At 42.7% G+C, this 72,089-nt stretch overlaps 1 protein-coding gene across 1 annotated transcript; it reads right to left on the bottom strand.

The window, feature by feature from the left end:
• Positions 1–17,724: 17,724 nt before the first annotated feature.
• On the bottom strand, positions 17,725–66,872 carry LRPAP1 (LDL receptor related protein associated protein 1). Its single transcript, XM_036764352.1, has 8 exons — positions 66,482–66,872; positions 51,944–52,088; positions 39,240–39,364; positions 37,129–37,249; positions 32,380–32,538; positions 25,242–25,324; positions 23,955–24,131; positions 17,725–18,282 (listed from the first exon to the last, which is right to left on the bottom strand). The coding sequence occupies exons 1-8, from the start codon at positions 66,752–66,754 to the stop codon at positions 18,217–18,219; spliced, it is 1,149 nt and encodes a 382-aa protein (XP_036620247.1). The 5' UTR covers positions 66,755–66,872; the 3' UTR covers positions 17,725–18,216.
• Positions 66,873–72,089: the final 5,217 nt, after the last annotated feature.

Genomic DNA, 72,089 nt, shown 5'->3' with positions numbered 1-72,089 from the left:
ATCACTGCCCTGCCCTTCCTACTTCACAGGGCTGTTGTGAGGATCAAATTAGACAACGTATGTAAGGCACTTTATAATCCATGAAGTGTGATTTCAATGTGAGGTATTTATTATTATTATTACTGTTGGTGCTTTTCTTTATAGATTGATAGTTCATCTGTGTGGGCACCTCCCCATGCCGATCCTGACCCCTCTATGCCTTAAAAACTCCTTTGCTTAGTGGCATCCCATTTGGTGACGGGCCCCCTTCATAGTTGGCTCAGCTCATCCTCAGATGACAGTTCATCGATGGGCTCTAACATAAATCCTTTCCAGTTGGACCAGCCTTGCCAGAGCCTGTGCTCCCCTGTGTGGAGCCTTCCAGAGCCCAAGGGACGCCCCTGTGCTCTGATGGAGAATTCAAGAGGAAGGTTATTGTTGATGACATGGTGGTGGTGGCGGCAGCAGGAAATTCCCTGTGGACACATATGTACAACCATCATTGAGGACCCCATGTGTGTAGCACCACTTCCTTTTTTTGTGGCATCAGCTTCTAGGGTGGATAGACAAGACCCTTTTATGTCAGGGTTTAGACTGGTTTATTTTCCCAAATCCCAACAATGGCATTCAAAAGTCTGAACTTTAGGCTCAGTTACTATTTGTACAGATTAAGTCATTTCTTCCTGCTCTCTTATAAGGGCATAGGAACTAACCCCATGGACTTTCCCATGTGTATAGGCATTAACAGACTGTATTATATCTTAGGAAAGAACTAAACATTTTTTTAAAATTAAGAGAATTTTCAAAAAGTCTCCCTGCATGATAGTAGGCCCAAATGGTAAAAGCCTATCTTGTAAATGTGTATTGGAGAAAGCCTATAATTTATCTGACTGTAATTGCTTCTTGGGACCTATTCTAGTTGCTCATGTAAATAGTTTTAAATCCTTGATATTATATTTTAAGATGCATATTATTTTCTTGTTGGAAAGCGGGTGTTCTCTTTTGTAATGTTTTATTGTGTCTTTATATGTGACTTTGGCTTTATCTGTTCTCCACATGCCTCAGAGCACCTTGGGTGTTTACGCTACTTCACACCGTGGGGGAAGAGCAGATTCTAGGCTCCTGGAGGTCTTCTGTGCCCTCACAACAGGCAGGTGGAAGAATGACTTTTCTGATGTGATAGACCGTGGTTACTCACCCCGTATCAAACTTCAAGGAATTCAAATTTTTAAACATCTGAGTGTCAACCTGGCCCTCTAACAAGGCTGTGTGACTCTGTGGAGGCCACTTGATTTCTCTGTGCCTAGGTTTCAATGCTTATCTACCTGACAGGGGTGCTGGGTAGATTAGAGAATGTGCAAAGTGCTAGAACTAGTGGAGTGTTCTCAAGACTCCACATGTGACATCACACAGCTGTTTAATGGATGCATATGGACTGGCCCTATGTTACACAGGGTCTCCAACTTAATAACTTTCAGGGTTATCCCTGATTTAAATTTTCTAGAAGGGCTCAATAAAGCAAAATCCAAATGCTTATTTGAAGTGATAGCCAGCAAAGCATTTGTCCACATGCCCATGCTGGGGAGATGGGGAAATACAGACCAAAGCAGAGGTATAGGAATGGGACAAACCTGGTCACTTGTGGGTGATTGGTTTATATTGGTCTGAATTTTAAAATACTACCATAATGGATGACTAGGTTTGCAATATGGCCTCCCCAACTGCCTGATAGAATTGGCACTGGCTTAGCTGTGGGAATTGGGGGAGAAGAATCTATGTGAGGCTGCAGAAAGATTGTTGGCCTGGAAGACAAGAGCCCTGACCTCTATCTAGCCAGGGGCCCACTACTACGTGACCTTGTATCAGTCACTCCCCCTCTGCTGGCCTCAGTTTCCTCTTTTGGAAAATGGGGGCATGGGTGGCAGGGAGAATTGTGACATACTCCCTGATCCCTTCCAGCATGAAGAGTCTAGAATTATTTGTAAATGATCCTACCACTTCATTTGAGGCACAAGCAGAAAACCCACCTATCAGAATGGTCATTTTCACTTATCCTCCCCATGCAAAAAAGTTAAGAAACATCTGGGAGATGGAAAATTGAGAGCATCTAAGCAGTAGAAAGATGAAGAGGAAGCAGAAGCCAGATAATCTACAAGGTAGACACATTTCCCTACCTCCTGATTAAAAGGGAACTAGCTATTAATGGAACTGATATATGCAAAAGTGAATATATTTTTCAGTGCGATAAGATTTACAAAGTGCTTAGAACAGTGCCTGGCACATGGAATAAGCATCAATAAATGCTCTCTCCTCCCTTCCTGCCTTCCTTCTTTCCTTCCTTCCTTCCTTCCTTCCTTCCTTCCTTCCTTCCTTCCTTCCTTCCTTCTTCCCTTCCTTCCTTTGTACGTATACCTCTAACATTCCTTCTGACTAGGATTCTATGATTTTGGTAGAAGAAAAATAGGGGTTTCTTCAAGAATTAGACCTATTCTAAGGTTTTTGACTCTATGGAAACAGGATTTTAACAACAATTCTACTAGATTCCTGGAAGCCAAATGTAACATGTCTGGTGAGTGTTTTCGAGGGTGGGGCTAAGGGAGTCAAGGAGGGCAGGGGAGCACTCTTAGATTTTTTTCCTTGACTACAAGTGCATCTGAAGTTCAGCTCACTTCTCAGTTAACTGAAACAAGGGCAGGTAATAAAGGAGGAATACAAAAGCATGATCGGATTCTATTTAAAAAAACTGCATCAGGGATCCTAAATCTCAGAATGAGCTGGGGCTGGCTACAAATGTTAAGGATGATTCCCCCCCACAAAAAAGCTTTAAAAACCATACTGGGAAAGGGAAGATTTAGACCCCAGAGGGATCTGAAAAGTCTTCTAATCCAATTTCCTGATTTTACAGATGAAGGCCCTGAGGCCCTGAAGTGACTTGCCCTAGGTCATCTAAACAGACCCCAGGTCGTCTGAAACAAAATCCATTGTTCTTTCCATTACATAAACGTTACATTTGTCTAATTTCACAGGTTTATGGTTTTCTTGGTGACTAATGTTTTCCTCCTAATATTTTATTTTGAGGAATGGAGCAGTGGTTATTGAGGAGGAAGCTAGTTAATTCCTATGAATTAAACTTCTAAGAAACATTTACTTTAACTTAAAATCTCAGCAATAGATTTTCTGGAATTTATTCCCCATACAGATAGCTGTTAGCACAGCAGGAAAGGCAGTGTAGCTGAATCACAGGAGTGGAAAGGGAACAGGTGTGGCCACAATTCAGGAGAAAGCCAGCATTTCTACCCATATAACGGCTGTCATTAAACACTGTATTTATCTAGGGAAGAGAACAAAATGGTTGGTGGTATTTTTAGACAGCAAAGAGTCCTGGATTTGAAGCCAGAGGTGCTAGGTTTAAAGCCTGTCACTTCTTATCTGTGTATCCCTTAGACAAGCCACTTAACTTCTGGGCCTCTGTTTCCTCATCTGTAAAATGGGGGTGGTGGCGCATCAGATTAGGGTTTTTCAATGTGGGGTCAGTGAACTTGTATTTTTTTTAATTAATTAATTTATTTTTAGTTCTCAACATTCACTTCCATAAGATAAATTTTCTCCATGTTGCTCCCTCCTCCCTCCCCAGGATGGTGTGCAATTTGATATAGGCTCTATAGAAATTGTATTTCAATAAATGTATTTTAATATATCTGGTTTCCTTTGTAATACTATACATTTTATTGTATGCATTTAAAAACATAATTCTGGGAAAAGGGGTCCCCAGACTTTACCAGATTGTCCAACTGGTTTTCTTGGTTAAGAGCCCCTGGAGAAGATGCTCTCTAAACTCCCTACTCTAAATCCTGAGTTCCTTGATCCTAATAATTATATTGACATAGAACTAATGACTGGGAGTCCTTCCCCAGATAAGGAGCCTGAGCAGAACTTCCATGCAAAGAGTGCGGGTGGCGTAACAGTAGAATGGGGGCCTCACATGTCTGCTTTTTCCTGCGACTTGATCATACCCTCACCCATCCTGGGAAGGCATGCTCAGAGTGCACTTCTGTAGGAACACCTGAGAATCACAACTTTTCTGAACTAGAAGGAACCTGAGAAGTCCTCTAGTATAATTCACTTGCTTTACAAAGAAACCGGGGCTTAGAAAGAGGAAAGTTCCATAGACAATGTCAGATCGGAAATGTAAATTCTGGTCTTTTCACTTCAAATTTGGTGTTCTAGGAGCCATTATAAACAGACTGCTGCTTCCTATTTTTGTGGCATTGTGACAGACGGCCCCAGGTCACTGAATGTATGAACCACCAGGATAGGGGGTAGTCTCTGATGATTTTTGGTCCCAGACTTGGCAAATGCTGCCTATCTGAACCTTTGTGAGAAACTCCTTTTTTTCCTGGGAGGAATGCTCCATAAGTCTATCAAGCACTGTGTAGACAGAGATTCATCTTTCCTTGCTGAAGTCTTATATGCACAAACTATTCTCTTGCAATAGTTACATAATAAACTCCTTTTTAGGGGCAGCTAGGTGGTGCAGTGGATAGGGCACTGGGCCTAGAGTCAGGAAGATCTGAGTTCAAATGTGACTTCAGACACATACTACCTGTGTCACCCTGGGCAAGTCATTTAACCTCTATTTGCCTCAGTTCCCATCTGTAAAATGGTGAAACACTGGAGAAGGACAAAAGCAAACCACAACAGTATCTTTGCCAAGAAAACCCTATGGACAAATACCCATGGGGTCACATAGAGTTGGACATGACTGAATAACAAAAAAGCTAGGTGGCACAGTGGTTAGAATGCTGGGCCTGGACTCAGGAAGGCTACAGTTCAAATCTGGCCTCAGACATTTACTAGCTGTGCGACGCTGGGCAAGTCACTTAACCCTGTTTGCCTCAGTTTCCTCATCTGTAAAATGAGCTGGAGAAGGCCATGGCAAACCAGTCCAGTATCTCTGCCAAGAAAACCCTGATTGGAGTCACGGAGAGCAGAACACGGCTGAGCAACAGCAACAAAAAACTCCCCTTTATCTAGAATGAGGCAATCTGGCAGGTTGTATATTCTAGTAAATTTTGAGTTAACAAACACAATCCTGCATTTTCAAAGAACAAGAATACAAAGTGCACCAAAACTCCACTAAGCACAAATTCATCCACCTTTAATGATTTAGAAGACAATTGAGATTTAGGGTCAGGAGGCAGATGGTGCAGTAGATAGAGCCCTGGCCCGGAGCGAGGAAGACCTGAGTTCAAATTCAGCCTCAGATACTTACTAGCTGTGTGACCCTGGGCAAGTCACAACCTCTGTCTGCCTCAGTTTCTCCATCTGTAAAATGGGGATAAAAACAGCACGTACCTCGAAGGGTTGTTGTGAGGATCAAATGATACTTGTAGTGCTTAGCACAGTTCCTGGCACATAGTAAGCACTATATAAAAGTGCTTAGCTATTGGCTATTGTTATCATCAAAGATAATCTTATTAAAAAGGGCTTTGAAAAATTACACATCTTATTTGCACTGTTCTAGGGTCTGACTGATTGGGAGTTTTTGGTACAGTATATTAAAAAAATGGTATGACTTCTCCATCTTTATGGATTTTATGGGATCTTGTACGAGAGAGAGGCTGTTAGAAGAATAGGCCTGGTGGTTTTGAGACCACCACGACAGCTTCCCCCTAAGGGGGGCTGTAGTTTATAGAATCTATGCATGGAAACCATTGTTATCAGATTAGACCCGATGCTTTTGAGACTTCCATGACAGTTTGCCCTTCAGGGATGCTGTAATTTATAGAATATACTCATGGAAAAGTACTGACAATAATATTTTTCAAAAGTTGGTACAGCTGTGTTCCCCAAATAATATTTTGTCTACCACCAGATTGTTTTTCTCACTGATACACACACCCCCAAAATAGTATTTTGTCTACCACCGGCTCATTTTTCTCTTTGATGACAAAATAATATTCTTCCCTGACCCCCGATATGTAATTTGTCCACTTCAGGGAGGCTGCCCCAAGTCATCATATAAGAAGCTCGCTCTCAGAGGAGCACTGGAGCATCCCCTTCCCTCCAGCAGCAGCGCACCTCCTTGCTGGAGCACCCCCTTTCTGCTGAATGGATGCATGTCTCTGGGTTCCCCGATGCAGCACAGTCTTTATGTGGATTCCACTCTATGTTAGTGTTTATGCCCGAGTTGTATATTGGGGCTCCCTTTCCTCTTTCCCCTTTGCTTGCAATAAGCTTTGCATTGAGCTAACTCCCATTGCTTTACATGCTATTCTTAGCAACAAACTCATTAGGGGATTGTTTTCCCCTGAAGTCTGTGGCTGGCCCATGGGCCTTACACAAAGTGGGCACATGGACAAAGAATTAACCTATTGACAGTCTGACCTACACGGTGAACTCAGCTGTAGAAAGCAAGGGTCAGTACGGGAATCCTATGTCCTCCCAGGAGGGACTCCCTTATGCCAGAGGATTGTCTCAAAATAGAGGCAGGGTGTCTAGAAAGCCAGCCTCTGAGCCAGAAGTCTTGGGTTCGGATCTTTCCTCTGAAACATGCTAACTCTGTGACCCTGGGCAAGTCACCCTAACCTTAGGGCTCTGGAGCAAAGGGTAAAGAAAGTTGAGGTAGAGGGAGTTTTCTTATGCAGGGGTTCTTTGCATCAATGAAATCACAGATCTATTCCCTGGCCTTACCCCTATTTTAGAAATAATAACAGAGCATTCCTCTATCATCTTTGATATGAAAGGAGGGAAGGTACCACTGCCCATTATCTTTGCCCCAAACCCTCTGATCTTCCAAGCTTCCCTATTTTTGTCAAAGGCACTGCCTGCCATCTTTCTAGTCTTTCACTTTTGAAATTCTGCCCATATCGTCAGCTCCTCACTGCCCATCATGGCACCTATATAATCTATTGTCTAATCTGGCTGCTTCTACCTCCTTAGCATCTGTTACACTCCCAGATTTTTTTAAGCTTTTCCTTATAGACTCCAGTCCATCCTATCCCCCATGCTGCTCCTCCAGTGATTTTCCTTAAATGCAGATCCGATCGTGTCAATCCCTGGCTCAATCAACTCCAATGGCTCGCTACTGTCTCAATATAAACTGCTCTGCTTACTTTCAAAAGCTCTTAGCCCTCTGGCCCCCACCTGCCTTTTTTGACCTCGTTGAACATTCTTCCCTTTCCCACACTCTATGATCAAGCCCACCTGGCCTTTGTTGCTCACACATGACACCAGCTCCAGTCTCCATGCCTTTGGCCTGGCTGTCCCCTGGGCCTAGAAGGCATACCTTCTTGGGTACCGTCTCAGAGTCTGTCTCTTCCTTCAAGATAACATGTATCACATGAAGCTTTTCCCTCATTGCCCTCCCCAAACAACCTTGTATTTAGTGACTTTGTATTTGTTTGTCTTTATTTTCTTTATATTTATTCTGAACAAACTCATATATGGATGTGTCTCCCCAATTAGAAGGTCAGCTTCTTGGGGGGGGGCTGTCTCCGTACCCACAGTACCTAGCACGGTGTCTGGCACCGAGTAGATCCTTAATGCAGATTTGGATTTGCTGATTACCCAATGCTGGTGCTGTTTCACTTAGGTGCAAGAAATTTAGGCAAATTACTAGCTTTGGCTTGCAAATGGATTCCTAATGAGCTGCAGGTTCAGCGAGTTATCAATTAGTTCTGAGAATAAGAGAGAAAAACAAATGTGGTGCAGGGTCTGAGAGGGAGAAGAGCTGCATCCTCTGCCCTGTTCCTAACATGCTATGAAGCCTGGACACGTAAGTCCCATTCTTTTTGTCCTTGTCCTCTTTGCTTGACAAACAGGAGGGGTAGGGGTGGTGATAGACTGGCTGAGGTCAGCTCTAGGGTCCCTTTCAGCTTGGACCTTCTAGGTTTAAATCCTGGCTTTGGTGCTTCCTTACTAGCTGTATGACCTTGAGAAAGTCACCTAACCTAACTGGGCCTTGGTTTCCTCACCTCTAAAATGAGGGGATTGTGCCCTTGTGCCTCTAAGTGCTATAATCCTATGAGCTGACATTTTGTGGTCTATCTCTAAAAGCGAATTCTGTCTCCGTCGGTGTGTTACATGGTTCTTTGCCTGGCATGTTTTTTTCACTGAGGCTAACATATTTCTTATTAATTAAATAATTCAACTTACACATGGGAAGTAACTGAAATATCCAGCAACGATAAAGATGATTGAATCTATCTGGTGATAATGGAGATTTGGCCAAACTCATTTAAACACAAGAAAACCAGCCGCAGGTTTTTTTTTTTTTTTTTTTTTTGCAAACTGGCTAACATATCTGCAACCAGAGTGATTAATGCCATTCCTGAAGCCATGATTTACTAACTTCCCTCACTTAAGCACAATGGAGCTAAGTTTCTTTATTAGGATATTTGGCCAATGTTGCTGATCCAGACCGTATTTCAGATAGTCTGGTAATTTTCCAGGTCTCTGGTGGAATTACCTTCCAGTATGAACGTTTAATCTTTCAAGTTTGTATTTTCCTCCAATAGATAAAATTGTATTGAGCAGATCTATGAGTCTCAGAATAATGTTTTTATAAATGCATGAAATACAATATGAAGGAGTTTAAAGAAAGCCAAAGGTGAGAGGCAAAAAGATTCAATGTTTTTCCCTTTTCAAGTGCATAGAGCTCCTGCAATGTATACACAGATCCCCAAGAATCCTAGGTTAAGAAACCTCAGCCTAGTATAACTCTTCTATTTTACATGAATCTCACAGAAGAGAGGTGATTGATTCAAGTTCACACTGGTAGTAGTAACAGAGTGACTGAATCCTGGCATTCAAATCTGGGTCCCTGGACTTTGAAATCCAGTGATCTTTCTACTTTGCCCTACTTTCTTTCCTGCCAGATAGTGAAGTGGATGTAAGGGAGTGCTGTTGGTTCAAATTCAGCAGCTTTGGAGGGAGTGCATTGGAGTACAAAGAGGACTGGAACAGGAATCTGGAAGCTTGAGCTTGCAGGCCAGCTCTCTGGCTGTTAGCTAGATGCCATGGGCAGTTCTGAGTCCGAGTCTCCCCAACTATAAAATGGGAACGTTATTGCTAACCCACAGTGCTGGTGTGAGGACCATTGGGGAGGGCTTTGGCTAATCCCGGCATTTTGTTCGGTATAGGTGGCGTTATTATAGTAGCTGGGCAGAGGGCATCCCACAGAACCAGTCTGACTGACTGCAGGACATCGAAGGGAACAAAAAAAACTTTTTCAAGCCACTCTTCAGAAAATTTAATTTGAGTCACTAATAGGGTAAATTTTCCATGATGGACTTCTAGGAAACGAGGATTGTGTGGGATGAGAGTGAATGAATCTGTGAGCATTTACTGAGGGGCTGTAATGGCATACAAATATACAAGTGAGACAATTCCTGCCCTCCAGGAGCTTACCTTCTACCGAGGAGATACATGTTCATGGAGAAGTCATAATAACTAGTGTTAGTTATTAACTAGCTAACTAACTAGTTAATAACTAGCATTAAAGCAAGTGCTTTAAGGTTTGCAAAGCACTTTACAAATGTTGGTCCTCAAAACAAACCTGGGAGCCTGAGAGGTGTGGTAACTTGTCCAGGGTCACACAGCCAGCAAATATTTGAAGCCATATTTGAATGGGTCTCTTGGGCATTCCAACCACTCTGGCCCCTAGCTGCCTAAGTCAATACAGGATACATATAGACAATTACAGTGATGGGGAACTTAGTATGCACTAAGGACTCTGGAATTAAGGAAAGGTGTCATGAAGGAAGGGACCCTGGAGCTGAGCCTTGAAGGGGACCAAGGGTCTGACTCCCCAAGAGTCAGAGGAGGAATGAGGGACAACCTGTGCTGGGCAGAAAGGAGAAGGGATGTTCTAGATTTGTAGGCTCAGAGATAGATGAGAGCTTAAAGGTTATTTAATCTAATCCTTTTATTTTCAGTTGAGGAAAGTGTAACAGGTCAACTGATTCCCCAAAGTCATGCAGGCAATCAGTTTGTGAGTCCATAATCATTTATGAAGCACCCACTGTGTGCCAGGCCCTGAACTAGGTGCTGGGGATAGAGAGAAAGGTAAAAGCCCCTGTTCTTGAGCTCACAGGCTAATGGAGGAGACAAGCTAAATACAGGAAGAAATCTTCAACAAGACTGAAGGCTCTAGAATTAAGGGGATTGGGAAAAGCTTGCTAGAGAAGTGGGCTAGGATTTGAATCTAGATCATCTCGCTCCAAATCTTGCTCCTCCCACTGAGCCACACTGTTGGGGAAATGATGAGGGGGCCGGGATGGCTGGGGCAGAAAGTGAATAATCAGCGATGGAAGGACAGGCTGGCATCAGATGGTGATGGGTTCTAAACGCCAAAACACAAGAGTCTTTCTTTTATCCTAAGCAACAGGGAGCCTCTGAAGCTTCCTGGGCAGGGAACAACACGGTCAGACCTATGCTTTAGGAATATCAATCTGGCAGCTGGCGAGGGGGGACAGGGAGACCAATTGGGAGCCTATTGCAGAGGTATGGTTAGTGAGGGCCTGATCTAGGGTGGCTGCGGTCTGCATGGAGATAAGGGGATGGGGGTGAGGAGCGTTAAGAGGGGGAAAATGAGACTTGGTAAGTGATTGGATGGAGGGATTAAGGAGGATTCTGGGGTTGCAAACCTGGGCAACTGGAAGCGTGGTATCTCCTACGGAAAGCCGGATGTTAGGAGGAAGGGTGGGTCAGTGGGGATGACAGCTGACTGCTTCAGCAGAGGAGGGAGGCCCATAAAGAAGAAATCCCACATCCCTCAAAGTGCCAACACATTTACTGAGCACCTATTATGTGCAAAGCCTTGTACTTTACAACAGAAAAAAAATACGGATGATCAAGATTCACAAGGGAAACATTTGTCAAGTTGGACATATCCTATGGCTATTTATACATTTTTTCATATGCGTCAGGGACAGATTTGTTTTTAAACTGAATGCTTTGTTTCCTGCTTGTTAGTACTCAAAAAATTATCTATTTTTTTCCTTCTGAACAATTTCTGAATGCTGTACCTTGTAAACATCTCAAGCAGTATACGCTGGCTTGAGAGGGCTCATCTGGGTTCTCCTGCGGATGTTGCTGAGGGCTGAGATGCAGTGGTTGGGGACAGGATGCAGCTATACGTTATGTGCCCCGACGTCCAGAATATCCCTGACTTTAATGGTGACTGTGGGTTTGCATTTCTTTTCATCTCTTTTGTTTTTTTGTATTTATTCATGCCGAAGAAAAGATTGGCATGATGGAGAGGAAGGTCTATCACTGAGATTGAAACTGACATCAGGCCATATTTTTCATAAAATAAATGTAGGCTTCAGTTGTGCTCTGGGGGAGGGGAGGGTACTTGGATGGAAAAAGAACCTAGATTACGCAAGGATTTTAATTTTGCCAAAATTGTACTCATGAGAGCAGAGATAACTGAACTTGGAGGCTGGAGAAACAGGAATTGGGAAATCTAGTTTACTATGTAACCTTGGACACATGAGCTCTCTGAGCCTCAGTGAAGATTATTACCCTTTTCCTGCCTCCTTCAGAGTTTTTTTTCCTGTGAGGCATTCAGGGTTAAGTGACTTGCCCAGGGTCACGCAGCTAGTACATTTCAAGTGTTTGAGGCTGAATTTGAACTGGAGTCCTCCTGACTCCAGGGCCAGTGCTCCACCCACTGCACCACTTAGCATCTCCTCCTTTATAGAGTTGTTGAAGAGCAAATGAAATAATGGAAGCAAAGCACTATAAAACTATATAAAAAAGCATGATTTGCAAAGAGGTCTCTTCAGATTTGGATGTTCTAGGAAGAACACGTTCCAATAGGCAGTTAATTCAAAGGCCTGACGGCCACTATAAGATGCAAGACATTAGATAATATTGGTTAGCATTTTTATGGTGCTTTAAGGTTTGTGAGGGAAATATCATCTAATCTGATCCTCACAACAACCCTGGAAGGTAAGGTGCTCTTATAAGCTCCATTTTACACATGGGGACACTGAGGCAGACAGATTTAAGTGACTTGCCCAGGGTCACACAGCTGCTAAGTGTCTGAGGCTGAATTTGAACTCAGTACTTCCTGTCTCCAGGTCCAGAGCTCAACTAAGCTCTGCCAGATGCTCAGACCATAAGAGAGTGATCTCTTTGCATCTTTCTGAATACTCTTCTGCTGGAATTAATACTGTCTTTACTTGGGCCCTGGACTCACCCCAACCCGATTGGTCTCACGAATGCAAAATGCAGCCTGACATTATGGCATCATAAGGATTTGTGCTTTTGCTGTCTGGGTGTGAATGCCTGGTAGGTGCTGCTGTGGAAAGACCGCTGGGCCTGCAGTCTGGAAGACTGGAATTCAAATCCTGACATCAGCTGTGTGACCCTGGGCGAGTCACTTAACCTCAGTGTCCTTATGTGTAAAGTGGGGATTATAATAGCACCACCTATCTCTCAAAGTTGTTTTAAGGATCAAATGAGATAGTATTTGAAAAGCGCTTAGCACATAGGTACTTTAATAAGTATCTGTTCCCTTCCCTTTCCTATTACGAAGAGCATTAGATTTAAAGTCAAAGGACCTGGGTTCAAATCCCAGATCTCCTATTTTAAAGTGATGTGATTTTAGATGTCACTTTCTCTCTTTGGGACTTGGTTTCCTCATCTGTAAAATGGCATGGATGGGCAAGATTCTGCATTCTCTACCAGCTCTAAATCTCAGTGTATCCTAATCCATTACCAATTTCTGTCCATTTAGGACTCAGAAGGGAGACTCTTAGGCAGATAACAGAAATTAAGAGTTGTGCAGAGGAATTTGAGGACAGTGTGTCATAGTAGAGACAGCACTGAACCTGAGGGTCAGAAGGTCTGTGTTCAGGTCGGTCTGTGACAGGTCATTCTCCTCTGTGAGCCTCAGTTTCTGCAGCTGTAAAATCAGGGGATTAGCTTAGTCAGCCACTAAGGCTTTTCCCAAGCTTTTCCAATCTTTAATTCCATTTATTTAAGCCTTCTCTACTATGCACTGAAGATAAGGCACTTCAGCAGTCTCCCTGGCATTCTGGGGTGAATGGTGTCTATGCTGTGTTCCTTCTACTTGCTCAATAAATCCAATCTAAGCTGTCAGTTCTCTGCGATCTGCAATGACTTGAATCACTTGGGTTTTGCTTCAAAGTAGAAAAATTCCAATCTCCCGCAAAAGTTTCCCGAGTCTAGAGAGGTGTTAAAAAAAAATCCTGCTTTTCCAAATGATGAGTTTTAGGGAGCGTGAAGAAATACTAAGGTTAACCAGGTCATAGAAATCTGTTCTGTGGACAGAACCGTGGCAGAGAAATGCTCCCTTTTCTCCCAGCTCTTTCTCATAAGCCAGTGTGCAATCGTGGACTTGGAGAACCTCACACCTCAGAGAGCATCTAGTCCAACTAGCATTTGAGAAGGAATCCCTCTATGGCATCCAAAGTGACCATTTGTGCAGCTATCCACAGTAGACCTCCACACACAGGGAACTCACTACTCCTGGAGGTAGCCCAATTCACTTCTGAAGTGAAGGATTCCTTCCTTACAGTGAGCCTACCTCTCTGAAACTTTCCCTCACTCTTCCAGTCCTGTCTCCCGGGGCCAAGTGGACCAAGGATAAGCTGCTTTCCACGTGGCAGGCCTTCAGAGCCTTGAAGTTGGCTTGTATGTTTCCCTGTCAAGTCTTTTCTCCTCCAGGCTAAGCCTCCCCAAATCCCTCATTTGAAGCTGATATGGAAGTTCTTTCCATTGGCCTGATTTCTTCCCACTTGTAACAAACAAGTCTAATCCTAGAGTTGAAAGTGTACCAGAACTGAGAAAGGATTAGGAAATGAATGATCATTATCCACTAACATATAATTGCAGAGAAAGGGCTACACATTCTTTCCCTAACTTTCTCTACTGAGTTATCTCAGTTTAAAGATTTGAGACTTTAAGAGTGGTGCACTGGATAAGGGGCTGGGCCTGGACTCTTAGAAAGAGTGAATTCAATTCATGAATTCAAATCAGACCTCAGACGCTTACTAGCTGTGTGACCCTGGGCAAGTCATTTAACCGCGTTTGCCTCAGTTTCCTCATCTGTAAAATGAGATGGAGAAGGAAATGGCAAACCACTCCAGCATCTCTGCCAAGAAAACCCTAAATGGGGACACGTTGAGTCGGAAAAGACTAAAACAACACAACAAATGGGTGTATCTGTATGTCTGCATGTTTGTTCAGATCCATGATTTGACTGTTGTGGGAAACTTCCTGTACTGAATTGTACTAGTTGGCCACTGAGGTTCCTTCTTGCTTTGGATTTTCCAGGCCAATGATTTCAAGTTCAAACAGAAATGGGGGCCTCTAAGCCCTCCATAGTGATTCTTGCAGGTGGCCTATTGACTAGTTTAAAAATGTTATCTATATTTTATTGTATTTTTATTTATTTTGTTAACTATTTCCCAGTTACACTTCTCTTGTTATTTATCTGCCCAGTTGAATTCCAAGTTCATTGACTGCACGAGGCTGACAAGGTTGGCTTATCCCTGAAAGTTGGACCCTATTGAGGAGGTGCTGGGGTTGATGGGAGCTGAGACCGTTTAGTCAAATCCAACCCATGCTCAAAGAATTAATGCTGCCTACCACTTCTGGTGTGGTTGGCCAGACTCTGGCCCCTACTCCCTTTCCTCCTCTTGGGCAGCCCATCCCTGTGACATGTAAAGTGAGCAAGCACCCAGTGCAATTTGACTAATTCTTTGGATGATTTTTTTTGGGGGGCTTTAACTATTAGATTCCACCCCCTTATTTTTTACTTTTCCTTCACAAAAGGACTTGAACTTTCACTCGTTTTTTTTTCTCTCAACTAATGGAATTCTATAATCATGGAGAATAAAGATTTTTATTTCATTAAATACTCCCTCTGCCCTCCCATCACTGCCTGGCAAGGGACTGGAAATGGGCTTCTACCTAATCTTTTTCATCTCTTTAGGCTTCATTAGTTTCTAATTCACTTTCTATTTTAATTAAACAATAAACTTTGGCTCATTAATGAAAATTAAAGTGTTGATTAGGAAATTAACAATCAACAACTACTGTAACATAATTGTAGGGAAAAGGCTCCCTGACTCTCTTTCCACCTTCTTTCTCTGAGTGTCATCTTTGTTCCTTGTGAAAGAGGAAGTTATAAGGCTCCCACAAAGTCGGTTAAGAACAGCAGGTACCAGAGTTAACGGGAGGTCGTCGGATGCAAAGTCCCAAGTACAAGTACTTCCTTAGCAGAGAAAACAGTAGTAACAGGCGCTGGAGAAAAGGGAGAAAGCAGGACTAGGAAAATAAAGAGAGGCCATGGAGGATACAGCTACGTATTTAATCCCTGATCAATTCAAGAGCACTGGATTCAATGCCATAAGCATGAAATTCGTTAGGCCAAATTAAAGCTTTATAGCAGCAGTTGAAAAAGCACTGGGCAATGGAGTCAGAAGACCTGAGTTTGTCTTTGTATTAGCTCTACTTTAACTCTGGGAAAGTCAATTCACCTTTCTGACCCTCAGTGTCCCATTCTGTACAACGTGCATACTCTCTACTTCACAGAGTTGTGGGGAAAGTGCTTTGTAAGCCTTAAGACGCTATATAAATAAGGGCAATTATTAGTTTAGCCCTCGAAATCTGAACTACATTCAACTGCCGGTTGAATGGGGGATGTATGCTGCGGTCTTTTCATCTTTATTTTGAGTCATGAATCTTCCTGGCAATCTGAAGCCTATAGATCCCTTTTAGAAATAAGGTTTTTAAATGCAGAAAATAAAATACCTATGTGTTCATAAATCTGATTTACAAAGCAAACCAGTTACATTGAAATATAGTTATCAAAAAATTTTTTAAGAGCATGGGCCCTCTCAAAACCATCTGTAGACCCCAGGGTAACATGAGGCAGCAAACTGCAGAACTAACGCTGGGTCGTACCTGTATTACTATGATATAATGGCTCTGTTTAAATATCTGTGCTTCATAACGGAAAGAACTCCCCTGAAAATCAGTCCAGCGGTCTGTCTCCTTAATCTGTTCTCCCAGACACTTCTGTATGTTTTGGTAGACTTTTAAATCGAACATGAGCATGAAGCAATATGAAGGCAAACTGCCAATGTATACAGATCTTCCTTTTTGCTCATTAATGAGTAAAGATACGGAAAGAACAGAGAGTCCTCCGATGAAGCTCTTGGTTCAGGGAATATTGATACAAGAGATGCAGTCCTGGCAGAGGCATTGACAAGCCAAGTAAAAGAATAACTTAGTTCATTTCTGCAGTTTTACTGCAAGTACATTAGCTGAAGTAGAAGAAATTGGTTCCCTGGATTTGTATGATCGGGACATGTTATCTCCTTTTTCCATGGAGCTTGCTCATTTTCAAGGCAGCTACTGTATGGCAGAGAGGGCACTCATTGGTCTGGTAGTCTGTTTAATTTCACTATCAGTGTCTTTGAGCCTATTCTCCTGAACATTCTTATTGAAGACATATATGTGATCTAATTTACAATCAGACTTTACAAAGGTGGAAGGGACAGTTAAATACTGGATGAAAAAGTCTGGAGTAAAAAAAGATTTCAATGAGCTAAAATGCTGGGACGAATCAAGTAAGATGTAACGTGGATAAATGCAGTGCTAGACTTGGGATAGAAATAGTAAATTACATACTTTTAGACTGGGGGAAACATGGCTAGACAGTTGCTTTTGGGAGAAAAAAGATCTTTAGGATTTTAATGGATTGCAAACTCATGAGGAAGCTAAAGAATGACAAGGCAGCTGAGAAAGTTCAGTTCTCTTATGCTTCATTAAATAGAAGGTATGATGCCTAGAACACAAACGATTCATCTACGCTCCCATTTCCAAAATCTCGAGGCTATCTTTGTCTCTCCCTCTTCCCTCACATCCAATTGGTCGGCAAATCTTGAGTCCACCTTTCACTCTATTACAACCCCAACACCACCATCCTAACGTAGGCCCTTGTTTCAATGGCATTTTTATCAAGATCTGAATCCCTATTGAGATCTTAGAGCTGCCATGAGACAGCTAGGTGGCACAGTCTATCCACTGCAGGGTGCTGGGCCTAGAGTTGGGAAGACTAGAGTTGAAATCTGGACTCAGACATTTACTTGTTTGTGACTCTGGGCAAATCACTTTACCTTGGTCTGTGCCTCAATTTCCTCAACTATAAAATGGGGATATGAAGAGGCAACAGCCCGTTCCTGCCCTCAGGGAACTTCCAATCTAACGGAGGATCAAGAACTTCAGTTTCTTCATCTGTAAAATGGAGACAGTGACTGTAGTACTTGAAAAGGCTGCTGCAAGGCTCAAAGAAGATCATTTATACAGTGCTTTTACACTGAAGCGATATAGTCGTGTCTTACTGGCCTTCTCCATCTCGAGCATCTGCCATTCTTTCCTTTCTGTTCCATGACTTACCAAGCCCCGCTTAAGAGGTGTATTGGATTGTGAACTAGAGCTCTGCACACAGCGGGCACTCAATGTTTGTACGCATGCGCATACCCGTGTGTGTGTGTGTGTGTGTGTGTGTGTGTATTTACAAGCTTAAATGCAGCAAGTTGAGTCACTGATAGGGAGAGGGAAAATGATGGCCAAGGATTCCTTTTCCCTACACAGGTTCTCTAACAAGGTTAAGATGATGGGTGGGGCTGGAAGGGGGCTAGAGAATTAGACAGTGAGACAAGGAGGGGAGAGAGCTTCCAGAGAGAAAGACAAAGCCACTCACATCTTTTCTAGATTTCATTTTAATTCATTACAGTGATAAGATGGATCACAGTAGTCAATGTGATAGGTATTTTTTTTTTAAAAAGTCTGGTTTCAAAATTATGAATAATCTGGTAGTTTAAATACTTCAGTAGCTTTTAATTTTTTCCTAATGATTTCTTCATAGAAAATTTCTAGTAATGAGTTCTAGACTGGTGGATGGATGCCAAGTGATCTAGCTGCATTTTCTGTAATGTGCTATGTGAAAAGAACTTATAGAAGAAGCATTCACTCCTTTTAGCTGGATGGTTAGATGAATGGCAACTGCAAATGATTCCCTTAGTGAGGACACTTTGACCTCTCTGCAGAGGTTACCATTATCTATGTTTTCTATATTAAAAGCACAACATTTTAAGAAATTCTTTTTAGGATAAAAACCTATAGGAACAAATGTACTGATGCTTAATGCAGACAGAGAAGACGTGATGTCGAAGGACCACCAGGATACCTTTAGAGTTCGTTGTGTTGAAGACCTCTTGAGATTCTAGTGGACAAGTCTTGTAAGTGCTTCTTTACCTAAAGATGGAAAATCTTTTTTTTACTAGTTGGGCAGGCAATTATAAACTCAATGGCATAAGATCAGTGCTAGATATCCTGATAGAAACCAAAATGAAAACACGAACTTCAGCATTGATCTTGATTTCCACTCACCCACTCGTCTTGGATATACCATCAATATCACAAAAGCAACTCAACAGAAGTACAAAACATCTACTAAATAATAAAAAAACAAAAAAGAAAAACAGCAGGAAGCAAGTGAGACTGAAACAGGAAAGCAGACTGTGATGTGGCAAGGTCCAGTCCTAGAATTAGAAACCTGGAATTCAAGTCCTCGAACTTAATAGCTGTGTGACTGGGGCGGGAGGGATGGTGGTGAGTGACTTTTCTGAGCCCTACTTGCTCCTATGAGAGGTGATACCTGACCCTCCCTCCTCTTAAGGTCATTATGAGAAGGAGCCTTTGCAGATTCCTATGTGTTATGGACCAGTGAGGTAGTCATACTTGGATCACCAGGCCATTTTGTTATTTTAAAAGCCAGAGAATGGAATGGAAATGACCAAGTGCTTCCCTTACCACCATGCTGCGTGAGTGAAGTGTTTTCTCTTTCATTTTACAAAGAAAGGATCAAAGCCTCGGGGAGCTGATGTGACCTGCCCCAGCCTTTGGACTGAGGCCCCTGCTCTTTCCCCGGGGTGCTCAGAAGAATTGGAAATAGTGCAGAGACTGTGTCTCTCCTTGTAGACGTAGGGTTTCTTCCATTTAAAAAAATATCATATTAAAACCTGTAGATTGCTTCTACTGTAGTAACTACACTGAATGTGTGTTATTAAATCTTCAATCTCCATGTAGACACGGAAAAAAAGGGTTGCACGACCTGGCTGAAGTGTTTGTTTACCTTATTTCTCCCTTTTGTATTCCTCTGCTAACATTTGTTAACTTTCATCTTCCATCTTCACAACAGAACTGCTAAATTCAGGGTATAAATAACAATAAGCTTTAGTCTTGTTACTAATAACACTATATCCTTTACAGAATAATTTTATTGTGGTGACTACTATTAAATAAGGGGCACGTCCTACTACAATCCTTCAAAGGGCCATGATTTAATCAATGTGTACTACCTCTTCCAAGGCAACTTGCATTTTCTCCAAACTGTCTTGGTGAATTTCTGTGGCCAAAACTGTCATCACTTAGTAGTCAAGGTCAAGTCTCCACTCTTTACTAAAGTGGTCTTCAATGCCAGGCCTATTGTCCACTGACTAATCTGCACTCAAAGCCTTTACATCTCAGTGGGAAGGTCCGGCGTTACTTCCACACCACCACAAGGCATCAGAGGAGCTTTAGGGTGGGGGGCACACAGGCTCCACGCAGGAAAGAGCCACTACCTAATGCAAGAATGGTGTGGGGCTCTCACTCTTCTGGTGGTTGTGTGAATCTGTATTTTCCAGGCTGCACTTCCCTAAGCACCACCTATTACTATCATACCCATCTCTTTTAAGCTCTAGTGCAAAATGTCAAAGATTTCAACGTCCCCTTCTCCACGAGGCCTTCTCAGATCCCTCACTTAGAAATGATCTCTCCTTCATCTGCTGTGCTAGCATTTCACATACTTCGAGTTCATTTTTAACTTTTTTAACTAAAAATCAATTTTTCTCTTCCACCAATGCAAAGGAGGGAGAGGCCTTGCAACAAATACACAAATAAAATAAATCCCCACACTAGCTATTTCCAAAAATTCTACATGTGACAGTGCCCCGAGTGTACGGCTTCTCTCCATCGTCAGTCCTCTGGAGTCATGGCTGGTCACTGCCCCAATCAGAATACTGAAGAATGCTCACTTCACTTTGTGTCAGTTCATGCAAGTTTTCCAAGGTTTCACGAAACTGTCTTTCATCATTTTTATGGCAAAATCATTTTATGCAGATACTGTATCTGTTCAGTGATTTCCCAACTGATGGGGACCTTCTTACTTTCCAGTTCTTTGCCACTATAAAAAAAATCAGGCACTCTAAATATTTCAGTGCATATGATTCACTATCTTCTTTTTCTGACCTCTCTTAGAGGTAGCTGGTGGCATAGGGGATAGAGCACTGGACTCTAAACTGGGAATACCTGAATTCAAATCCAGTCTCAGACACTTACTAGCTGTGTGACCTGGGTAAGTCAATTAACGGGTTTTTTTGCCTCAGCTTCCTCACCTGTAAAATGGGGATAACAAGGGCACCAATCTTGAAGGGTGGTTGAGAAGATCAGATCAGATAATATTTGTAAGAAGTACTTATCACAGTGCCTGAACACAGAAGGCACCATATAAATGCTTATTCCTGGCCTTCCTCTACTCTGGGATACAGGCCTAGTAGTTGTATCCCTGGGTCAAAGAGTACATGCGCAGTATAGTGACTTCTGGGCCATATTCCAAAGTACTTAAAAGAATGGCCGAGCTCTGCTAACAGTGCATCACCATGCCTACTTCTCCATCTGTCCTCCAATGCTGCCAGTCTGATGGGTATGAGGTAGAACTTCGGGCTTTCTTTGAAGTGCATTTCTTTACTAGTGACCTGGAACGTTTCTTCATTTGGCTATTGACTGCTTAGCGTTCTCAAAGACTGATACAGGGACGCCTAAGGGGGTCCACAGGGACAAAATTACTTTCGTAATAATACTATACATAAAATACATAATATGTCTTTGGGGGGGGGGGTCCTCAATAATTTTTAAGAATGTAAAGGGATCCTGAGACCGGAAAGTTTGAGGACTACGGTCTTAGATCATTTCTCTAATAATAGCAACAGTTCACATTTACATGGTGTTTTCCTCACAAAAACTCTGTCAAGTAGGGAGTTTAAGCATGACCATCCCCAATTTACAGATGAGTAAACAGGCTCCCAAAGGTTAGATGATTCGCCCACATCTGGACATCTAGGGTTGGGACCTGACTCCAGATCTGGGCCTCCTTTACACTCCAATGTAACTGCCTCCCATGCGCTTCTGGGCAGTGTGGCAGAGGGGCCTATACCTGAATCCTAGTCCTGATATCTCTTGGCTAGTTGTTAGTAGGTGGGGCCAATTCCTTTTTTTTTTTAATATTTCTCAGTTACTTTTTATTGTTGTTGTTTTTTCTTTTGGGAGTGGAGGCAGGGCAATTGGGGTTAAGTGACTTGCCCAAGGTCACACAGCTAGTAAGTGTCAAGTGTATAAGGCTGGATTTGAACTCAGGTCCTCCTGACTCCAGGGCCACTGTTCTATTCACTGTGCCACCTAGCTGCCCCAGGGCCAATTCCTTTAACTTCCCTGCAATTCAGGTGTGAAGGACAAGGAGAGCTAACTCTTCTCACCTCTTATGGTATTAATATTTGATGGGATCCTTCTTAAGAGACTGTCAGCTGCTAGAGGGCAGGGACTGGATGCTTCAGTGTTTGCTGAGTGAAATAAGAAAGTGATGCCCTTCAGAATTCTATATGTTTGAAGAAGTGTGTGCTTCATGGCTTCGGGATTGTTGGGTCAGATGTCTTAGAATGAACAGTCCTGGAGAACACCTCCCACCAGAGGCTGCTGGGGAGTATAAAGGAGCAGAGGACCATGGGAAAGGCCCTGGCTGGAGCGTCACACATGCAGGGTTTGAATTTCAGGGCTGTTGCTCAAAGGCTCAGGGTCATTTAGCAGAAAGAGAACTGTTTTTGGAGTTGTTAAACCTGAGTCCGGGCTCTGGCTTTGAACATCCTTGTGAGTTAGAACATACCCCTTAACCCTGAATTTCCCAGTCTATAAATGATGCTAATAAGATTCTAACTCTCCACCTTACCAGGTCTCAAGAAAACATTCTGTAAACCTTAAAAAGCAGTTGAAATGTGATGTGTTATTATTTACCAAGCTTAATTTTTGTTATGCTCAAAAATGTTTCCAACCTCTTATCCTAAAGACATTCTAGTAGCACCAGGTTCCCTAGATCAGGGTTTCTTGGTTACGCTCCCCCACAAGGTCCAAAGTGTCCTGTGCCTAAAAGTGGTTCGGATTCAGTAATCATCAAATCAATGCACTTTAACCTCAAATAACCTACATTACATGCTGCTGTTCCTAGAGGCAGAATTCTCCTTCTGAAGGCTAACAATCTCATATCCAGCTTCAGATGGACTCCCCACAGAGCTGCACAGGAGGGCAATCTGGTTTTCTGCCTTTAGTGGATCTGACCACCTCTCAGGTAGTGGACAGCCAGACCTGAAATCTCATTTAATTCTGTATTTCCTTGGATTAGTCTACCAGGAGTGGGGAGACTGCTCTTTAAGGCCTCATGTGGCCTTAAGGCTGTAGGTTCCTCACTCCTGGTCTGCACATTTTCAGCAACAGCATTCCAGTTTAGGCTCCCACATAGGACTGAAGCAATTGCCACGGCCAATGGTGTTACACAACTCTTGCATTAAGCAGTGGTTCCTCCCCATTGAGAACCCTGGGGAGGAGGCCCGTGTGCCTGGACATCCCATTCTTCTGTTGCAATGTGGCCTTGGCTCCTTTTAAGGGTGAAGTTTGGGTTTTCCATTTAACTCAGATCTATCTACAGTAATGAAACACTAGGGAAATGGGAACTTACTAGATTCACTTAGTAAACTGTACACTGGAAATAACTGAGGGGTAGGGGAAGAAATTAAAATGCTAAAGTAGCTCTAAAGTCAGACACGTGAAGGCTTAAGTCCATCAATCAATTAATGGCCACCACTGGAATATAAGTGCCTACACTGACTCATTTATTCTCATTCAGTAAACATTAAGCACCTACTGTGTATACTGGGGAAGATACTGCCCTCATGTAACTTTCTAGGCTAGTAGAGGGATAAAATGCAAACTTATACAATTATACTTAGCCTAGTGGTTTCTATTTACTCCTCTGACTAGGGTCTTTTTTTTTTTTTTAAACAACAGAATGAAAAAATAAGAACGCACCACTGCACAATACACCACTATGATATGTTAACAGCCCTTACTGAATACTAAGACATTAGGAGATGGACATATCACTGGATTAAGAACAGGAGTGTCAGGTCATGTGCAATCCTAGGAACCCAAATAAAAAGATGGCCTTTCCGCTTTGTTTACAAGTAACAAAGTGCCAGTCCTGGCCCTACCTAGTCTCTCCCACTTGTGACTCATGTGCGGAAGGCTGAATGTAGAGGGAGGTGACCTGGACCACACATGGGGCATCTGTACTTGGAAGCAGCCTGCCCAGGGCTAAGTCACTTCCCCTTTGTAAAACTCTGGTTTCCTCTTCAATAGGAGAAACAACATGACTCTGCACAATCTACATCATAGACTGGTTGTATCAAAGGCCCTACGTAAGTGTAAGCGATAGTGATGAACAAGCTCTGGGGGAACCATCAAGCTAATGGGCCTAGCATATGGGCCCAGGGTACGTCTGCTGCCTGAGGACCAACCCATCAACAATGGGGGAGGCTTGCCACAAGTACATGGGCTGCAAGGTGCTAAATTTTCAGCCACAGAAACTCACCAAGACCATTTACTTAGGCACAGGCTGTGATCTGAACTGGGGAAGGGTATACCCACAGGGACAAAATGAGGAATCCCCAAAGTGCTAAAGAATAAATGCCAGATGATTTCCAAGGCTCCTTCCAGTTCCAGTTGTGATGATCATAAGTGATTAAAAACCTACAGCATGTAGACACATCAGTAATACAAACCTTGTAGCCCAATTCTTTAGTCTTTTCTTCTAACATGGCATACTTCTCTTTATTCCTGCTGAGGTGCTCTTTATCTCCAGTTCCTTCTACATGCTTTAGCTTTTGATGAGAAATTTCCAGCTGTTTCTGATAATGATGATGCTTTTCAATTTTGGCTTCAAAGTGTTTAAGCTCCTCCTACAACATACAGTTGATAATAAATAACTTCGTTTCTATCGTGTTCTTGATGCGAACCTGAGTCCCTAAAAAATGTTCACAATAAACTTTTTCATAAGTAACTACAAGTAATGGCTTTGGATGTAAGACTTAGATACTTCAGGGTGAAGCCAAACTATCATTCATGCCTGTTGGAGCAGGGGGAAGGTTTTACTGTCAGGAATTTAAATCCATTGAGTTTTTTAAATTAGTAAATTTACCTTCTTAAATCACCAGTTATGTTCTTAACTGACACTGTTATTCAGTAGGGACCATGTATTGGCATGAACGAATTTATCACAGCAAAGAGGAAAGACCCTGCAGGGGCTTGGCCACTAATGCGCAAATCATTTTCCCTCTGTGGGTCTCAGTTTTCTGATGAGAAGGTTGGACTAGATCAGAGGCTCCCAAATTTATTTGGCCTACTGCCCCCCTTTCAAAAAAAGAAATTCTTTAACCCTTTAACTTTTCTTTTTTTTTTTTTTTTTGAAATCAGCATCATTTCAAACTACTACTGTCCTCCTAAATCAGTCCAGCCCCCCCTCAGGGGGTGGTATTGCCCACTTTGGGAACCTATGGTCACTAGATGGTCTCTAAGGCCTTTCCCTGACATTCTATGAAGCTACGGAAATGAAGAGGCACTGCCAGATGTTCCTTCCTCTCCTCTGTCATAGGAATGAAGGGAAGGAGACAAAGGGGTTTTAACTTATGCTTGCTCCTATCTTCCTACTTGAGACTGGAAGGGGGCGAGGGGCAGAATCTGGTAACTGTCTGCTATGTTACTTCTGGGGCGAAAAAAGGTAGCTTAGCATTTTGGAAAGATAAAAGATATTTAAAAAACACTGTTCAGATTACATCTGGAGTGCTGTGTCCAGTTTTTGGTGCTTCATTTTAGATTCAGTATGAAGAATTTTCTAATAATTACAGTTCTTCCAGGATGGAATGGGCAGTCTAAGAAGCAGCAAGTTCCCTGTGACTGGAGGTATTCAAGTAGTACCTTGGAAGGAATTCTTATAGGGGTGGGGCTTGGGCTAGCTAGCTTAACGCTGAGAATCTATGACCCTATGGAAGAATTATTTTGAGCTTTCTCACCCGGAATGAATCCAGTTCCTTCTGAGTAAAGTTTGCCGTTTTAGCCATGTCCCACAAATCAATTACTCTTGGTTCTTCAAACTCTAAAAGAAAATAAAAAATGTAAAAACCATGGCAGGTACTAACAGGTGACTAACATTCGGAAATAAAGACATTTAAACGTATGATCCAAAATACCTGAATTAATCCTAAAACAACCACCTACCCCTTCTGATTTAAATCACTGATTTTCCTTCCTTCACAGATTTTAATACATGGTTTTCATAAGGAAGCAAACAGGAATGTATCATTAGAGCAGGCTTCCCCACAACGACGCCATGCAGCGAGAAGTGCAAGTATCATTTCTCCCCTTTGGCAGAGGCGGTGATGGAGACTTAAATCACTTCCCCATCTTTAAAATGAGAGGGCAGGACTGGCTGGTCCCAAAGGCCTCTCCCAGCTCTTACACCTTAGGAATCCCAATCCAACATTAAGCAATGATTAATTACGTGCTAAAAATGACTAAGTTCAGCCCTTAAGAAACTGACAATCCCAAAGTGGGGATATGATCAGTGAGCAGAGTCTGCTAAGGGTGGATGGAAAGTGCCAGAGGCCCGTGGGAAGAGGAGGCAGCGATGCCGCCAGTGCTAAAGAACAAGCAGGATTTCACTCGGGAGAAAGATGTGGAGGAAGTGCGCTCTGGGTAGGGGAGCCGAGCCAGGAGAAGGCAGCTGCTAGTCCAGTGGGTGAGGAGGAAAGGCATGAAGTAAGGCTGGGAAGGAAGACTGGAGATGTCCTATGGAAAGGCCTTAAATGCTGAGCAAGGGCGTTATCCTAAACGAGCATGGGAGTGACACGGTCACATCAGTGGATCAGAGCTGTTTTTCTGGCAGTTCTATACTGGGAAATCTGCTCTTACTCCCGTGCAAGACACACGCTACCGTCAAAGCACAAAGTGAAAAGAGGAGGGCCAAAGTCAGAACCCAAGGGGACACTCACCCTTAGGAAGTAAGACAGCAGTATCATAGAAATGAAGGGAACAGGAAATTTAGGGCAAAGAGGTGAAGAAAATGATGTTGAGGAGGATGAGAACGGGCTGTTAGATCTGGTATTCTGGAGGTCCACGGTGACCTTGGAGAGAACACTTTGGGGAGAGTCAGAAGATGAAAGGAGTTGGGGCGTGAATGGGTCCTGAGAATGCAGAGGCACCAAGTTTATGCTTCTCATTTAAAAACTGAGGGAAAAAACACATTTAGGCTTTTATACTAATCAGAGATGTGGGCCAGAAGGTGTTTGCCCAATTTCTTCTCCCTTTCATCCTCCTTTCCACAGATGTTTTTAAGAACTAACCTGCTTACCCTGCTCTCTGTTGTTTCTTGTAGCTCACAATCAATATATGGTGAATGCTCCAACTTTAATGCTGTTCAGTAACTGAGGTACCAGAAAATATTTTAGTTGTTCCATAAGAATAATCTTCGGAGAAGACACTCATACATCCTACCACTGTCTCATCAACTTTTTGTCCCCACAAACCTTAACATGACTCAAACTTTAATATTGGAAAACAATAATTTGTGATGGAGCCAAGATGGCAGCATAGAGGAAGCACTCAGCCGAGATCTCCTAACATTCTCCAAACAACTTTAAAAAAACATCACAAATCAATTTCTGGAATGGCAGAGACAACAAAAGGTCAGGGTGAGACATCTTCCCAGCCCAAGACACTTAACAGGCTGGAAGGAGGGTCTGTGACACTGAGGTAGGGCCTGTGGGCCTTAGAGGAGGTCTCAGAGGCAGCAGTAGCTTTGGGAACTATCAGCCAGGCAGGATAAGGAAACTAGGTAACAAGTCAGATCACAGGGGACTCCTCTGCTAGTACTGAGCAATTCAGCTGCCCATATGAAGTTCCAGGGTGGAGAACGGTGTTTTTCCTCAAAAGGAAGCAGGGGCCCTTTCTGGGTAAAGGCAAGTGTGAGACCAGGAGGGCAGTGACCACATTTCTCCCCAGATCACACATATTAGAAACACCAGAAACTTTCAAACCCCCGTGCTACTGAACAGCAGCATGAAAAAGCACGAAGCTTGGGGCAATGTATCTCCTCCCCAGGTGAACAGAGACCAACTTTAACATAAAATGAAAAGTCAAGAAATGAGCTGGAAAAATGAGCAACAACAAAGAACCTGATCATAAAAGGCTATTACAGTGACAGAAAAGATCAAGATAGAAATTCAAAGACAACAATGTGAAAACTGCTGCAGGTTAAGTTTCAAAGAAAAATGCAAATTGGACGCAAGCCCAATAGGAATGGCTGCAAGAGCAACAAGAAAAATTTTTTAAAGTCAAAAAAGAGCAGCAGAAGAAAAATTGGGAAAAGAAATGAGATGGACACAAGAAAAACTATGGAAAGACAAGTAACAGCTTGGTAAAAGAAGTACAAAAGCCCAGTAAAGAAGGCAATTCCTTAAAAACTAGAACTGGGCAAGTGGAAGCTAATTAAGAAACAATAAAACAAAGTCAAAGAATAAAAGAAGAAAATTTGAAATATCTCATTGAAAAAACAACTGACCTGGAAAATATATCAAGGAGCAATTAAGTTAAAAATTATTGGGCTATCTGAAAGCCATGATCAAAAAAAGAGCCTTAGACATCATATTTAAAAAATTCATCAAGGAAAACTGCTCCTATATCATAAAATCAGAGAATAAAACAGAAATTAAAAGAATCTACCAATCATCTCCTGAAAGAGATACAAAACCCCCAGGAATAGTATAGCCAAATTCCAGAGCTCCTAGGTCAAGGAGAATTTATTGCAAACAGCCAAAAAGAAATCATTCAAATACCATGGAACCACAGTCAGGATCACACAAAATTTAGCAGCTTGCATGTTAAAGGAGTGTAGGGGCTTGGAAAATGATTTTCAAGAAGGCAAAGGAGCTGGGATTACAACTAAGAATAACCTTATCCACTGGGTATAATCTTTCATGAGAAAAATAGACACAATGAAATAGAGGACTTTCAAGCATTCCTGATGAAAAGAGCTGAATAGAAAATTTGACATTCAAACACAAAATTCAAGAAAAGCACGAAAAGGCAAATAGAAGTGAGAAATCACAAGGGACTTATTAAACTTTTCATAGGAAGATGATATATGTAAATCCTAAGAACATTATCATTAGTACAGCAGTTAGAAGAAGTCTATACAGAGAGAGGCCAGGGATGTGAGTTGACTGCGATGGGAAAATCTCTAAAAAAAAAAAAAATATGGAGGGTTGAATTGGGAGAAGGGGACAAGGAAAAGGAGAATAGGGAAAATCATCTCACATTAAAGAGGCATGCAAGGAAGACCTTTTACAGTGGAGGGGAAAATGGGGTTTCAAATGGGCATCTGAACTGGTTCAAAGAGAGAAGAATATATATGCACTCATGGTATAGAATATATTCTGGTATAGAAATCTATCTTACCTAAATGGGAAGTAGGAGGGAAAGGGAGAGGGAGGATGGATTAAGGGAGGCAGTGGTCAGAAGTAAAATAAGACTTCTGAGGCGGAATAGAGTAAAAAAGAGAGAAGGATAAATAAAAGAAAAAAGGATGGATAGAAAGTAAGCAAAACTGTGAATGTGATGAGCTCATCCACAAAACAGAAGTGGATAGCAGAATGGATTAGAAACCAGAATCCAACAATATGTTGTTTACAAGAAACACATTTAAAACTTTTGAAATGTGTTTGAAATGTTTGTTTGAAATGCTTTTCAAAATTTTGCTAAAAGGTACCAGAGACAATGAAGTAATATAAACACACACCAAATGGCAAAGCACCCAAATTCTGGAAGGTAAAGTTAAATGAGTTACAGAAGGAAATAGACAGCACAACTACAACTGTGGGGGACTTCAACTTCCCCCTCCAAGAACTAGATAAATCTAACCATAAAATAAATAAGAAGTTAAGGAGACGAATCGAATATTAGAAAAGATAGATATGACAGACCTCTAGAGAAAACTGAATGAGAATAGGAAGAAGTATACCTTCTTCTCAGCTGTACATGGCACCTTCACAAAAGCTGACCATTGTATTAGGACAGAACCCAAATGCAAAAAAGCAGAAATATTAAACGTACCCTTTTTGTAATAAAAATGACATTCAATAAAGTGCCAGGGAACCACAGACTAAAAATTAATTGGAAAAAAATCATAGAAACAATAATTTCATTAACGAGAATGACAATGAGACAACATACTAAAATCTGTGGGATGCAGCCAAAGTAGTACTTAGGGGAAAATCTCTAATTGTGTCCATCAATAAAAGATAGAGATCAATTAGGTATGCATCTAAAAAATTAGAAAAAGAACAAATTTAAAATCCCCAATTAAATAACAAAATGGAAATCTTGAAAACCAAAGGAGAAATTAATAAAATTGAAAGTAAAAAAGCCATTGAAGTAATAAAAGTAAAAAAAAAAGCTGGTTTTATGGGAAAAAACCCAATAAAACAGATTACTCCACTGGTTAATCTGATTAAAACAAAGAAAGAAGAAAACCAAATTACCAGTATCAAAAATGAAAAGGGTACTACCAATGAAGATGAAGTTAAATTAATGATTAGGAACTATTTTGCCCAATTACATGCCAGTAAAACCAACAATGTAAGTGAAATGGATTAATATTTACAAAACTATAAATTGCCCATGTTAACAGAAAAGGAACCAGTATAAATAATTCTATCTTAGAAAAAGAAATTGAATAAGTCCTAAAGGAACTCCCTAAGAAAAAAATCCCAGGACCAAATGAATTCTACCAAACATTTAAGAAACAATCCCAATACTATATCAACTATTAGAAAAAATAGGTAAAGGAGTCCTACCCAAATTCTTTTTGACACAAATATGTTTTTGATAACCTAAACCAATGAGAGAAAGAAAACTATAGGTCCATTTCCCTAATGAATACAGATGTAAAAATTTTAAATAAAATACTAGGAAGGAGATTATAGCAATTATACCAGGAATGCAGGACTGGTTCAAAATTAAAATTCTGAGAATAACTGATCATCTCAATAACAAAAATAATATGATTATATCAACAGATGCAGAAAAAGCTTTTCACAAAATACAACACTCATTCCTACGATTAATACTAGAAAGCATAGTACTAAATGGAGTCTTTCTTAAAATGCTAAGTGATATCTATCTGAAACAAGAGCAAGTATTATCTGTAATGGGGATAAACTAGAAGTCTTCCCAATAAGTTTAGCAAAAACATCCATTATCATCGCTGTTATTCAATATTTTATTAAAAATGCTAACTATAGCAATAAGAAACTACTATATGATATCTATACATAATGATACATATATGTGTATAATATAGTGAGATATATTCTTATAGGAATAAGAATAGGCAATGAGGAAACAAAACTATCACTCTTTGTAGATGATATGATGGTACTTTTTGTTGTGTTGCTCAGTTGTGTCTGACTCTTCATGATGCTATTTGGGGTTTTCTTGGCAAAAATACTAGAGTGGTTCACCATTTACTTCTCCAACTTATTTTATAGATAAGGAAACTGAAGCAAACAGTTATACTTATAGGTTAAGTATCTTGATCAGGGTCTGTAAGCATCTGGGGCCAGATTTGAACTCTGGAAGAAAAGTCTTTCTGACTCCAGGCCAGACACTCTATCTACTGTGCCACATGGCTGCCTGAAGGTGTACTGAAAAGAATCCTAGAGAATCAACTAAAAAACAAACTGAAGCAATTAGCAACTTTAGCAAAGTTGCAGATTACAAAATAAACCCACATAAATCATCAGTATTTCTATATACTATCAGCAAAACTCAGCAGGAAGAGATAGAAAAATTCCATTCAAAATTATTGTAGAGAATATAAAATACTTAGGATCTACCTGCTAGGACAAACCCAGGGAATGTATGAATACAATCACAAAATACTTTTTACACAAATAAAGACAGATCTAAGGAACTGGAGAAATATTCATTGCTCTTGTCAACATAATAAAATGACCAAGTCAACATAATAAAAATGACAATTCTACCTAAATTAATTTACTTATTCAGTGCCATACCAAACTACCAAGCAATTATTTTATAGAGCTAACGAAATTTATCAGAGAGAACAAAAGGTCCAGGATGTCAAGGGAATCAATGAAAAAAAAGTGGAGAAAGAGCCTAGCAGTACCAGATTTCAAGCTTATTACAAAATGGTAACCATCAAACAATCTGGTACTGGCCAAGAAATAAGAGTGGTGGATCAGTGGTCTAGATTAGGAACACAATACACAGCAGGAAACGACCACAGTAATCTAGTGTTTGATAAACCCAGAGTTCCAAGTTGTGGGGGCAAAAACGCACCATGTGACAAAAAGAGGAACACTACTGCACTAGTTGTGAATGATTCAACCATTCTGGAGAACTATGCCCAATGGCCTATAAAACTGTGCATACCTTTTGACACAGCAACACCACTACTAGGTCTGTGCCCCAAAGAGAGAAAAGAAAAGGCAAGAGGACCTATACATACAAAGATGTTTAAAGCAACTTTTTTTTTCCTTTTGAGGTGGCAAACAATTGGAAATTAAGGGAATGTCTGTAGTAAGAGCAGCTCTGTAACACGGATCATCTGTGACTTATCTACTCTATGATGGTGGGTGCTTAGCATATAGTACAGCATTTAAAAAACTGTTATTGAGTGAGTGATATTGAAGTGAAAAAGGGTTGGGATCCACACTAATAAAATCAAAGATCCTTGCCTTATTTCCTTAGTGTATGGGGCAACCAATAAAGAGCAGGAAGGGGGGAGGAAGAAAACTCCTGCAGCAAGGCTGTGAGGCCAGACTAACTGGAACAGAGAGATCTTGGACTGTGAGAGACAAGACTAGATAGAGGAGGGAAGGCCACTGATACCAGGATGAGAAGGCCAGACTTGTTCCAATACTTGAGAAACAGCCATCGGCTCTAAGTCTCTGCACTCTTGGCTGCTAGCCTGGGGTCCTGCAGGTGGAGGGCACCCACCACATGGCGTGCTGGTTGTTGATGACGATAACCAGGAATGATTGTTGTACTGATCATTTTAACCTTGTGTGACTCTATACTTTTGTGTCATCACAGTAAATTTTTGAGCTGAAATAAAAAACGAAAACTTACCACTGTCTGCATCATAACCTTGATGACTGACTTTCCGTAAACGGTCAAAGCCTTGGTTGATGCTCCGTAGTTTGTCTTTCAGTTCTGTGTGTTTGTTGTGGAGGACATCCTCTTTGATGTGGCTCCCATCCAACGGAGTGATTACATTTTTGTGGCTTTCTGTTGAAAAAACAATAAAAGAACAACTGACTTGGCAGTTTTCAAAGCACCCTCCTCGCAAAGGCTTTGTGAAGGGAACAGTAGGACAATCATCCTCCCCAAGTGACAGAGGAAGGAGCCAACGCTCAGACAGGTGTCAAGTCTTTAACAGCCATTAGCGTCAGGGGCAGGAATCACACTCAGGTCTTCTGAGTCTTGAGCTCAACGCTTTACCTGTTACACCATGCCAGAAAACAAAACAAAAATAAAAAAGGATCTTCTCTCAGACCTCTATTCACTTTAAAGAGATTTAAAAACTGATTTCCCAGTCCACTGTCCCAACCCCATATGTAATAGGACTTCATGCTTATTCTGTAGCTATCCTGCTTAATGGCTAAAATGAATATCCTTCATGTAGGAAAGATGGTTTTATTTCTCCTTCAACAGGCGGTAGAAATCTTTAATAATAATCTTGTTTTGTTTCATATTCTCCATCTAATGGCTCATGGTGTAGGACAGCCACCTTAAAATAAACAGCAGAAAAACTATACTTTTACAAATACAAACATCTGCTAACTTTATACAACTTGATGGTTAACTTTTATTTCAAGGCTGCCCCCAAATCTTTGCTTCACCCCCGCTCATCAAGCTAACCTTCTGTCAGTCTGCCAGTGTCTACAATCTGCTCCGTTTGGCAGTTTGTGAGAATGATAAAACACAGATCTGTCACTCTGGATAGGTCATGTGTCCAATAATAGTCTGGTAACATATAAAATCATATTGGTCAAAAAATCTGAGAAAGTCTGTGATTTTCCATTTTTGCAAAGGAGAGACATGACCTGTTAAGATTACTAACTCTAAAATGTCAAAGCAAATATCTAATCTGATATGTGGTGGAAAGAAAATTGGACTAGGAGTACTGGATTCCAGCACTAGCTAGATTGCGTCAATTCAACAAACACTAAACACCTACTATGTGTAAGGCACTGCATTCAGCACAAAGCAAAGCTAGAAATGACAACAATCCCTGTCCTCAAGGAATTTACAGTCTATGAGGGGAGTTAGGGCATGTGCACAAACAATTACAACAGAAGGCAGAATGTGATATAGGCAAAGGAGAATACAAGAAAACCCGAGAAGGAAGCTGCATTTCTGCACATGAGGTGGGAGGGCGGGGGAAGATTTCAGGGAGGAGATCACACCTGGGGAGGGCCTCCAAGGAAGGAAAGGAGTGAAGCCTTAGGGAATGCAGGAATTGGCAGGATGAAGTCTCAGGAAATAAGCCTTTGGCCGCAATGTCCAGTGTAAGAAGGGGAGCAGAGTGAAGTGAAGCTAGATTAAAGCCGGGGCATGGAGGCCCTAAAATGCCAGGCTAAGGACTTTGTATCTTCCCACAGGCGATGAGGAAACACTGAAGGCTTTTGGAGGAAGGAGGTGTCATGGTCAGACCATACATGAGGAGGATGAATTGGGCAACTCTGTGAAGAGAAGATCAGAGAGGCTGAGATTCGAGAGGGAGGAAGACTAGCTGGGGGGCTATCACAATATTCCAGGCAAGAGGTAACGAGGACCTCAACTGAGGAGTGGCATTGTGGATGGAGAGAAGGGGAAGGACAAAAAGCATAATAAAACATTTATAAGGCACTTTAAAGTTTGCAAAGCACTTTACACACATTACTTCATTTAATCCTTAAAACAACCTTGTGCAATGTTACTTATCTTCATTTTACAGATGAGGAAACTGAGGCACAGAGAGATTAAGTGACTTGCCCAGAATGAGATTTCTTTTTTTTTTTTTTGAGGGGGGGAAGGCAGGGCAATTGGGGTTAAGTGACTTGCCCAAGGTCACACAGCTAGTACATGTGTCAAGTGTCTTAGCCCAAATTTGAACTCAGGTCCTCCTGGCTCCAAGGCTGGTGCTCTACTCACTGCGCCATCTAGCTGCCCCCAGAATGAGATTTCTAAGTGTCAGAGGCAAGATTCAAATCCAGGTCTCTTGGCCCCAAGTCCACTTCCCTTTCTGCTATACCGTATTACCCTCAATACGATGAGAGAGGGAGGATGGAGGAACAACCGACGGGATTTGGCCACTGACTGGCTGTGGGGGAGCCTGAGAGACTCAGATCCTGGGGACAGGACATCAGTTTTTGGGATGATTAAGCTGAAGGAAGGGAGAATATGCAGGAGGAGGGGCTGGTCAACAGGGTTACATGCTAAAGAAAGGCCAAGGAGGAAGAGAACTGAGACTAGGTCTGGGGCCATGGGGAGAGATTTCCAAGAGCTGTGAGACCAAAGGTTGAGGAAGTAAGAGCACCAGCTGTTGACAACCTTTTCCAGAGGTTTAAAAGAGGAGGGCGACACTGGCTTTAAGCTCCATTTGATTAGGACAGGACTTCAAAGGATGGGCAGAAATCCAACGGGTCAAGAGAAAGGGGTGCCAGACACAGGAAAAGCCTGAGCAAGACCTTGGAGAGGGGCGGCTTGGAGGAGGTGCAAAGTACAATGCCAGTGTGCTCAGTGCCCTGAATGCCACGCAAAGAGCTTTGATACCATTTGGTGGACACGAGAGGGCCCCTTAAGAGTTTGCAGATTTTGTCCTATCTAAACATTTTGTCCCTCCTATCCCTGTGCACAGTAGCTGTTTAATGTGTTGAATGGTGGCTGTGGGTGAAAGAACTTTTTTTTTTTTAAAGGAAAGGGGAGATTCGAGTGTGTTTGTAAGCAGAAAGGAGCAAGACCAAAGATGAGGACGACCGATGGAATGTCCGAAGGCCCCAGAGGCACGGGATTAAGGGTTGCCAGATAAAGGGGCAGGCCTCGGCAAGCATGACTGAGAGGCAGTGCTGTGGCATGGAGGAGAGAGAAGTCAGGTGAAGTCACAGAAGGAAGGTGAACCTGGATCCTACAGATGGGGAAACTGAGCCTTACAGAAGGAGAATGACTCACACAGGCAGGGCGCCATTGTGCCAGTACGGCAGCCTTCTCCCCTCTGTTCTCTCACCCCTTTTCCATCTGGCATGTGGGTACCAGACTGATCTCCCTGCTGCAACGCTGGTCACATCCTCTTCACCACCATCTTCCCTACTGCCGAGGCCCTCGATGGCATGGCACCAGTGGACCTCTCCAAACTTATCTCATACTAATTCTTCCCACACACTCTCTATACTACAATTGAGCTTTCTTGCTCCTCCTTTTCCCAACATCTGCAGTGTCATCCTCCTCCTCCACCTGGTGAATGCCAATACATCATTTAAATACTCCCCTCGCCAAGAAGTCTTCCTGATCCCTCTCCAAGCTCCACATGCCTCATGCCTCATATAACCATTTTGTTTTGTACCTAACGGACTTATTGCGTATCATAATTAACTTTTTACAAGTTAAAATCTCGTCAGGCCATCAGATCCCCTAATTGACTGCAAATTGGAACTTAGCACTTAACTTCTTCATCGTATGATGCCAGCTGACCTTTCTTGACTCATTCTACCTTTCTCCTCTTCATGCCCTCTACATGTCAAGCAACCTCCACCTCCCATGGCACCCCTCTGTGCCTGGTACACATGCTCTCTTCACCTCATACCTCCTATGGTCTTTACCTTAGGTCACAGCTCAACTTGGGTGCCACCCCCGATCCCCCTAGTAGTCAGAAGCCATGTCTTTCAACTATTTTGTCCTGTCATAGTGCCTTGGATGTGACAAGGACCAGGGAAATGCTTGTTGGATTTAATTGGATTATTTATATGTATAAACATATTCCCACGTAGACTCTAAGTTCCTTGAGGGCAGAGATAATTTTTTTGTCGTTGTCTGAGTACCTCTGCAGCAACTAACAAAGCGTGTACCAGGGACTTAGTTGTCATCTGTAGGTAGATGGTTCCTAGATCTATACCACCAGCCCTAGCTTCTCTGCTGAGTGCCAGGCCTGCATCAACACTGCCTCATAGACATCTCAGAGTGGAGACCCTGGATGCATTTCCAACTTAACAAATGTATGCCCTTTCCCTCTAGCCCTCCCCTGCCCCCGTACTTTCCTGGTCCTGCTGAGAGCACCTCCAGCCTTTAAGTTACCCCGCTGCTGGGACCTTTCATCTACTCTGTGTGTCCTTGATCTGTCCTCAGCTATGTTCAGGTTTGTCTCCCCCGTTAAAAAAGGTGCTCCCTGAGGGCAGGGACAGTTTTTGCCTGACTTTGTAACCTCAGCATTTAGCACAAGGTCTGGTACATAGAATGCACTTTAAAAAATGCTTGCTGACTGATTGGCCAGCAAATGAATGAATGACTGAGGACAAAGACCGTGTTTTACCTAAAAAGTGGATCTCTTCTAGTTCCTCAAATAGTTCTCTACATACTGTAAGTGCTTAAATAAACATTGAAATCTATGATATCCTGGACTCAAGTACATATGGTAATTTAAAAACAAAAAAACTACCCATTACAATATGTCCAAGGTGGAAACCCCACATAATTATTCATAACATACTTTGGGTCTATAGCCAGTAAAAGCTCAGGAGCTGAGACGTCAGATTTATAGTGTTGCTTAAGAACTTAGTAGAACACTGTTTGGAAAACAAAGATGTTTTTTGTTTATGAATATTTCAACATCATGGGGAGTACCTTCTGTTCTGCTCACAGTCTCTAAAAGGACGTTATATTCATGGACTTTTTCTTTATGATGTTTAAATTCCCGCCACAGTTTATCCAGCTCCTCACTGGAAAATTTCCCAGAGGTTTTAGCCTAACAAGAAGAAAAAAAAAAAGAGAAACTCAAGTTATGAGGTTAAATTTTGTCCACATCTATAATAGTCTGCATTTATATAGTGCTTTTCTCAGAACGATCCAATCCTAGGATTTAAAGACAGAAGGAACAATAAAGATCATCTAATTTTATTTTGCATAATTTACTGTTGGTGACTTAAGAGTATTCTTTCATATGGCTAGTAGGTTTGTATTTCCTTTTTTGAAAACTGCTTCTCTCTTTTGACCCCTTTACTTATTGGTGATGGTTCTTAGTGTTATGTATTTGTGTCAGTTCCCTAGGTATCTTTATCTTCCATATCAGACCTTTATTAGATATATTTGCTGTGAGGATTTTCCATTAATCTGCAGTTCTTCCTTCTAGGAGCACTGAATTAGTTCATGCAAAAGCCTTTTCACTTTACATAACGATGCTTTACTTTGCTCCCTGAGCATCTTCTTGCTGCACAGCTGTCCTTTTGAAACATCTCTCTTCACAGTAACTATTTCTGAGCTCATTTAAAAACCAGAAGGAAAGGTGGAAATTGTATACAGTAAACTTCTCGAATTCATGGTTCGCACCCATAGATCACATGTCAAAGATTTAGTGTGGAAAGTGGAAAGGACACTGTATTTACAATCACAGGACATGGGTTCAAATCCTGCCTCTGTCAATTACTAAGCCATGTGACTTTGGGAGTTACTTGACTTTTGTGGGCCTCAGTTTCCTCATCTGTAAAACCAGATGTTGCCTAGATGACTTCCCATAGGCAGCAGTACTCCTACTCCTTCAACTCAGAGACTTCACTGCATTAGCATCCCAACTACACACCTCAGCTGACCTTGAGGCTTGCTTCCTGGAAACAAAACCCTTGACCTTTGTGAAAATGTTGGCAATTCTGTCATAAATCATAAAAATGATGTACCCCCCAAACAGAAAGTTTATACTAGTCATTCTTATGACAAAGGACGTGAGTCAGGTCCCCCGTCATGGCTATTCTTACGGTCAGATGATAACATGAAAGCACCTCTACACGGGATTAATCTCGAGAAGAGGAGTCACTACCAGACACTGAAGACAAATCCACCTTCCCCACTACGAAGGCTAAAATTCTCTCTGCCATACTCTCCCCAAGCAGAGAAGGAGCAGAGTACTCACCAACAAATTACAAATAACCCACTCACCATTCTCATTCAAGAAACACTGAGTTTTCTGTAATTTAAAAAACCATGCTTTTAGATAGAGGATGGGTTCCTCAGTTCTACCGTGGGACAACGAGAAGCAAAGTCATGCAAATCTATTGTAAACGATAGTTTTTTTCCACATAGTAAATGACCTTCCTGACTCCGCTATCCATCACACGATTTAGAGTTGGGAAGGCCTTTAGAAATGACTGAGGCTCACCCTGCTCATTTTGAACATGAGGAAAATGAAGCTCAAAGTGGGCCACGACTCGCTCTGGATCACACAGCTAGCAATGAGCAGAGCCAGTACTCGAACTCAGGTCCCTTCAGCTCAAACCTGGTGCTTGTTTTCACTATTCCTCATCCCTTCAATGAACATTTGTTAAGTACACACAAAGTGCACAGAATCAGCCCTAGCGAGACACAAAGACAAAAACAACTTCTGCCCTCTAAGGAGCTCACATTCTACTAAAAATAACGTGTGCGTGCATATGCACATATGCACAGGCACACGGGATCACTAAGGCTTGTTTTGTGGAAGGGATGGTAAGCTCCCCCCAGCCTCCCTGTGGAGGACAGAATGAAGAGGGGAGCGCCTGCCAGAAGGGAGATGGAGGATGCCTGCGTAGTCCAGGGGAAAAGGGACAGGGGCAAGAGCTGTCATGGAGGTACAAGACCCTTCTGCGTTACATGCCACTGCCTCGTGGCCCATTTGGCCTAGCTGCCTCATTTCACAGATGAGGAAACAGGCCAAGGAGGTCCCATGACAGAGCGGGCATGCCGAATCAAACAGAACTAATCCTTACCTTATTCCACAATTTTTCTAGTCTTGGGTCATCCAGCACACCATTTTCTGAGCCATCGCTGATGTAATTGGTATTTACCAGCTGAGCGTCCTTCTTCCCATCCAGGCCATACTTAGCCAAAATGACTAAAGAGAAAGAGGAGTTTTATAAATTAGGTAACACTTTACATCCACATCTGAATCCTAAAGAGACTTAAAACTAGCTCATTCATTCCTGACAGTACCAGCAGCTCCCATTCATATGGTGTACAAAGCGTTTTACTCAGAACAGCACTGAGATGGGGGAATGGAACAATCATGACCCCGACCTACGGAGGGGGGACAGTGACTTGCTCAGGGTCAGACAATGGCGTGTCTGAGGTAAACAGGAACAAAGCCTGAGAGGCTGATGCCCCATCATGTGTTCAGCCACAGGCATGATGGACCTATGAGTAGAGAGGAAATCTTTTCCACCTCACAGGGAGAGCTGTGCCACACTGGAAAACACACTAGATCTGGGGTCAGAGGGGCTGGGCCCCGGCGTCACCTCGGCTACATACCAGCCATACGACCCTGACCTAACCACTTTGGCTCTAGGAGTCTCAGGTTCCTCCTCTACAACATATGGGTTGCTGGCTTTAGAGCCAGGTGATATTAAAAACACTAGGTACCAATTATACCGGGCTTTAAGGACTGCGAGATGTTGTCATCTATTCTTCTGTGGGACCTGATCCTCACAACTGCGGGAGGTACGTGCTATTATTATCCTTGTTTTACCAAGGAGGAAGTTTTGAGTCTGGAGGTTCAATGACTTTGCCAGGGTCATCCAGCAAGTCTGAGATAGGATTCAGACTCAGGTTTTCCTGACCCTAGGCCCAGCCACTGTCTATCTAACAAGGTTATCTACTCCAACCGCTACATTCTACAGATAAAGAAACTGAGTCCCAGAGAGGTCAAGAGGATTGCTCTGTCCAGCATACACCTCCTTGGGGCTCATCTAGCGCCAGCCTCTTTACACCCATTTTCGTTGCCACATTCGGTCCTAATCAAGACGAACTCCTTGCTCTTCACTGTACATACCATTCTGTCTCTGGCCCTGGTGTTTTTGTACAGGCTGCCCTCCCTGTCTGCAATGAAGGCTCTTCCCCCTCATCTCAGGCACGGGGAAGGCTTGGCTTCCTTTTGGGTTCAGAGGGTGCATCTCTCTCATCCCGCTGAGGGCCAGCCGGTCCAGATTCCCCCAGTCATGCGTGTCGGGCCCCCGTCACACCAATGCATTTCTTTCATACCCATCCTGCACTGAGACACAGGGTGGAGAATCACGGAGGGTAAGGGAGCAGGCCCTGAAGGCTCACATGACCCCCGGCACTCTGAGCTCTCAGAACACATCAGCGCATTCTGCATTGATAGAAGAAATGTATTATATCCTCAGTACTGAGCACACGGTAGGAGCTTAATGCCCTCTTGTTCTTGTTGACGGATTCTGTCATCACTCCCATACCTCTTTAGACTTACACAAACGAAGTCCAATCCTTCTCCCCATAAGACTTGCCAAATCAACCACTAAATGTTTGTTAAGTGCCTCCTGTATTCAGAGCACTGTGTTAGGTTCTGGGGGAGATATGGAAGACAGAGAATTCACGGAGGAAGCAGCATTTAAGTGTGGGTAGGACACCTGATTTCCACCTTGCTTGCTTTCCAAAATGGATTTATATACATACGAAGGTTGAAAAATTAAAAGATGAGATAGTTGCATTTGGCACCTAGAAGAGCTGATTACTGCAGGTGGGAACTGACCATATAGCCTGGCTTCCTGAAGGCTCAGGGAAGCACGTCTGGTCAGTCAGTTTTCATCTGCCTCACAAAGGAAGCTCGTGCCCATTCAGGTGGATAAGCTTCCGCAGCACATGCTGAACTCTAGGAGAAATGCATTACACGGACCATTACATGAGCCACATCCCTGCCTACTCCAATCCAGCTCTTCCTTCAAGGCCCAGCTCGGGGGCAGTTCTGAAGTGACTCCTCCCTCCCCAACCTGCCAGCCTTCTCTGCTTGGAACCTCTCAGGCACTGTGACATTCTAGCTGGCATCCTTGCTCATTCTGTCTCATCTCCCCTAGAAGATGGTAGAGTGCTTGAGGACAAGAGCTGTGTGGCTTTTCATCTTCAGAAGCCTAACACAAAAGCACCACACAAGTAGCAGGTACCTAATAGGGGCTGGTTGAATTGAACTGAATACAAAGAAATATTGCTTAACATAATTAATGGTATCTTCAGATAGTTTTGCAAAAGACATAGAAACATTTGTCAGATGGGCATTTTAAAATATTGAACGTCTCTCTAAAAGCTGAGGGCACCACCTCAAAGCTTAAGGCTGTGAGAACACTGAGTATTCAGTGGGGATGTGGCACATTCAGATGATCCAATTTAACAGAGAACATAGAGGAATGCACAGCTTAATGTGTCCATTAGGCTACTTCCCAAATCTCAGTATCCCCAGTGAGCTTTTGACAAGGGCTGGATCGTAGTCAATTAATGGTTGAATCAGCTGAGGAGTGCCCAAAGACCTGACGTTCTGTTTGCTGATTAAAGAGGAATCCATGTACTTCAGCTACCAGCCATGTGGGAAGGAGGGCAGGCTGACATCCTATTGTGAACTTTTAGGAGCCTGACCAGATGATGGCTGGGGTAGGTACAGGACTGCCTGTGGGTAAGAAATACTTCTGTATAAAAGAAATTTCACCAATTCATTATACCTCACTGTTATTTCCGCATCAAACTAAGCAGTATTTAAAAAGTCCAATGACGGTAGGGGGCATTGCCAAGGACATGCCTAAGAATGAATGGGAATTTGTCCACAACGAGTGCATTATATGGTTAGAGGCGGGCAGGCGCCCAGTAAATGTTCTGAGTCAAAGTGAATTGACTTGACTGGCCCCTGAGGGAAAGCAGGGGTAGAGAGGTTTGGGGGAAGGAAGTACCGTGGAAAGAACAGCAGGTGCTGAGATCACAGGAGTTCAAAGGAAGCGAAAAGGAGCAAATGTCAGCGGAAAGTCGAAGGGGGAAGCGGTGGGTAGGTTGTCTTGCTCTTGTAAAATGGACTCAAATATCTTAATTTCTTGAGATTAAACGTTTAAGCAGAAACCTTGTGACTAGTTTTCCATACTATAGTACTGCTACTACTCCCTTTATAAAGATGTTTACAGGTTTCTTCTCTTATAATAAACTTTTCTTCCAATAAAATAAACTTTTCTCCCAATAACTTTGATACCAACTGATTCATATGTAGATTTCTTCCAACTTCCCAGACATTTCAATGTTACCCTAACCAATAACTACGCTTTCCACCATTCTCCAGCCCTGAATGGCTTTGGTAATTTTATTTTCTCCATACCTGCTTGAACCATAAAACACAGATGGAGAAAGTCATGAGTAGAGCTGACCCAGATAAAGAGAAATTCTTGCTACCTCACCTCAGTAGCATTTGCCATGCAGCCCTTTTATTTATCACTTGTTGGCACATATGCTGCTGTAACCGCTGTTATAAATGACCACTCTTCTGGAGACTTCAATTCTGCCTTCCTTTATATATATCCTAGGCTGATGACTTTGCCTTTTACTTCATTGCAAATACTGAAATCAGGAAGAGCCTTCCTTTTCGCCACCTTGGAAAGGCAACAGGAGCTGGTCACTTTCAAATAACCCAAGGGTTGTCTCAGGGAAGAGCTTTTACATTTGTTCTCTTTGGCCCTGGAGGGCAGCTTAGTATGAGAAAAAACTCACTAGCCATCTAGACTGTCCAAAAATGGGATGGGATGCCTTGGGTGAGGATTCTGATTGTGTGAAGATATCTGCTTCTATGTGCATCCTGCTCCTCTTTCTCGAGTCAGAAGAATCCTCTGTATCTCAATCCTGTTTGCTCCCACCTCCTCTCAGACTCAAGAGGCCACACCGTACTGGAAAGAGCACGTGCTGTTAGGTCACAGGGCATTGGTTCAAAGCTTGGCTCTGCATCTTACTCATGTAACATTGAGTATGCCCTTGAACTTCCCAGGGCCTGGTTCCTCTTCCATAAAATCTGGGGATTGTACTAAGACCTCCAAGGTTCCTTCTAGCTCGAAAGATAGGCTCCTATGACTAATCATCCCCTCACCAGCACCTTTCGTTTCTGTCTCCCTTAATCTATTAAACTACCCTCCGGTTGACTCCTTCACCTCAGCTCCAGCCAGGTGTGTTCCCACTTAGTTTCATCTGCTTTGGTTCTTGTCCTTATAAGTAACACAGAAAAGCTCCACGATGGAGGCAGAGGGATGCCAATGGATTGATGTATGTTTTGTTCCTGCTGCTCAGAATCCTTATCTGAGTCTTTCTGCCTTGGGCTCCTCTTCCAACATGCCTGCAGAAGCTAGGATCAGAGCTAGTCTTAAAGAGAGCCCAGGCAGTTAAAGGTGAGGCCTGGCAGACAGCCATGGAAAAGGCCCTGAGAAGGGGAGGAAAGAAGAGCACATCAAGTTGGTGAGTGGAGCCAGATGGTAGCCTGAAAGAAGACTAGAAAAGCTGGAAGGAGCCAGGCTGTGAATGTCAGTAAATGCCACGTGGAGGACTTCATACCTGATCCTGAAAGTAATAGGGAGCCCTGGGAACTTATTGAGGAGGGAGCCTGACACAGTCAGGCCTGCATTTTAGGAAAATTACTCCAGCAGCTGAACGGAGGCTACACTGGCATGGGTAGAAAACTGAAGACAATGAGATCAGCTACAAGGTCACTGCGTTAGCCTAGGTGAGAGGATAGCAGGGGATATCATAGGAGAGACACTGAAGGCAGAGATGATAAGACTTGGCAAGAGGCTGGTGTGGGAGGTGAGGCTTGTACTGAGGTTGCCAGACTGAGTATCTGGAAGACATTCAATAGAAATAGAAGACACCTAACAGAAATAGTAAAGCTGGGAAGACCAGGAGCTTTGGGGGAAAGATGAGTTCTGTTTAGGACACATTGAGTTTAAATGTCAAAAGGACATCCAGTTTGGGATATGGGACTACAAAGAGTAGGGATTCTTAAACTTTTTTTCTTTTTTAATATGAACTCCCTCTGGCAGTCTGGTGAAGCTTATGAACCCTTTCTTAGACTTTTTAAAAATGCATAAAATAAAAAAGACAGAATTAAAAAAACATATTGAAGTATAGTCATGAAACTATATTTTTAAAAGAGTTCACAGACCCCAGGTTAAGAACCCCTGACACAAAGAGAAAGGAGGAGGGCCCAAGACAGACTGTTAGGAGACATGTATGGATAGTGGGCATAGCCTGGATGAAAATCCAGCAAAGGAGACTGAGAAAGCATGGTCAGCAAGTTATTAGGAGGACCAGGAGAAAACAGCATCATGAACCCTAGGCGTGGAGATAGCATCCAGAAGATGGTGATAACTGTTGTAAAAGGCTACAGAAAGGCAAAAAAGGATTAGGACTGGAAAAAAGACCATTAGATTTAGCAATTAAAGATCATGGGTAAGTCTGGAGAGGGTACTTTCAATTGAATGATGTGATGGAAGCCAGACTGCAGAGGGTCTCAAAGTCAGAGAAGAGAAAGAAGAGGGATCTAATGAAGTCCTACAACTTCCTGAAAGCAAACCAGCCAGCTCCTCTGTTTAATTCTAAGCCTGCCTCATTTTCCCAGGCATCCCGACATCTAGATACATCTCTCTCTCTCTCTCGGACAAACTCTACAGGTCTAACTCCAATCTGGATAACAGGGATTCTCCATTCACCTGACTTCCCCTTCATGGACCCTTAGGCGATACTCCTGAGCAGTCTTCTGAGAGTCACTGTGATATGTCAGGGCTTCATACAACCAGCACAATGTCTGCTACAAACATCTGGAGGATGTCACCATCCATAGAGCATGCTTACTTATTGCTAATACCCTAGAGCAAAGATTCCAATAATCAGTCAGCCAACAAGCATCTCTTAAGCACCAACTATATGCCAGGCACTCTACTGGGGATACCAAAAATTGAGTGGGCCCAAGAGAAAGCTGAGGCTCAGAGATGTGATATTCACACCACTTCTGAGAGTAAGAAGTGTGTTTGGGATCCAGGTCCCTTTTGACTTTCGGCTAGCACTCTTTCTACTACAATGCATCACAAATCAATAAATACATTGTCCTCACTTTCTTTTGCTTCAGTAAATCAGAAAAGGCTTGAATGGTTATCTTCTAGCCAACTGAGTATCAGTCATGTCGTCTTCTTTTTCCCCTAAAGTATGCTCTTGCAAGGTAAGTCTTGTATCTAATACATTTGGGCTGTGGGAGACTTTTAATATTACAGCATCGAAGGACTTAAAATTGTAGGGGAGCTTAGAGATGGCCTGGTCCTTGCTCCTCCCCTTTTATGGATGTAGAAGCTGAGGCGTGGCCAGTGTCACATCGCCATAGCCAGTAAGTGGTAAACCCAGGATTCAATGCCAGGGCTTCCAATGCCAATGATTTCCGTAACATGATGCTGCCTTCAATACACTCCTTCTCTCTTATTCCCTCTCTATACTCACCCCAGAGAAAGCTTGCACCTGAAGTCCTCACTGACCAAGTGTGAGTGGTAGCTAAGCCCCTGGCCAAGCTTGCTCCTCCCTCTGGGCAGTGTTTCTCAGGACGTGCAGATTTCCTAATGGTAACAGAGAAGCTGATCAGCCATTTCCTGCCCCTTCAATGCGCACGCTGGAAACATCCTGCTTTGGTTACAATTAGAGTGACCTGTTTTCAGTTTTGTTCATTTAATCTGTCGGTTGCCCTGTCGTTGCTTCTATTCAGCTGTTTTGTGGGTCTCCTTTATTGGGTCGTTAAGCATGGTGGAAAACAAGCTCAATAAAACTGAATCTACTTCAAAACTATGGACAATAGGGAGTGTGACAGTACACATAATTAGGCAGTTAATCAAAGTGAAATTGAGATTTTAATATCAGTAGGAAAATACAGCTTCAGAGCCATTAGCTAGGCTGTATAGCACTTGTAGCTAAAATGGTGTGTTGGAAGCATCTAGCTCGTACCTTCTAGAATAGATCTGAGAGGAGAGGCATCCAAAGAGCACTGTTCACAAACACCACTTTACATACTCCCCCATACGTGTATTCTAAGTTCCACCCAAACTGGACTGTCACTGGAACACGCTCTTACAGAGGAGGAGAGTGAGAAGACATGTACACAAATACTTAGGATCTACATGGGGGATTAAGGAGGCAAAGAAGAGGCCAGGACAGTGTGCTATGACAAATGTGAAGAAGGAATGAAGTTTCCCTTGGTCTGTAAAGTTTTCATTTGGTCTTGGCCCTAACCCAGCACTTGCTTCGTAAGTCTCTAATGTACTTATTATGAATTATTGTGTATTTTGCTTATCTACTTGTTATGCTCCAGCAGGCTGTTAGCCTTACAGAGCTGGGCACATAACAGACTTTTAACAGATGTTTGCCGAATTGAATTTGCTGAACTGTATCAAAATAAACTCCTTTGAGAAGCCACAATTTCTTAATAGGCCAGTATATAGAACCCTGTAAAGTATCATAATATGAAGGAGATGAATACAGAACAAACTTGTTTCCTATCTGAAGAAAATGTCATTTTTAATGTATATACTTGGGCAATTAACCAAGGACCTTTTGATGATGGTGTTTCAATCTTCTAAATGAAGGTTAAAGACTTCTGGGGAGATAAAGCGCAGGAAAAAAGTTGGATATGTAAATGATGTCAAAGAATAAGCTGTTATTTTCCTTGAAAATGGCTTCATCCCAATGATGAGCTCTTGGCTAGGGAGAGAGGATAGTTCATGAAGAATAGGAAGAAAAAGGGTGGCTAGAAATTTGATCAAGATGAGTTTAAATTGGAAATGGAGGGCAGAAGGCCCAGAGAAGATTAAGTGTAACGTAGAAAACAATAGATATGTGTCCAATAATTCACAGTGTAAAAGAACTCTGAAGAGTGTCAGAAATAATATTTTATAGCTACATGGCAAGACATAGGACCTGGGTATTACACAAAACAAACTTGAGATTTTAATGTAATAGGCAAATATGATCTCATGGGTCTTATCAAAATTTGATAGGAGGATCTTGTGGCAATGGAGAGGTATGCTATATACCATGGATTCCCAATTTTTTTTTTTATGTCATAGACAACTCCTCCTCCTCTGACAGTCTGGAGAAGTCTGTGAAAATATTATCCTCAGAATAATTTTAAAAATGTAAAAAAAAAAAAAAGGTTATGAACCTTTGCTCTAGACAAAAGGGTTTCTCAAAGGCACTTAATATCGTTTCATTGTATCCTTGTGTATGAGACACGTAAGCTAGGTGGTAGTAGAGGGAAGCCAGGTTAGTGGTGAACACAATGGACTTAAGAGGTAGTGGACCGCGGTGTGAATCCTAGTTCTGGACAAGCATTTTACCTTTGAACATCAGTTTCCTTACCTACAAGATGAAGACTGAACTTGTAATATCTTCCTCATAGGCTGTTGGAAAGAAACTTGTTCACAAACCATAAAGCATCATTATAAACGTGAGTAATCACTGTACAGCTGAGTGGATTTATAACTGGCCGTGTGACCAGACCCCCAGAGCACTGATGAGCACTTGGCATTAATCTGGTAGGGGGTCTCCGGCAGTGTGCTACAGGGCTCCCCTTGGCCCTGTTCTGTTCAATACTTTGACAACTTGAAATCATAGATGACATGCTTATCTATTTTTTTCTGGAGGGGGGAAGGAGGGCAATTGGGGTTAAGTGACTTGCCCAAGATCATACAGACACTAAGTGTGTCAAGTGTCAGAGGCCACATTTGAACTCAGGTCCTGCTGACTCCAGGGCCGGTGCTCTACTCACTGCACCACTTAGCTGCAACAGAAGACACGCTTATCAACTGTTCATATAACACAACCAACAAGCTAAATAATGGATCAGGATCCCATGAGATCCTATATTAGGAAGGCAGAATTTATGATTTCAAAGAGAATCTCATATGTGCCTAAAAGGTCCGGAACCGCAGGATATAAGGAATTCTCTGGGCAGAAGGCAGGAGAACTAAAGCATGTATTTACGCTCCACAATAACAAGCCCACAAACCAGCGTCCCCATTTTGATATTTTCATCAAAAGCTTCCAGGCCCAATAAGTCCGCCTTACAAGGGTAACCAGGAGGCCACAGAGAAGCGAGATGGTATAAGGCAAAATCGTATACGTGCTTCCCCTCTACGGTAAGAAGATTACCCACTAGCCTCTAGTCAGCTCTGCTACTGGCAGCTCAGCTTCGGCTGTAGGCATCTCTGGCTCCAACCGGAAAAGGAAAGGAGGACCTTCAAGCTGTCCTCTCCCCTCTTATAGAGTTTTTGATATCATCAAGCGCCGCCTGAACGACCAGGGCTGATTGGTTCTTGACTTGGCCCCTCCCCCTAGCGTAGACCACGTTAACACACCTCCCCTCAGCCAGCCCCACGACTCATCACACAGGAAGCTCTCCGATCCCTGGCATGGTCGCTGGGCCTCCTGCCCCGGAAGAGCAAGCCCCGGCATCCAGGGAAGCTCAACGAGGCAAGCTGAGTCATTCAAAGAAAACAAAGTCCATTCTGGCTACAGATCCTCACGGCCTTGAACGTTAGACAACCAAATTTTATAGTGATGAATGTAAAGCCCTGCACTCATGTTAAAAAAAAAAAAAACAAATGTACAGTATAAGATGGGGGAGATGTATAGCCTAACATTCTGTGATTTACAATAATAATCAATTTTAAGGTTTTATAAAGTGCTTTGCAAACATTACTTCAGTGGTTCTTTACAACATTCCTGAGGCAGGCATTATTATCCCCATTTTACAGGTAAAGAAACTGAGTCCAAGGGAAAGCTATAGATGGATGTGCCCTAAAGGAGAGAGAAGGGCAGTCTTTCTTTTGGCTCTGCTCCCTTTACAGCCTACTATAAGGGGAGAGGTTCCCCTAAAAGTGTGTTTCCTATGAGCTCAAAATGGCTGTCTCCCTTGTCCTCCCACCTCAGTCACAGAGGCCCATAAGGAGATGCCGTGTCATCTCACAAAGTGCAACACGTGCCCTTGGGCAAGGGGCCAGACTGCACAACTAGCTTCACTGCAAGTGCTCCAGCCCAGAAATCAGGGGCTCCCCTTACTGCCCCAGTGACATTTAATATAAATTTCACCTAGAATATAGAGCATGCTAAGTATAATATTCACAAAATAAATAAAACCTGCTCATTACATATATGTGCTAACTTCAAAACATGTCGATTTGCAAAGGACTCAACAAAAATGGCTGCTGTTTTTGAAGGGAAACTGCTCGAGTCTCCCGACCCTCCTAAAGCATGATCAGTGTAAATGCTCAGTGCCATGGTCCCTCACAATGAGGATACTGTACACAAAAAATGTTCAAGAAGCACTGACCTAGCTCAACCCCTTCAGAATTTCCTTACAATGAGAAGTTTTCATCAAAGAAATGGGAGACCTTTTCATGTAATGAGCTCCTTATCACTAGATCTGCTCAGCAGAAGCCATATTACTAGCTCTAGGCAGGGGTGACTTCCATCAATAAATTTCCTTGGATCAATTAACTTAGATGGGAACAAAAATTATATCTTCATATCAATATACTTAATTTCCTTTATGATCCAATATTTTATTGTAAGCATTTAAAAGCATTATTCTGAGAAAGAAGGAAACAAGCATTTATTAAGCACCTACTATGTGTCTACTATTATGTCAAGTACTTTATATCTTACACCCCATGACAACCTGGGAAATAGGTGCTATTTTTATACCCATTTTACAAATGAAGAAACTGAGGCAGAGGTTAGGTGACTTGCCCAGGATCATACAATTAGCAAGTGTCTGAGGTCTGAATTTGAACTTTGGTCTTCCTGACTCCAGGCCCTATACACTGTACCACTTAACTGCCTCAGGGGTCCATAGGCTTTTCCAGACTACCAAAGAGATCTATGACACCAAAAAGGTCAAGAACACCGGCTCTAAGGGAAACTACAGGAAACTCTTGGTTTTGTTATGACTTCTAAGTTCGCTTTCAAAACTAACAATTCATGACTTTCCAACAAACTCAAATATTCAAATATTTATTACTTACTACATTTAAGGCATCTGACCTCCAAAGTCCCTGTCTACAACTATCTGATTTTCTACCAATAGGCTTTATAGTGCTTTTCTCACAGACCCCTTACAGGACAGGTGGAGCAAGTATTAATACTCAGATTTTATGAATGGGGAAACACAGGCCCAGAGAGGCCAAAGTGGCCATTCGAGTACTGTGATTTTGAACTTGAGTCTTCTTACTCTAAGTTCAGAGTCCTCTTCATTATGCCAGAGAGTTTACTTTCTCCTTCCTACCAAAAGGCCCCTTGATATGTGAAGTCTCTGTTCTCTGGGTCCTTCCCTCCAGGGCTTCCTCCTTTGTGCCCCCTCTATCCTACTCCTAACCAAGAAATGCTCTATGTGGGTACTTGACGATGCTGCTCTCAAAACGATGATCATGCTTTCAGAGACACATAGATGTGTCAGCACTAAGTTCTCTGATGACATTATCTGATGCTGTTCCTGGCTTACAGCATGCCCAGCTTTTGCTGGCCAGGAAGCCAAGCGTCGAACCAAATCCTGAACAATTCTGAGCAAGGTGACCAGTAGGTGTTAGGAGCCCCCTGCTTCCTATCTGGAGGCCACTACAGACAGCACTATGTGGCCAAGAAGAGGGGTGGGAAGGTGGATTTGCTGTGTGGCCCACATAAATCACTGAGCTCTGAGACAATTGTTTACCTCTTTAACCACATCTGAAGAAAGTAAAGACAATTACAGAAGCTTAGTTTTGGAATGGATGTCTGAGGTTATCTAGTTCAGTCTCCTGCTCCACACAGGGATCCTCTCTATAGTATCCCTTACAGCCAGCCAACTGGAATGCCTCCAACGACAGGAATTTCATTACCTGATAAGCCAACCCATTCTACCGATGAACAAATCCAGATGTCAGAAAGTTAAATATGTATTCCAAGAGACACTTTTTTTCCTAATAAATGAGATGAAACCTGACTCACTTGAACTTTTACCAATTGGGCATTAACCAAGAGTGTGCTGGTAAAGCCTTAATAAAGGGCTCTCTCAAAAAAAAAAATTTTAAACATTTTAAACATTTAAACATTTTAAAGTTTAATCAGCATTATTAACATTTTCAAATCTAGACCATCAACAAACAAAACAACAAATGAAACCCCAACTTGTAACTGTTTGCTGACTTCTGGGGTGTAAGTGCTCACGCTGAAAATCAGCTCTTATAGAGAGGTCCAAGTTGGCTCCAGCCCACCCACCCTAGTTCTAAGCCCACAAAGTAAGTCTAACCTCATTTCCACATTATAGTCTTTCAACTATTTGAAGATGGCTTAATCCTTCTCTAAATTAGCCATCTCAAGTGCCTTAAATTGTGCCCCTAGTAACAAGGTTCCCAGAGCCCTGACTACCCCATACACCCCCTTCGAGCACAGACAACATTCTTCTGATACTGTGGTGCCCCAGAAGCAGAGACAACAGAGACAATGTGTTCTGACTAGGATGGAGGAGAGCGAGAATATTACTTCCTGTGGTCTGGACACTCTCCTTCTGTGAAGGCAGCCTAAGATGCTATCAGTAGCACTTTCTGAATCATAAATAACAGGCCAGCAAGATGTGTATTCCTCATAAGAAACCCCTTTATACCATTGAAATTGCGGATAAGTTTTGCTTCTTTTTCTCCATCATCATCTAATCCTTCAGCCTTCATTTTTTTCCAGTTGAGTTCATCCTTTTCTTGCATCTTCAGATCAACATTGAGCTCTGACATTTTTATAGGAGAAAAATGAAGCTGTGAAATGAGAACACAGAAAGATTTGATAACAAGCTGTAGTTTAACCAGGTACGCATATGTTTGGCACTGCTGCTAAACTATGCTAGCTTGGGAGAAAATTGATAGTGGATGAAATCTTATAACAGATATTGAAAGATTAGAAGAAAAATATGAATTTACTGCCAGAGACAATTCAAAAGCATCTAGAAACTGTAGTGATTGAAACAAAACAAATACGTAATAGAAAATAAAATCAGGATATTGGAAAGGGTGCAATCTGAATAACTCTCCTCACATCCTAAACTAATAGTGTCAGATAAGCTTACCCTCCAGGGAAGATCCTGAGACCCATCCCAAAGTGATGGCTATGTAGCTATGTTCAGAAATATGGGTTTCCGATGGAGAGCTTCTCTCCTGACATTTTCAAGGAGAGTTATTGTTATGGTATAATTCTGTTGACTTGCAGAAGGGAATTTAGCTGTTAATTTTCTAGGTCACTACTAACTCTTCATATATATGCTGATCTGGTTTCTGTATCAGGAAAATGTAGGAAGCAGGCTCTTTCTTGAATTTGTTTCTAGAAATGAGAAAGAGGGTACATATAGTGACAGTTCCTGATCAGGCAGATAACTGGCATTTATTAAGCTCCTACTATGGACACAGTCCTACTGTGCTAAGCACTGGGGATGCACAGAATGGTAAAAAGACAGTTCTTGCTCTCAGGGGAATGACAACATGCAAAAGTTATGCACAAACAGCATCTCAGCTCAGAGGGAACGACTCTAAGATGAAGGCCTGGGAAAAGCTCCTTGGAAGGGCCTTCAAAGGAAGGGTGCATACTCCCTGTTCCATGGCAAGCCTAGGATCTCTTTATTCATGTTCCTGGCTCTTCTCAGATAAGGATGAACTCCAGCTCCCCTCCACTGCTGATGAGGCAAATTCCCTCACAGCAGGAAGTTGTTGGCTCCTAGAAGACAAGAAGCCCATTTGGCACATTTCTGTATTCTTGCTGTTGCTTAGTACATCACACCTTGCAGATGCTTACAGACACTCACAGAATGACTGCGTGCAGGTGTTGTTCAGATGACATGTACTGAAATGTGACAAGATGCATTTCTTCTCTAAGGGAACTACTGGCTTTGTATGTCCATGGTGAACATAAGCATTTATTCAATGAATGAATGAGGGCACAAGTGTGGAGCCTTGCCTTAGATTCTTCCTCTGGGGCTAAATCCAGAAGAGCACAGGCTCTGGAACCAGAGGACCTGCATTTGAATCCTGGCTTTGCTATCTACTACCCCTGAGACCTTGGGCAAGTCACTGAACTCTAGAAGGTCTCAGTTCCTTCATCTGTAAGATGAGAGTCTCAGACCGTGTGACCTCTGAGATACCTTCTAGTTGTAAATCTATGATTCTATGGTAGTTCTTTCCACTCTGGGAAGTGAGTTATTACTCTTTCTCCTCAGTCTTCTATACTTCACATACCATTCTGGTCATTGTACTGACATATTAAAAACATACACCTTTTTTTGTTTGTGCTCTGTTCTCTCAAGTCATTCAAAGGTCAGTTTTTAATATGGGCTTCTCAAAATGGTCTCTAACTGAAACACAATAAAATCAAAATCAGGGACAAGGTACAGTGAAAAAGCTACTAGATGCTGAATTACAGCTTTGCTATTTACTTGTTATGCAAATCCCTATTTTTCCACCATCACAAATGATCAAGGTGAAAATTGGGGCATTGAGAGGTACTGTACAGGGCACACAATGTAGTGTAAAAAGTGCTGTATTGGAGGTGAAGAAGACCTGGGTTCAGATCTTACATCTGTGTCTTATTTCTATGTGACCCTCAGCAAGGCTTCTGTCTCCTTATTTCCTTACTTTACAGTAAGGGAAGATGGACAAGATGGATGTCTAGGTCCCTTTCATCTCTAAATCTATGATTCTATAATCTCTCTGGGCCTCAGTTTCTGTAAAAATAAGGGGTTGAGATAGATGATCTTTAAGATCTAAATCCCTTAAGTCTATGAGAGTAGCAAACTAAAGAAATGTTACATTTCATTCCTATCTATTGTCACAATGCCTGACGACAGCATAAATCCATCAGCTTATCAGTGAGTCTTGTATTTTATATTAATGACACAGAGTTCACAGGCAATCACCTGCTTGGTAGCTTTCAGGGATCCTCTCCACTGCTGGACACTGTGGAGCCTTCTCATCCAAAGGCTGCATGAAGATCAATATGGCGTCTACAGGATGGGCAGTCATTGTCTCCCTCCTTCTACTTTATCTGACAGACTACATCTAGAATACTGGAAGCCCTCCTGGTGAGCTCCCTGGCCCTCGGAGGAGGCCACTGGCCAGTCTGCCTCTCAGCTCTTTTCTTGAGAAAGGACTGGCTCTTGTATCAAGGCAAATGCTTGAGTTCCTGGTGTAACAATTTTTGTGAATGCTGAATGGCACAGCTATATATAAAGCCCAAGACAACAATGTGACATTATGTTTGTGCCCATGAATACATTTTGGTGATTGCCAATCTAATCCTAAATCTGTGTTCTAAATAAACCAAAGCAAATAGAGAAAACATTTTTGTTTTGTTTTTAATCAAGAACTGAGATTTATATTGGTTCCCTTTTGTCTGGAGCAACCAAGACTTCCTGTCTCTATTAACAATTTTCCCTGGATTTGCCCACTTTGAGCTTCCACATCCTGCTTCGTCTGCAGAGGGACGTCTGCTGCTGCCTCTGCAAAAGTAGGGAAAGCTAATACCTGACTGAATCAATGCATAAATATTTATTGAGTATCTACAATGCACAAAGCACAGCTATGCATTAGGAGGAATAAAAAGTGGCAGAAGACACAATTCCCTGCTCTTATGGTGTTTAAAACGAGCTGGAGAGATAAAATATATACAGCTGAAAAACACTAACACCACAAGGCAGTAAATGAAAATAAGGATGAATTTCCTACTGCTGAAAGGCATCCTTTTTTGTGCTGATGACAGGGCTTCACTGCCTGACTAGGAGCAACCTTAAGAAGTCCTTAGATCTCTTGGCCAGTTATTGTGAACAGCATCTAGCCCACCCAACTTTGGTCAGCATTCACCAACATTTAAGTGGTCAAGCTGAAATGATCCTGGTTAAAACGCCAATTCATTTGGCTGGCCATAGCCATGTTTTAGCGCTCTCCTCCCCTTCTGAGAGGGCTGCCAGGATTCAGTGCAGTCTCCTTAAACTCACAGAGGGGCTACACTGAAGTTCTTCTGGCAAGGAGGGAGCTGGTGGGTAAAACTGGCTCTTCACCCTTTCTTACCAACTTCCTGCCTCCACGGCCATACTTTGAAGTCTCACACAAGTTACAGAAATGTTTGAAAGTTCAACTCCCATGTCATTCCTTTCACAAACCTTTTCCCTGCTCACCTGTGAACTCCTCCTGTGTGCTCTGTATTTCTCAGGAGCATGAGGCAGAGCGGCCTGAGTGTCTGTCTTAGCCCCCTACACTACTGACAATCACTCTCTGAACACAAGGACCATGTTTTAAATAAACCTCATATCCTCTCTAGTACCATACCTAGTGCTGCTTTGTAGGTGCTGAATAAAGTTGTTGACTTTGAAAAGACCTATTTATGTTTCTATGGCTTTTTAGGATTACGGAGCACTGTCACACCCCTTTTTTCACTGAATACTCAAAGGAACTCCATGAGGGAGGCGCTGCAGGTATTATCATCTCCATTTCGTAGAAAGGAAAAGAGGCTGAGGTGAAGTGACTCACTGAAGGTCACTGGGCTAGTGGTAAGGGATGATTCCAGGATGTAAACCTCTGCCTCCAAACCTCATCCTCGTTCATCATACTGCACAGCTATTCCATGAGAAGTGCTACAGGAGTGCTCAAGGGCATCTGGGTTCAGTGGGGAAAGAGATCACCTGCAGCTGGGATCTGCAGAAAGATTTCACTGGAGGAGCAAGAGCCTGGGCTGGGTCTTAAGGGAGCAGGGTTTGAACAGCAGATGGGTGGGCCTTCCTAGGCAGGAAAATGCAACACAGGTTTGGGAAAAGGGGAGTGGGCCAAGCTGAATTTGACATAGCTGCCAAGTATGAAGCCTATCTGGTCCCTTGATTTATACCATGTAACAATTTTAAAACTTGACTTCAACTGATTTTCATTCTGGTTTGCAAAAGCCTCCAAATCTTGTTCCCTGAAAGATAAGCAGACTTGCAATAACAAAGCCCAGTTTATTTCAATTTCCTGTTTTCATCTTAATTCTTCACATACTGGAAAAAAGTACTGGGTTTATTATTATTAGTAGTGTCTCTGTAACTAAATACATCTTACCTGGTACCCTACGTATGCAATTTCGTTTTGTGAATCCTGGACATGAGAAGGGGAGCCTGCAGTTCATCGTCCAGGATGTGAAGAACAAACCAGGCAGCTGCCATGAAGCTGGCAAACATTTACAAGAGCCATCCCCTGAGCTGGGGAGTGATTAAGCCTTTAACATTACCAACTATCTCCTAAAGCATCAAAGGCTCACTGTGGGAGCTACAGAGGCGGCAAAGGAACTCCGTCTGGGCTTTTTCCTGATAGGGTAACTGATGTTAGGGAAAAGGGGATGATTTCACTCTACCTTTTGGACATCAGGATCTTCCTTTTGAACATTCTGGAGTTGGAAGAGACCTTGGCTGCTATTTAATCCAACCAATACCCCAAAGAACACCTCCTATGACATACCTGACAAATAGTTGTGCAGCAAAGAGGGGGAACTCCCTACCTCCACAGACTATCTATTCCACTCTTGGATAGCAACTCTAAATGTTGGAAAGTCCTTCCTTTTACCAAGCCTAAATTTGCCTCTTTGGTTTGAACAGCAGAGGGGTGGGCCCCAAGGAGTCAAAAAGACCAAGTCTGATCTTTTTTCCATGTCACTGACTTTCACATCTGTAAAGACAGCTATCATAGCACCTCAGTTTCTGTGTAGATCTTTGTCTCCCTTTCAACTCTGCCCCGAGGCAGGATCATAGTGCAAGTCTCAATACTGAGATTTCACTATCAGTTAAATAAAATGCTCCCTACTCAGGCTGATTGCAGCCTTCACCCAAGCAGAAGCACTGCAAACCTTCTGGAAAACTCAACCTACTCCTTCTGGACCCTGTACTTCGGCTGCACTGCTTTCCCTGCTGGGCTAACGTCATCTACTTTTTTAAGCTTACTTCATGCTGCTACTTCACAGCCATACTGTATTCCTCATCTTTCCTTGACTTACTGCATTTCATATAGTATTTGCCATAAATGAAATGGACTCACCTGCAAGGTCATCTACTCTCACAGATTCAGGGGCCATCTAGCTCCACTTCTTCATTTTAAAGTTGAGGAAACTGAGGATCAGGAAGTGACTTGCCCAAGGTTACAGAGGCAGGACTCAAATCCAGGTTGTCTGACTCTCCACTGTACAAATACTGTCAAAGTACTTTTTTTTTTTTAACATTATGCACCAGTATGGGTGCTAGCTCTTCCATGGAACTTTTATTGATCCACTGTCCTGTTGCCTCAGCTACAAGAGGCCTTTTTCTTCTCCAGTCTGCAATGCCACTCTGACCTCTCAACACTTTCTGTCAGCCGGAAGACCTGTGTACAAATCCCACCTCAACTATTGACTAGTCATGGGATCACAAGCCAGTCAGTGATCTCTCAGAACCTTGGTTCCCTCATATAAAACAGGGATAATAATACCAGCACTACCTACTTCACAAAGACATAAGGAGAGTGCTTTACAATCCTTGGAGTGCTATGGGAATGGGTTGTTCTTATTATTCAACCAATCTTCTAGGACAATTTCTAGGAAGCATCCTGGTCCCCCTCCTCTAGACAGGCTCCAGTCCTTCCATGTCCCTGCTGAGCTGTGACACTCAGAGCATGAAACCCATCTAACAGATTGGTCTGAACAAGACAAAGGACGACGGTGCTATCATCCCCTGTGTCCTGGAGGCTGGACTGCTCTGAATGTGGCATCATTTATAGAAATCTAAGAATTTTAGAGCCTTACATGATTCTAGTCCAATCTTTTCATTTTATACATCAAAAGTCTCAAGAGGTCAAGTGATTTGCTTAAGGTCATATCCATTAGTGGTGAAGCTGGAAATGGAACTTCCGGTTTCCTAGCACCTAGTATGGTGTTTTATTTTTTTTTTTTAAACAAACTACCACTCATTTCTGAGATTTTATAAAAAAAGTAAACTTAACACTGCTCTTAAAATGCCACTCTTGTTGCTTACCTCTCAGAAACTGACTGTTAAAGAACCGGTAGCCTAAAGATGTCAAAGGTATCCTACTTGGCAAAGACATTCTAATAACTGCCTCTTATAACTAAGAACATATTGGTTACATGCAAAAGGACAGAGTTCCCAAATAGTTAACATTTAACTGTATAGTACTCATCCATTTTTCTTACCTCTTATTAATTAAAAGTTAAAATATGTTAGAAGTTAAAAGAACTAGTTAATATAAACCAGACATGTAAAAAGACTGTCAAACATTAAATACAAAGTAAAATACTGTAACTATTAGGATGAAGTAGTAAGAGAAAAAAAAAATCAACTTTTCCTCACCGCCCCCCTCCCCCCCAAACATGATGTCAATGATGCTCTTCTCTGGGCCTCAGTTTCAACTGTCAAATTCAATCAGGAGATATCTCTAAGGTCTCTTTAAGCTTGAGATGTTATAATACTATAAGTGCGTCAGCATAATTCCATAAGAGCTTCAAAACACAATTTAATTCCGAGGGGGGGAGGGGAACAGCCTTCCTACGGACTTGTAATTCGGGATGCATCACATACCTCTCTTCTATAGGATGATGATGATAATGATATCTAGAATTGATATAGCACTTTAATTTAAAATTTATCTCATATGATCCTCAGAACAATCCTGGGAGGTAGGTGCTGTTGTTATCCCCATTTTATGGATGTGAAAACTGAGGGAGAGTTAGGTTAAGTGATTTGCTCCTAGAATTTGAACTCATCTTCCTATTCCCAGACCCGGTGCTCTATCCACTGTGCCACCCAGGTGCTGCTTGATAAGGTTTAGAAGACATACTGAGTAGCATCTTAGCACCCACTTTACACTATTTTCTCTTGTCCACTGCCAGGGTCACAACATTATCGAATTCTGGAGTGGGAAGGGCATTAGAAATGGCATGTGGTATTCTTTAAACAGATGAGCCACTATTTGGGAGGTGAGTGGAAAGTCAGTGGACTGGGGGTTAGGAAACCTAGGTTCTGCTCCTAGCTCCACCGTCACACTGCTGTGTGAGCTGAGGCAAGTCACTGAACCTCTCTGAATCTCACGTTCCACATCTGGAGAATCAGCAGTTTGAGGACTAGATGACCTCCAAATTTTTTCCAGCTTTAGTGTTTTATGGTTCTATAAGTATAAATTAAAAATGAAAATAACAAGAATGGAAAAGAGCCTTTCCCTTGGGCAATCCAAGAAGTGCTTACAGTTCATGAAAAAAGATGCCTCTAGCACTTTGGACCTTGGCTTCTCACAAAGGCTCAAAAATTCCTTCTAGTTCTGAAGCTGATGAAAAATGCTATAAGATGCCACCTCTTCCATGAAGCCTTCCTGGATTCTCAGGTCAGCACCCTTCCCTCTCTAACCTTACATTATATTCTATTAGCACTTTTCTAATGCCCTTATTCAGTGTGGGTAAGCCAACCTACCTGAAGCTGCAAGACACTCTGGGGGAGAAAACAGGAGGCAGCATATGCTAAGCTAAGCAAACCACCTCTCTGCATACCCAAGTGGAGACCGCCCAAGAGCCTGATCCCCAGAGCCCTGGGAGCAGCGGTGGAGAGGCACCCTCCCAGATGCTTCTACAGAGGCTGCAGCCTGACTTCTAAGCAACCACAGAGTAAAAGGAAATCCTCCCACCAAAGTCCTTGCAGTTGTCAAATGGTCCAAAATCAGAAGTGGATATGGTTTTACCAGAGGAAGTGACACAAGAGGATGGATTCCCATGTACCTTGCTGCTGCTTCCTGAAGGCTCTGGGAACCTTCTGTCCAACTTGCAGCTCAGAATTCCTATCTATGTTCCTTCCCCCCATTAAAATGTGAGCTCCCTAAGAGCAGGGGCTGACTCTCTGCTTTACTGTTTGAATCCAGTGTTTAGTACACAGCAAGTGCTTAACGAATGCTTTTTCATTTATTTAGAACACAGTGAATTACAGTTACCTGCGCTTGTGTCTCATCCCTGTACAAGGCTATTAAACTTGCAGCCAGAACTTCATCTCACTTAAACTTTTGCATCTTCCCTTTTATGAGGCCCAACACACAAAGTTAATAAATGACCGTTGAACGCTGCATCAGATCCTCTGAGGGTCTTCTTGATGACCTTAATCTGAGTAACTGGTTAGAGCTGCCTGTGTGTCAGTCTTCAAATTTAATACTGAAGTTTTGTCTCTAATTTTCTGATTCAGGTTTATTTTTACTATTTGACCATTTAGCTTAGATTTTTCAACTGTGAAATGGGAACATAATGACATCCCACGCAAAAGAACTGAATCAACATATGACTGAGTCAATACCAGAAATGCTTAATAAACAGCATTCTGAGGTCAATCTCAACTGCTTTGGGGAGCTTTATGCTCAGCAAAGGAAAATCTATATCCTTCACATTTTTTATGTGGAGAGATTTCAAGTAGGCCTTCCAATGTCATGTTGCCCTTCAACACTTTTTTTTTAATTAGCTGCTTAAGAAATAAGAAACTCTCAATGAGCCTTTGTACTTCCTGGGCCCCACGTTCTGTAGACAAGGGTAAAATCCAGGGCATTTCTCAGCAGAACTTGCTGCACTGCTGCTCTTACCTTACTTAGGCTGCCAGACATCTTAAATCGCTACGGCAATTACTGCAAAATGTATAATAAGTCTTAGAGGCAAAACTACAAACACATGAACAGAACCGATGTAAGGATGCTATAGGAGACCTCTGAAGTACATAACAACAGCTCTGGCTTGGCATTACTTCTTGAAAAAAACAAACAAAAAAACGGTGGCCCAGTGGAAGAGCCGCTGGACTGGATTGTGAACACCTGGGCCCTAATCTCAAGCCTGCCCCGCGTGGGCTGTGTGATAATTCTTACCGCTGCTCATCACTGCTTTCCCCTTCGTAAAATGGAGTCCATCTTGCAGGGTGTCGTGTGGAAAGGGCTTTGTAAGCCATAAAGCACTACAGAAATATGACAAATCATCATGACTATTCTTCCCTACACTGCTGAATCACCAGCTCTAAAGCCCGATGAGGCTTGCAACACGTATTCCTGAGCAAAAGCCACTAATTTAAATCATTTGAAATCCTTTTTGTAAATCAGGAACTTTGCCTTCCCCAAAATGCCGCAAAGAATTATTTGTGAAAATCATGATTTATGAAGCCATGATGGCATTCTGTAGTAGTGCTAATTAAAACCTCAAATAATTCCTGGCCTAGTCCCATAAAATGAAAAGTCATTTTTAATGCGTCTGTACTACATTCATCCTTCTGGTACCTAAGTACCATGACAAGAATCGAATTCCAAAATTGCACAAAGGTAGCAGAAAGGAAGGAAAGATCCAAGCAGCAAGTCCGTGAGCCCCCTCATGCCCCCAACACTGAGACTATGCGCATTACTACTGTATGATGCAGACACGTGTAAAGTTTTGTAAAGCTGCTCTGCCAAATTTTGTTACTTTTTACGTGTGATTATCCTGATTTTATAAGTACTGCTCCTTCAACCAGACTGTAACTCAAGATGAACATGCCATCTTCTTATAGACCCACTCACAATGTTGCATAGAGGGCTAAGTGCACACATCTGTGGCTGTTCGGTCATTCAACTGTATCTTAATCTTTGTGACCCCACGGATCACAGCTAGGCCCTTCTATCCTCCACTATCTCCCAGAGTCTGGCCAAGCTCACATTCGCTGTTTCCATGACACCATCTGTCCATCTCATCCTCTGCCATCCCCTTTTCCTTCTGCCTTCAATCTTTCCCGACATCAGGATCTTTTCTAAGTCTTGTCTTCTTGCTGTGTAGCCAAAGTATCTGCCATTCAATCAACATCTGTTTAATCGAATAATAGGTATTCAGTACATGTGGCTGGTTGCTAACTGGATTCAATTCAACTCCTCTAGAAGTAGGAACCTCAGCTCCATATTGCAATGTGTTTTGTAAATGTGTTATGATAAACCCAGAGGCCTTCCCCACAAACAGTAAAAATAGTGGAACGCACAAAGGGCTTAATAAATTGTTGCTGAATGAATACAAGAATGAACTATGGCTGGGGGGCAGCTAGGTGGTGCAGTAGAGCACCAGCCCTGGAGTCAGGAGGACCTGAGTTCAAATTCAGCCTCAGACACTTGACACACTTACTAGCTGTGTGACCTTGGGCAAATCACTCAACTTCAATTGTCCTGCCTTTTTCCCCTCCAGAAAACAAAACAAAAAGAATGAACTGTGGCCTTGAGTACTGCGAATTGTTACTGTTAATACTTTCAATGCGTCCAAGCCTATGCTAGGTGCCGTGATGTCACAGTGTGGGGACTCCTCCTACCCCGACAGATTGCAGCACCTCAAGCACCATCTTCTCCTAAAGCCTTGTGGCTGTTAGTGCCTCCCTCTCAAGTTACCTCGTTGGAGCTATTTTATAGTTCTTTGCAATTGATTTAATCTTTAAATTGATTCTGCATGTCTCTATGTACCTCCTTGTCTACCTCTGGAGTCTGAACTCCTCGATGCGTTGACTGTATTTGCATCCCCAGGGCCTACAGCACAGTGCCTGGCATCCAGCAGGCTCTCAGTAGATACTGGTTGGTTGGTTGGTTGACTGACTGACTGACTGATGGATTTAGAAGCACCTGTAGCTAAGATAATTCCTCACCTGAACCTTCTGATGACGAGCTTTTTCTGAACTTTAAAGAGGCTGTTACTAAGAAGTCAGACACAGTGTTGACAACCTGCCATAAAGCCAAAAGCTTCTTGGCACGGTAAGCCTGCTTGACTCCTCAAGCAGAGCCCAGTTACCAGTATTCTAGTCTGCTCTGCCCGGCACTACCGAGGGCATGCAAGGGACAGAAAAGTAGAATAAAGTATAGCTCCTGGTACCAAGTGCCTTATAGTCTCATCTAAGTCAAAAGACACATCCGGTCATGGCATGGCAAACTGCTATCATAGTTAAGAAAGAGGAGAAATCGACGTAGTCTTAGTTGGCTTCGTGGTTTAAATAGGTCTGAAGAAGAGAGAAATTGGGTAAATGAGTAACAGCCATAAATGGAATTTACATAGTACTGTGAAGTTTGCAAAGTGCTTTACACCAGTGATGTCATTTGATCCTCAAAAGTATCCCAGTGAGACTATGGGGAGGCATTACAGGGAGAGCAACGAAACGCTCATTGGCCTAGGAATCAGCAGAGGTGTACCTAGGGCAGCTGTTGCTTGGTTTTGGTTTTTGTCAGCTGGGAAATGAAGGGACCAGAAGAGAGGATGTCTGAGGTCCCTTCCAGCTCTTCCATTCTATGATTTCTTTCCTTCTTTCATCTGGGGGGCATGGGGTAAGACATGACTGTAAAGAGCAGAGCCTTGAACCTTTGACTGAAGAGCTGGGATTTGAGGTAATCACCTCCGCATGAGTGTGAGAGGTCACTGTACTGTGCCCCAAATCTGTCTCACTTATTCAGAGTTGACAAGTAAAATAAGTGCAGCCCAGGGGGGGTCAAGTATGTTGAGCACAACATCCCAAAGGTAAGGTTCCACCTTTATTCTCAAGTCTCTACCTGGCACAGCCTTCCCACTTAGCACTGCCTATATGGGTTCTATCTACCTTTCAAGGACCTTGACTAGAATCCCCCCTGTAGCTCACACCTCCTCCTCTGAATTCCTGTGGTCCAAACACAGAACCTCACAGAGCTTGATTATGAACTGTCTTGTCTCTAACTCTATGCGGTCTCTCTCCCTCCCCCCACCAACACTTGGAACATTGCTGGATCCTGATAAGGCTGGTAGAAGGAGCATTCAGAAGCCCTGGTTTATGTCCAGCCCCAGTTCTGGGCTTCTGTGCCAGCTCTGCATGACCTTCAGAAATCACTTCTGTGGGCCCCTTTCCTCTCTACAGAATGGTGGCAATACTTCCTCACTCCCCAACGTAAAGGGCTATTATGTATTTATGAGCTCGTTGTGACTAGTTTAAATGCTTTCCTATCTGACTGGTTTCTTTATAGTTAAGATTCTTCTCCTGACATCAAAACACCATAGTTTTGACTTCTCCAAGCCTTACTTTTGTCCTAGGTAAAAAGGGAATGATAATCTTTGCAATGCCACCTTCACAAGAGTTTGTGACAAGCATCAGGATGCAGAACAATGGAGAGCAGCTATTGTTTGAATGGAATGGGGGCCCTGGGAGGGTCCTCCCTCTTACTAGACTCTAGTAATCAGTAACTAGAGGTTTTCAAGAGGAAGCTGATGCTGACCTGGTGGGCCGTGTGGCTGCAGAAGGGGTCCTCAGCCGGGTAAAGGGTGTACCAGATGGCCCCTTTCACCTCTGAGAGTCTCTGGTTTCCCACATTTGATTAATTCTATTTCGGTCACACATCAATAGAGTTCAAACTTTCAATCTTTACTCTCTGTTGCTTTCTCTCTTCTAGTTACAATAAAGTCCTTTCATTATAAACTCCACACACTCTGCCCTGTGCTGTCCTCGTTCTTCAAAGCATCTGGAGAAGCCCTACAGCCGGGCCCAGCTCTGCCAGCAACAGGCTGTATGACCTTAGGCAAGTCACCTGCCCCCTGAGAACCTCAGTTCACAACATCTCTAGAATAAGGCGGCTGGGCTAGCTAGTGTCTAGGGTTCCACCGGCTCTGACGTTCTGGAACTCTTTTGAATTTAGATAAGATGCGGTCCTGGATCTCACCTACAGAAAGCCATAATACATGATGCGGACACAAGAGCAGCCCAAAAGGCTGCCTAGAACACCAGAAGGTCAGGGAGGGGGAGCGGGAAGGTTGTCTGGAGGAGGGGGTGGCATACCAGAGTGGCAGCAGCGGTAACAGAGGAAGGGGCCGGTTTGATCACAGGAATGTAATCAACAAGATTTAACTGTACCGGGAAGTGAGAGACTGGAAGGAGTCAAAGACAGTTACAAAGTTTCAACTCTGGAGACTGGATAAAATGGGGGTTTTACAGAAGGAACAGTCAAGTCTGAATGAGGAGCAGCTTTGAAGAAACCCATAAGAAGCCTGGCTTGGGATGTGCTGAGTTTGAGGTGCTGGTGGGACGTCTGTCCTGGGGGCAGTGCAGGGGCTCAGAAGAGAGTCCAGACCAGAGACAATTCTGGCAGGGAGTCACACTGCCAGGAGGGAAGGAACAGATAAGAGATACAGGTAAGAGGCAGACCTTCGGGAGACAGGGACAGGAGCCACCAACAGATCAGAAAAGTAGCCAATGAAGAGGCAGGGGAAACCTGATGAATGTGACGTTTCCAAAGTGGAGATCAGAAAGTGATCAACAAGTGTCAGAAGCTGAAAAGAGACTGGGGACATGGCAGGAAAAAAGGGCCTCGCTGCTGCCTCTGATGGGTTCATGTCCTGGAGCTAGGAGGGGAAGAAGTGAAGGAGAGAGAGCCGAAGGACTCACCCGCAGACAGTCACAGTTACCAGGCTAGCAGGTGACGGGTGTTTAACTCTTGGCTAACTTCCCACGCCTTGCTCCACATTAGCACTCAGCACAGTACCCGGCACACAGTAGGCACTTAATAAATGTTTAGTGATTCACCGAGTCAGAAGACCTAGGCTAAAGACCTCCTCTGTCAAGCACCAGCTGTGTGGGCTCCCACAAGGTCACCTCCCTTCTCGGGGACAATTTCTACTTCTGCAAAAATTTGGGCTGGATGACCTTTAAGGTCCCCTCCAACTCTAAATCCTTTTGAGCCCCAAACTAGGGTTTGAGTCCTGTCTTTGCTATTGCCTGTGTGACTTTGGGCAGGTAATTTCCCCTCTCTGGGCCTCAGTTTCCTACTCTGTAAAACGAATGATTAGATGTCTTGAGGTCCTGCTCTAGCGCTAAATCCTACGAGACTAGCACTGGGTTCAATTCAGGCTCTGCTACTGGCCGGGACAGCCCGGGCACGTCACGCCCCACCCCTCCTCCCTCAAGCCTCAGTTACTTTCTCTGTAAAATGGACTAGAAAATCTCTACGGTCTCCTCTGGATCCTGTGAGCCCTGGCCAGGGTTCAAGTTCGGACTCTGCTCCCCGCTGGGTGACCCTGGGCTGGTCCCTCGCCCCCTCTACGGCCTGCGATGTTACGGCGGCGGTCGCCTCGGCCCCCGGACCGCGGCGCCTGGCACACAGAGGGCGCTTAATCGATGCTTACAGACCCACCGACTCACCCGTTTCGCCTTCTCCCAGAGCTGGTTCAGCTTCTCCATTCGGAACTCGGTCCCGGGCTCGCGTTTTGGAGGAGCCCCAGGCTCATTCTTCTCCCTCGAATACTTGCCCCCATGCGCCCAGCTCCTCAAGGGCGCCCACAGCAAGCCCAGCCCGAGAACCAGCAGCAGCCGCAGGGGCAACTTCCCAGCCAAGGCCGGTACCTTACGACTCCGAGCTGCCGCCATCTTTCTTCCCTCCAAGTCCACGCTCCGCTCCAGGCACCGCCCAGGCATGACCGCCGGGGCGCCCGTGCGCGCGCAGCCCTCTGGGACTGGTAGTTCAATCAACGTCACCAAGAGAAAGGAAGGCCTCCCGGGAACTACACAACCCAAGATGCCGAGCGGAATAGTGTCCTCCACTCCCACGAGCCTGGTTGGTTGCCTAGGGGACCGAGGCATCAGCTAGCGAGGGGGCGGGACGTCAAGGCTGGAGTAGCTATGGTAACCACTGTGGGGGTGGAGCTACAAATAGGTGCTTGACCATTCATGGTCGGAAGAAGTTTGTTGTTGTTATTTATTGTTGCTTTATAGGAGAATCTGTGGATGAACCACGCCTCCAGCCCATTCTTCAGAGCTCTCACTTCATATTATTGGTAAAAGTGACCTGTAGGGAGCATATTGATCGTGCCCCTGCATGTGGGCAGAAGGGAAATTTAAAAACTTATCATGTCTTCTAAAGTTTTCAAAGTACTTTCCTCTCAGTAATTTTGTGAGGTCATAATCAAATCTAGCTGACCTTTCATGGAGGACAGACTCCTCGTTCCCTACCTAAATTTGTGTGCAAATTTATGCATGAGCAGGAAAGAAGGTGGACCTGGTCCGGGTCGGAGGAAGGGATGTCAGATGGCCAGTATCCTTGAGATACTAAAAGAACAGGAAAGGAACCCTCCATTCTGTTGAGTGTATACTTTATGGAGAATTTATAAATGGCAAAACAAGAGAGAATTAGTGGCCATGGATGTGTTGTAATCTATAATGGACAAAGGATTCACTGAAGGATATTAGCTTACTCCATTTTCATCTTTATAGATATCATTACATTGGATCCTCACATAAGTCTATGAAGTATAGTTGCCATCATCGTGGTTTTTACAGGTGAGGCAACTGTAGTAACGAGAAGTGAAATTGACAGGGGTCAATGCCAAAGCAGAGTCGCTTAGAAGGAATTCACACACTCAAGCCCTTTTTCAGTCAAGCCACAGTTTATCGTAACACCAACAGGAGCAGGCAAAGTTACTTTTTGGGGAACTTGCAGTCTAATGGGGGTGAATCTAGAGTTTTTATAGAAAAGGGGAATGGATGTTAACTAGAGATAATCCAAAGGTGCAGTTGTCTTTGGGAGCACTGGATGGGAAAATGTAGGGAGTATATGAGACATGAGGGAGTTGTCAGAGGCGTGGAACTTGGGGTCTGGCAGGAGGAAGAATCCTTGGGCCAGCCAGGGACAACAATCCTTGAGCCAGGCATCCCTCTGTCTGTACTGATAAGGGAATTACAGAGTCAGGCCTGCAACAAGGGAAGGGGAGCTGGGGGTTAGGCTACTTTCAGAGACATGGTCTTAAGGCTTTTTGAGGTCCAGGTCCCACTACTCCATCAAAATGACCTGTTACAAATAGTAAGACAAAAACCCACATCCATTAGTATTACCACTGATCTCATCAGAAAAGTCATTATGTACTGGAAAGCAGTTAAGCTCACAGTGATGATTATAAGTTTTCCAAAATTCCAATTTTCACTTGAAAAATCAAATTTTATAATTTTATAATTCCCTTCCTTCCTTCCTTCCTTCCTTCCTTCCTTCCTTCCTCCCTCCCTCCCTCCCTCCCTCCCTTCCTTTCTTCCTTCCTTCCTTTGTGGCAGTGAAGAATATGATGATTACTGACAATTATAAACAAATTATCAGTTGTTTTCCTTGAAGTAACAGGCTTAACTTCTTTCATTTTTAAGAAAATGTCTGCCAGAGATTTGTCTGAATAGCCGTAGTTTCTCAGTTGTTCTTTCAAGTTAAAAAATGGTGTTCCCTGAAAAAAAGTCTAGTTTAGCTTTCAACTCAAAAGTATAAGAGCTTATTTTTGAGATAACCATCGTACTACAACATGTAGCAGAAGTGTTTTATGGGTACTTCTGATTTAGTCATACTATATTAAAAAGATAGGTTCTCAATGTTGAGATTTAATAACAATATTGTTTTTTAATTGCTTCATCAAGAAAATTCTTAAGTTTAAACTGGCATTTTAAAATTTATTTGCTTTTTTTCTTTCTTCTTTCCTCTCTCCTTCCTTAATTCCTTCTTCCTTCCTTCCTTCCCTCCTTTCCTCCTTCCCTCCTTCCCTGTTTCCTTCCTTCCTTTCCTTCCTTCCTTCACTCCCTCCCTTCCTTCCTTCTTTCCTTCCTTCACTCCCTCCCTCCTTTCCTCCCTCTCTCCTTCCCTGTTTCCTTCCTTCCTTCCCTGTTTCCTTCCTTCCATCCTTCCTTCCTTCCTTCCTTCCTTCCTTCCTTCCTCCCTTCCTTCCTTCCTTCCATCCTTCCTTTCTTCCTTCATGGCAGTGAAGAATATGATGATTAGTAGTACAGTTTAGTGTCACTGTCTTGATTTATGCTAAGGTGCCAGCAGTTTTAACCATCATAGTTTCTGTACCATCAGTGCTAATGTCAACAGGGTTGTTTCAGTATAAATTAGGAGATTCAAAAGTTATCTAGCACTTTGACTATTTCAGCACCTCTTGTGTTTGTTACCAAACATTTACATGACAGTTCTTTGACGAAGAGTTAGTGCCAATACCTGAGGAATATAAGCCGAACAATTCTAGCCACACCTTCAGATTCATCCATTTGTAAAACAAAAATATAGTTATTCTACAGATGAGATATTAACTACGCTTTGTGTTTGCTGCTAAATCTTTAATTTACAGGTCATACTTTGGAAAAATTCACTTCTACTAAGTTCATGTGAACAAGAACGAAAAAGTCAAATAATGTCTCAGTATTATTAGAAAAATGATTTTGACTTTGCAGACCCACTGAAAGTATCTCCCTGGAGATCCTCAGACTATAAGAACTGCTATTCTAGGCTGTCAAGATCTTTTTGAATCCTAACTTTATTATCTAATTTGTTAGCTATCCCTCCAAGCTTTTTGCCATCTGAAGATTTAATAAGAGTGCCAACTATATCTTTATCTGAATCATTAATCAAAATATTAATCAGTTACAGAGCCAAATACAGATCGCTAAAAGCACTCCACTAGAGTCCTCTTTTCACAGTGACCTTGAACCATAAATGACTACCCTTTAGGTGTGATGATTCAACCATTTCTGAAGGTATCTAACTATTATGGGCTTATCTCCCAATCTTGTATCCAAGAATAGCATGAGAGTTTTTGTCAAATGCTTTACTGAAATCTGGGTAAACCATACTTATAGCATTACTCTGATCTACTGATCTAATTAACCCGTCAGAAGAGGAAATAAGGTTGCTCTAGCGTAATCTGTTTTTGATGAAACAATGATGGTTCTTTGTAGATTTTCACTAACCATCTTTTAAGTGAATAAATTCTATAGTTTTTTTGCAGGATTTAAAGTGAAATTCACTGGTTTATAATTTACAGAATCTAGGGAAATTTCTTTTAGGTTAGGGATGACCTAAGCTTGTATTTAGTCTGAGTTGAAGGCACCATTGAAAAGGGAAATATTTATAATGTGAGAGAGAAGGAAGAGAGATGATTGTAGGATAAATGAAGAGAGGAAACAGGAAGGAATGAGATCAAGGGTACGAATAGTATTATTTAGCTTTAGTAAGGAGGAAAGTTGCCTCTTCATCTAAGACTGGAGAAGAAGGTAAGAAGATGGGTTTTGAGGTATGGAGATGAAGGGGCTCATGACTATATGGTTTCATTCTACTCAGTAAAGTTAGAAGCAAGGATATCTACTGGGAGCTAGGGAAGAAGGTTTGCAGTTGGAGCTTAGGAGAGATTTGGAACAGACATTGTAGGGAATGTGGGAGAAAAATAAGAGATGAGTAAAAAGAATTGTTATGTAGAAGGTCCTAAGTGAGTTTAAATAGCATAATTTTTTTTGTATTGGATATAGTCATCATGTTTTCAGGATTTCCTCCAGCAATATTCTATATCTCTGGAGCTGGGTGAGAGGTGTGGAAGATAAATGCTAGGAATTACCGAGAGTTGAGAGTTATCTGGGTTGGAACACAAGAGATATAATACCGGCAAAGGATCCATGGGTAGAGAAAAAGGATCAAAGTTTTAAAAACGAAGAATAAAATACTAATGATGGAATTTCAATCAATCTTTTGATGATCACAGGCTTTTTGAATATGGTGCTTTCCTAGCATTTGAATTCATATTACATAGGCATTCATATAAGGAAAGGAAAGCAATCAGAGATTTTTAAAGCCAGAAAAGACATTATCTATCTGACCTAATTGAGACCAAAATATTTACCTAAGGATCTGCCACCATGAATTAGTTATAGAATTGGGACCACATCTCAGATGTCCTGATTCCTAAGGTACTGATCATTCCACTATTTGTGGTAGTTCTTTCTGCTTTTTATAAAGCCAGTTGTAACATGGAAGACAAACTTGGCCTCCTCTGTTGTTTTGTTAAGACCTGACCTTGTTGAGACTCTATTGTCCCAAAGTCCAACAGTCCATAAATATACTATAGTTCATATCTAAAAGAGACTAGATCTGTTTCTCTTTGTCTCCAAGTGCAGACCAAGAATCAATGGGTGGATATTACATAGGGGTAAATTTTGGGCTCATCTCTCAGTAGATTGCCTCAATAGTCAGTGAGCCTCTTAGCATTTGAAGTGGTCAAGGAGAGATGTTGAGCCCCCCGTCAGGATTATTGTAGAGATGAATCCTACATGGAGTGGAACATTTAGACAAGAAGCCTTCTGAGGCCCCTTGCAGCTCCGAATTTCTACGAACCTAGGAATTCTTGTATCACTTACAGTAGTCATCCATGACTGTGTTTAGAATGAGAATTGTAATGGTCTTTCCTGAATTCTAACCTGATCAGATGACATGTGAAATATTGTATTCAGTTCTGGGTGCTACATTTTTAGCTGGCATTGATAAACTAGAGCAGGGGTGGGGAATCTGTGGCCTCGAGGCCCTCTAGGTCCTCAAGTGGATTCAGTCAAACAGCTAGAGTGCATGTGAAAGATGCCAAATTCGGCTTATGTCATGAAAAACTTCCTAATCATTGGAGCTGTCCAAAAGGTTAATATGCTGCCCCTAGGGGTGGGTAGGTATCCTCTTGTTGGAGGTCTTCAAGCAGAGCCTAGATGATTACTTGTTGGATATGACTTAATAGAGATTCTTTTCATGTATAGTTTCTACCAAATGGTCAACTGAGGTACTGTCTAGCTTTAAAATTCTATGATTCTGTATGTAGAGTAATTAGGATTTTAAGGGGACTGGAGATGATGTAAGGATAGGGTCAAGGAACTAAGGGAATAAATAGCCTGGAGAAGAGAAGAGTTTGTGAGCGACATGATAGATTTCTTCAAGTATTTAAAAAGCTTTCATGTGTAAGAGGGATCTAGACAT

This window comes from Trichosurus vulpecula, chromosome 6 (assembly GCF_011100635.1).
Source record: "Trichosurus vulpecula isolate mTriVul1 chromosome 6, mTriVul1.pri, whole genome shotgun sequence".
NCBI classification, from domain to species: domain Eukaryota; kingdom Metazoa; phylum Chordata; class Mammalia; order Diprotodontia; family Phalangeridae; genus Trichosurus; species Trichosurus vulpecula.
Note: the sequence above shows the minus strand (reverse complement) of the source record. Positions and strands in the feature narration are given on the sequence as shown.

Excerpts from the sequence above, each read along its gene's own strand:
- LRPAP1 (XM_036764352.1), bottom strand. The coding sequence starts at position 66,754 with ATGCCTGGGCGGTGCCTGGAGCGGAGCGTGGACTTGGAGGGAAGAAAG. Across the intron at positions 37,250-39,239 it reads TAGAAAAATTGTGGAATAAG|GCTAAAACCTCTGGGAAATT; the intron begins GTAAGGATTAGT and ends TCTTCTTGTTAG. Across the intron at positions 24,132-25,241 it reads AGGAACTGGATTCATTCCGG|GAGGAGCTTAAACACTTTGA; the intron begins GTGAGAAAGCTC and ends TGTATGTTGTAG.